Here is a 72,089-nt window from a genome sequence, read left to right on the forward strand (position 1 = left end):
ACCTCTCACTCCTGTCTTTTCCTATCTGTCTGCAGTGCTTCCTTTAGTATTTCCTGTAGAGCAGGTATCTTGTTCACAAACTCTGTCATTGTCTGTCAGAGAGTATTTTCAAGTCTCCCTCATATTTGAAGGACAGTTTTGCTGGATATAGGTTTCTTGGTTGGAGGTTTTTCTCTTTCAGTATCTGAAATATATCACACCACTTCCTTCTTTCCTCCATGGTTTCTGCTGAGAAATCCACACATAGTCTTATTAAGCTTCCTTTGTATGTGATGGATCGCTTTTCTATTGCTGCCTTTAAGATTCTTTCTTTGTTTTTGATGTTTGATAATCTGATTATTAAGTGTCTTGGTGTAGGCCTATTCAGATCTATTCTGTTTGGAGTACACAGTGCTTCTTGGATCTGTAATTTTATGTGTTTCATAAGAGATGGGAAATTTTCATTGATTATTTCCTCTATTATTGCTTCTGCCCCTTTTAGCCTTCTCGTCTCCTTCTGGGACACCCATGACACATACATTCCTCCATTTTGTTTTGTCCTTAAGTTCCCAGAGACATTGCTCATTTTCCATTCTTTTCTCTATCTGTTCTTTTGTGTGTAGGCTTTCAGGTGCCTTGTTCTCCAGTTCCTGAGTGTTTTCTTCTGCCTCTTGAGATCTGCTGTTGTATGTTTCCATTGTGTCTTTCGTCTCTTGTGTTGTGCCTTTCATTTCCATAGATTCTGCCAGTTGTTTTTTTGAACTTTTGATTTCTGCCTTATGTATGCCCAGTGTTTTCTTTAGAACCTTTATCTCTTTTGCGATATCTTCTCTAAGCTTTTTGAATTGATTTAGCATTTGTTGTTTAAATTCCTGTATCTCAGTTGAAGTGTAAGTTTGTTCCTTTGATTGGGCCATAACTTCATTTTTCTTAGTGTAGGTTGTAGTTTTCTGTTGTTGAGGCATCTGACCTCCTTGGCCACCCCAATCAGGTTTTCCCAGATGAGAGCAGGCTCAGGTCCCAGAAGGAAGAAATATTCAGTATCCGCTTTCCCTGATGGTGTGTCTTAGAGGATTGACACACCCTGTGCTTTTCTGCCCAGCAGGTGGCCCCTGTCAGCCTGTCACTCCAGGCTGGTATAAGGAGGTGTAGCCTGTGGCTGTTTTCCCCCAGGCTCTGGGGTCTGGTTCTGAATGGAAGGCAGGTAGTAGAGCTGGGCCCCACCTCTTTTCTTTTGGGAAGATATGCCCCCTAGAGTGAGGTCATTTGCATATAAATAGATTCTTTGTTTTTCTTACTCTGCTATCTCCACCCTTGTCTGGGTCAGAGTGCTGTGAGTTTAAAATGGCTGAGGCTTTCTCTACTGCAGAGCACTGCAAGCCGAAAATGGTTGAGGCTTTCTCCACTGAGCTGCCCAGGTTGGCAGAGAGAGAAAGGGACAGAATGTCCCTTTTCAGGGTCAATCTTCAGTCCCCAGATTCACCCATTGGCCAGAGACAGCACCCAACCCTTTGGCTCCCTGTCCCAAGACAGATACGTCCCCTGACTCTCCAAGGTCAGTTGTCACCAAAAGCCTCTGTCTGCTTGTTTGGGATTCACAGTCTGCATTGAGTGGTTAACATTAAAACCCCAGTTGGATCTGGGCTGAGGTATATTCGTTGTTTAGAGAGTGCTGCTTTCTAGCACCATGAGGCTTCCGTGAGAGAGGAGCTCTCAGCTCGGTTCCACAGTTTTTACTTACAGATTTTATGCTGCGATCTCAGGCATTCCTCCCAATTCAGGTTGGTGTATGATGAGTGGATGGTCACATTTGTCTCCCTGCAGTTATTCCAGGTTATTTACTAGTTGTTCCTGTTGCTTATTATTTGTTCCAGGGGGACTAACTAGCTTTCACTCCTCTCTATGCCACCATCTTCTGTGTATTCCTAAGAATTTGTTTTAAAGTGATACCTTCAGTTGATTCTAAGAAAGAAACAAACAAAAAATCTCTGTGGAGAAAAGCAACTTCAACAAAGTTCCCAAAGCATTCCGTAGATAAATACCGGGGGTGAACAGTGTGAAATAGGGGTGGGGGTGGGAGTGGAGGGGTGGTAGTCACATACCCACATGTGCACAAATGAGGAAACAGGTTGCCCTGGTAAAAAATGAGTAGCAACAAAAGGCAATAATCTGCTACTGTCTAAAATAAACCATAGTTTTTTCTGCTTGCTTGGAAAGATGAACAAGTTATATAAAGGGGAAGAAAGAAAACAGGGAGGCCCACTATGGATCAAGAAATACATATTAATCGTGAATATTTGGCGAATTCAAGTGCTGGCAGTAAAACAATTAAGACATAGCCTTTGCTTGCAACGAGATCATGGTCTAGCTAAAGAAATAAGAAATGCATGCATTAAAGCAACTTATAAAATCCAGTAATATGAGGACCAAACGGTAGAGTGGGAGCCACTGTAGTGAAAGACTTGGAAGAAATAGGTGGAATGAAATAGGATTTGCATCGTATTAGAGAAGTGGAGGATATTTCAGAAAGTGGGAAGAATATACAAAGGAAGAAATTTGCAAGAAGTCTTCAGGGAATAGAGACAGGCTCTTGAACTGTCACCTCCAATACATCCTCAAAAAAGAATAAAAAAAAAAAAAAAGAAGAATGTTCAGGAAATGTTTCTAAAGGAAGAATATTGGCAGCACCCAGGAAATAGACTAGCAGAGGGCAGAATCACATGTAAATTCAGTGCTTTGAGGCAAATTAATTTCCCAATTACTACCTATAAAATAAATAATGAAAAAATAACCATCAGCTAATTGTAAAAACAAGCATCTATTATATAATTGTGTAAGTGGGAAGTATGTTCAGTTTGGAAGTCAGGCTTTAAGTTCTCATCTTTGATTTACCACTGGCTAGCCCTGAAATTCAAATTATTTGGGATTCAATTTTTATATTTAACAATTGCAGAGTGGGGAGATGCATGGAGGGAGCGGGGATTAATTAATGATCTTATTCATGCTTGCAGTACTACGCTGAACTTCACAAGGTCAAATGGAAAGACCGACTGCGCTCATTTCTCCAGCCAGAAGAGGGCGCGCTCAATGACAATTGAGATTCACTATTGTACAATCGCTCTTAATTTTTCAGGTTGCATATCGTTACCCCAGAAATCCACAGGGTGGCAACAACACTGAACAAAAAGTAAATTCCGTGTTGAAATCCCAAGAAACAGGCTTCTTCAATGGCTACTGTTTGCAGATTCCCCTTCCCTACTTCTATGATGTCACTGAGGCCAGAGAAACAGGGAGAACAAAGGCTGCACACAAAGCTTGAGAGTGATGACGCTGACGCCAACGGGATAGCCTGCTATAAACTAGACCTTGGCAATCCTCAGAGCTAGGCGAAGGAGACCTGCCGTCACCGTCCTCATTTTACAGAAGAAACTATAAAAGAGAGATCGTGTAAATTATCTGGTAAGTGATCTGGCCAGAATTTAAACCTCATTGTGTCTGGTCAGAGTCCGTGGCCCCACACTGTGCAGAGAGCTCTCAAGAAAACCCATTTAACTAAAACACACTGGACTTCCTTCCTAGACACCCCCATCATTGGTACAGAAATGGGACTTTTGCTATTTCCTTTATAACTCAAGGGAAATCTAAAAGATCTGACCCGTTTTTAGCATAGGATAATCCTAATAACTTTCCCAGCCACCATTAAATAATGGTTTGATAGCTACAGCAACTTCAATTATAGGGTTTATTCCAGAATCACTCAGTTTTCTCTCCTGCTACTTAAATGGCACAGGAATATTTCTTTACTGGCTGTAATCTTAATCAAGTCACTTTGGGTTGGAAAAAAACAGAATTTCATTCAAATTAAGCTAAAGGAAAAAAAAATGGGGGATTTTTAATGGAATAAAGGGATATTACAAAGAATCAAATGAAAAGAAGTTTCTTTAGGTGATACAGAAGATTAGAATGAAGAACCAGAAAAACCATCAGGGAATATAGAAATTGCTTTTTCTCTCCACATTCTCTCATCCATACTTTCTTGGCCTGTCTGGGCTATTGCCTCTTTTAACAACTGGCTTTCTCTTCTCTAGACTCCACAGCCCCTGGATTCATATCCTCAGTTCCATGACCAGCAGAGACTGAGCCACATCTTTGAATTCTAATTCCAAACCCATAGGAGAGAGAATCCAACACATAACTAAATACAAACATGGGTGGTAATTATCAGAGAACAATATTTTGAGCCCCAAAGATACCCAAGAAAAATGTATGCTACAGCTCACTAAATATCCTTCTGAGAAATTAGAAAAGAAATTAGACATGCCCCTGTGCTGCTGGTGATAACGTTTATAAAACCGTAATTCGGGAAACAGATTTTGACAAATTTTCAAAATATTTGAAGTCATGCCAAAATTAGGAAATCCTGAATTTATATTTGTAGCATCAGTGCCTCAGTTTGCCCTTTATAAAATAAATTGTTGAAAACAAATTGTGCCCTGATTATACAGCAAGTAGAAATAGACTTAAATTCACAGGTTAATTTAAATTTGACATACAGAAAAACTTCTGACTAAAATTGGCATCACTGATATTGGTTGCCACTTGCAACTTTCTTGAAAATCATTCACAAATAATAAAGCAGATCTAACAGGGATATTTAATATCCTGACTAGAACAAGTTCAGGGAAATTAAAAAAAAAAAATGTCATCCTCAAATGGTTTACAACCAACGTTTATTATTCTAGTTCACAAAAGAGAAATGGAAAAGTTATCAATGCATTACAAATATAAACTATTATAAAAAGCTAAATTACATGCTCCTTATACAGTCTATCAGTAGTTCTCAAACTGTAGCTCATTTCAGAATGTCCTGGAGGGCTTGCTGAAACACGACAATGTTGCCTCACCCCAACCCTGGGTTTCTGATACATTAGGTCTGGGGTAGGGTCTGAGAATTTACATTTCTAAGAAGTTCCCAGATGACGCTGATGCTCTTTGGTCCTGGGCTTGCACTTCAGGAACTCCTGCTCTAAGCACAGGACAGAGGAACTGACGTTTTTCTGGGTTCCTACAGAACTGTACCAAATACAACCAAATGTACCTGAAACCACAAGCAAACAAACAGCAAAATGTCCCACTGGCCTACTTCTCAGGGTCTTGGTTTACCTAAATTGGAAATGAAATAATGGTGGTTGGGAGACTTAAAAAATTTATAGACGCATCCACAAAGGACACTCCTTTTCATCTCAAGCATGAGTGGAAGCTCAAAAGCTGTAGTCAAGGCTAGCACAAGGCAAAATGAAAAGGCAAAAAAAGTGTGTGTTCACGTTGTCACATGTTTGTGAAGGAGTATGGTATAATGGAATCATTATAGATTTTGTTTGCAATCTTCCAGAGTTTAAGGCCTAGGTCTGCCATTTTCTAATTTTGGAATTTGAGGACTTACCCACCTCTCGAAAGCTGTTTGTTCAACAGTATATTGGTTTTCACAATACTTATTAAAAGTGATGTTGAGAAAACTATATCAGATAACATATATTAAGGTGCTTGGCACACAGCATTCAAAAATAATAGCCACTATATATTAGGGTCCTATTATGTGCATTAGTTCATCTAATCCGCACAAGAACCTTTTGCGTTATTCTTGTTCTTATTATTCTCATTTTACAAACAAGAAAACAGAATGCCAAGATCACTTAGGCAAAACTTTAAAGTCACACCCAAAATAGTTTGAGGCCAAAGCTGTTTCTTTACAAAGATGAATTGCCTTATCCACCTTGTCTTCCCCACCTCAAGTTCCCTGGCTTGAATGCAGCTTGAGTCTGCTTTCCTTATCAGTCAATATTCCATGCCTTCCCTTAGCTGTTCTCTTTCTAAGTAACATTCACTACTTTTATATCTTCTTCCATGAGAACCTTATTTGCAGACCTACTTAGGCAACAATAAGATGTGGGGAAATTTTTTTTTTTGCTTATCATTTTGGGTAGCTATATAAATTGTCACTTTCAAATAATAAACATTAATTTACAGTATTACTATTTATAACTTTTTTTAAAAAAAATTCAGTTTTATTGAGATATATTCATATACCATACAATCATCCATGGTGTACAATCAACTGTTCACAGTACCATCCTACAGTTGTGCCTTCATCACCCAAATCCATTTTTGAACATTTTCTTTATACCAGAAAGAATAAAAATAAGAATAAAAAAAAAAGTAAAAAAGAACACCCAAATAATTCCCCCCATCACACCCCAGTCTTCATTTAGTCCCTGTCCCCATTTTTCTACTCATCCATCCATACACTGGGTGAGGGGAATGTGATCCATAAGGTATAACGTGGTTTTTTATACACCTCATTTTGTCTTCATAACAGCCCTTTTTAATTTAATTTTTTTTATCAGAGGAGTTGTACATTTACAGAAAGATCATGTAAAAAATATGGCGTTCCCATATTCCCTTCCCCTATTATTAACAATTTGCATCAGTGTGGCACCTTTGTTACAATTGATGAAAGTATATTAAAATTGTACTATTAACTATAGTCCATAGTTTACATCATGCTGTATAAAATGTGGGGAAATTTTTAATTTTGATAATCCATTCTCCATTTCTTTATACATTGTTGCAATAATCACTTTTGTCTTTTCACTGTCTGATGCTGTTCCCAAGGGTGGGGAAAATCTAACCCTGAACTTCTACAGCATATGTGCTTATCTTCTCTGCCTATTCATTCAACAGAGCCTGTTTGATAGCGTAAACTCGTTTCTATTGTATTGTCAGTGATATGAAATGATATAAATGCCTTCTGAGGCAACCTCTCCTACTCTGCCTTCATTAGGAGATACCTGCCCAATGATCCCCTCTATCTCCCCCAGTCAATATATTGTCTGTTAGTCAAGGTGTCACTCAGAGGTCCTTAATTTCCTTAATGATTCTTTGCTTTACCCCAGATTTTTCTTACCCTCCAAATCCTCACAATGCTTAAAAAAAAAATTCACCTGTCTTGTTATTTTTACCATGATCAACTTTATATATTAAATACCATTTATTTTCTTATCTTGCACTAGATTATGATTTTCTTGAGAGTGGACTTTTATTCATTCCTAATTCATTCATTGCCTGCTTTGGGTCAGGTTCTCTGCTTGTGCTACAGAGACTGTGGGGTGAATAAGGCTGAGAACCAGATTCCCAGAGGCTCACAATCTAATGATTTTGGAAGCTTTGAGAAGCTAGGGAAGGTTCCATAGACAAGCTAAGTTTGCACACAGTCTTGAAAGAATAATGGAAGTCCCTAGATATGCAGAAGGGGAAAGGACATTCCACATAGATGAAACAGTCTGTAAAGTTGTTTTGAGATGTGAATAAAAGAGGATTTTTAGAGGTGGCAATATATTTACCAGTGAATGGCAGATCTGACACAGGAAATGTCTCCAACTTGTCCCTCATGTAGCCATGCTAGACATGACTAATGCACCAAGGTTCTCCTTCAAGCTGAGCTCAGATGTCCTCTCAGAGTCCTTCCTAACAAGGCAACTCAGGGGGCCATTAACACCAGTTGAAGTTTATATGGAATATGAACTCTGTGTACCAAATACTATCCTCGCAGAAATGCATGAATTTCTATTTGGTAGGACTTCAGTCTAGTGGGGGGCAGAACTTTTATAGTAAAGGAAGCTTTTAGTGTAATAAGTCAGATCTGTTTTCATAGATGATAGCCTTCCCTGCCTGTATGTGAGATAAGACGAGAGTTGCGAGTGTTGCAGAAGGGCGGACTGGAGGCTGGGAGAAAGGAGCATGAAGAAGCATGCTGAGTCAAACTCTGGAAGTTTCGTCAGGTTTTCTCTTCCTCCTACCATTGGGTGAGTGACAGCAAACAGGCCGCATAACTGGAGCAGTAGGCCACTCCCAGAAACAAACTGCCTGGGCTATGTGAACATCTACCTTTCGGCAACTGTTTTGAAATTTTGTTTCATTACTCATTTGATTCTGCTCAGGCACATTGTGCATTGCTTGGGGAATTATGTCCCCAAATAAATGAATATCAGTAGCTCACATCTTTATTGTCACAATGCTCATACACAATATTTCAGAAAGCTCTTTATTGCCTCTGGCAGATCAGTCTTGAAAACTCTCCTTCATTTCCCTCTTTGCAATCTGGTTCTACAGTGTTGAATAAACACCCTGTCAATATTAACTTACTTATGAGGCAGTCCCATGTTATTGAAGTCTTTAACCACTTTTTTTTACAAGCTACTCCTCAGAGCACTGATGAGAAATGGGTCAGCATTGTTATGGCCATTTGCAGATAGGAAAAGAAGCTTCATTTAACAGGTTATTTTCTGAAGGGCTGGCAATGAAAATAGCAGAGTCTTTCTTATAATTAGGATCTCTTTTTCCTTTTGATCATAAGCACTGTAAATGATCAACAGGAATAAATAATGTTATTTTTTTTTAACTATCTTGAAATTTTATTAAATCTTCAAAATATGTTACATGCTGCACAGATTACAAATCTGGCCTATATTTAGATGTATAAATAACATAAAATGTTCAATGTTAATGGCCTTAATTGTATTTGATGTGTTTTATATTTTAATTTGGGTGCTTAGACATTGTAAGAAATTCACATTATGCTATTACTTCTCTTCATCAACTTCATTTTGCTCCCTTCCACATCTGACCAGGCTATGACAATAATCATAATCAATTACAAACATACCATACTCTCTGCTTTCAGATCTCATACTCCTTGGTGCACCCTTGAGAGCCACTCCAATTCCTATTCAGTGCCTATCTCTGTGGTTTCATCATAGCAAGCTATAGATTAATAAATTTTAAACATATTTAATTTTTGTAAAGACAGAAAAATATATTTGATGTATATGTACATACACATATTAGTAAATGTGATGGTCAGGTTCATGTGTCAGCTTGGTAAGGTGATGGTGTCCAGGTGTCTGATCAAGCAAGCACTGGCCTAACCATTATTGCAAGGACATTTGTGGCTGGTTAATAAATCAGAAGGCTGGTTTATTAAATCATTAGTCACTTGACTGCACCTGTGACTGATTACATCAACAAAGGGCGTGTCTTCCACAATGAGAGAATTCAATCAGCTAAATTTAATCCAATCAGTTGAAGACTTTTAAGGCAGGAAGAGAGAGGACCTTCACTTCTTCGTTGGCTAGCCAGTGAAGCGTTTCCCGAGGAATTCATCAAACACCTTCTTTGGAGTTGCCAGTTCGCTGCCTGCCCTACGGAATTTGGGCTCATGCATCCCCACCGTTGTGTGAGACACATTTTTAAAATCTAATATTTACAGATATCTCTTGTTGGTTCTGTTTCCCTAGAGAACCCTAACTAATAACAGATTGGTACCAGGAGTGGTTTTTGAGAAACAGGATTTTAAAATGGGGTTTTACAATTTGTTTTCTATACTGATTAGATTCAAAGGCAATAATACTCCATTTCCAATAATCAAGATGGCACTGACAGTCCGTGGTGTGAGTTGGCAATGGAGGTATGCAAAATATCACCACTTGATTCTCCTAATCATACTCCCGTATGAAGCAAGCTCTGGGTAACAGTGTTTTGACACTTGAACAGAGTTTTGTGGAATTAAGAGGTATAATGATGTTGGCTTGTTGCTCTTAGATACGCTGGATAAAGTTATGAAAAAGGGATGAGTTAAAGTCTTCAAATTTGAAACTTAAGTGCTGTATGACAGATGTAAGGTTTTCCATGTGTTCTCTGAAAGAAATTTTATTTCCTGTCGCCTTGAACTTGAAAATTCTGAAAACCAGATCCAGAGTTTCATTGTGTGAGTAGCAGATTTACAAAATAAGCTAAAATCTCAACCTCTCAGGTTGTCTGCTGTTGAAGTAAAGGCATTGATTGGGAAAGAATGGGATCCTGACACTTGGGTTGGTGATGTATGGATTGATAGTAATGGCAGTGAGGACACTGGAACCCTGGATTCTGCTGAGTCTGTGCTGGATATACCTGTAGTGGTCTGCCCTGAAGAAACAGCCCCCCTCCCCAACTCCAGTCTGCCCTGAGGAGCCTGACATCCAACTTCCACCTAAAGAGATTAACCCTTCGGTGGCTGCTAACCCTGTAATCAACTCCCCTGAGAAAGCAGCCCTCATTACTCTGTCTGGAGAGATGAATCCTGTTTCACAAGATGAAACTGCAACAGAATGTCCTGAGGTAAATGGCTTGAGGGATGCTTCTAATTCTTTTCATGACCTACCCCCACCACCAGTCTTTGCTTCAAGACCTATAACTAGACTAAAGTCTGAACAGGCCCTGAAGGTAAGGTACAAAGTGGGACCCATGAGGAATTATGCTATACTCCAAAAGAACTGCATAAGTGTACAGACAGAAATCAGGAGACTACATGTGGGAATGGATATTAAGGGTAAAGGGATAATGGTGGAAGGAATATAAAGTTGGATCAGGCTAAATTTATTGATATGGACAGATTAAGCGGAGGTTCTGCATTCAGTGTTGTAGCTCCAGTGGTTAGAAAGGGCGTTAACAGTTTGTTTGGGTGGTTGGCTGAAACATGTATCAAAAGGTGGCCAACATTACCTGAGGTTGAAATGCCAGAACTGCCCTGGTATAGTGTAGAGAAGGGGATTCAAAGGCTTAGAGAGACTGGAATGTTAGAGTGGATTTATCATGGAACACCTGCTCACATGCCCAGGAATGTCCAGAGGACATACCTTTCACCAGGACTGTGAGGAATAAATTTTTGAGACTAACCCCATTATCCCTGAAGAGTTATGTGGTTGCTCTTCTCTGTAGGCCAGATAATACTGTGGGAACAGCTGTCATTGAACTTGGATCCTTAAACACAATGAGGATGATCAGATTCCAGGTTGCAGAAGCCAAATGGCAGAACTTAATTGCAAAAGATGAGGCAGGCATGGCTACCATAATGGAAAATAGGCTCAAAGCAGCTGTCAAAATAATCTGACTCACAGAGACTTATGGCATTGGCTAGTAGATCATGGAGTACCTAATAGTAAAATAAATGGGCAATCAACTAAATTCTTGTTTGAACTACATAAGCAGAAGAATTCTAGGTCAAGTGAACAAAAGTCTACCTTGAATTACAAAAACAGAGAGTCACTGTCCCTTAATCAATTCCCAGACTTGAGACAGTTTACAGATCCAGAGCCCCCTGAATGAGGGGAAGGCCGGGTACCCTTGGGGAAGGACCCCGTTTCACTGCCAAAAATTTATACTGTTAATCTTCCTCCCAGTCTTCTCCTGGGGACCTATGGTCTTTTACCAGGTAACTGTGCATTGGGGAAAAGGAAATGATCAGATATTTTGGGGATTATTTAAACACTGGCTCAGAAGTGACATTAATTCCAGAAGACCCAAAACATCACTGTGTTCTACAGTCAGAGTTGGGGCTTAAGGAAGTCAGGTGATTGATGGAGTTTTAGCTCAGGTCCATCTCACAGTGGGTCCAGTGGGTCCCTGGACCATTCTGTGGTTCTTTCCCCAGTTCTGGAATGCATAATTGGAATAGACATACTCAGCAACTGGCAGAATCCTCACATTGGTTCCCTGACTCATGGAGTGAGGGCCATTATGGTAGGAAAGGCCAAGTGGAAGACACTAGAACTGCCCCTGCATAGCAAAATAGTAAAACAGAAGCAATACCAGATTTCTGGAAGTATTGCAGAGATTAATGCCACTTGTAAGGACTTGAAGGATGCAGGGGTGGTGATTCCCACCACATCCCCATTAAACTTTCCCATTTGGCCTGTGCAGAAAACAGATGGGTCTTGGAGGATGACAGTGGATTATGTAAGCTTAACCAGGTGGTGACTCCAATTGTAGCTGCTGTTCCAGATGTGGTATCACTGGTTGAGTAAATCAACACATCCCCTGGTACCTGGTATGTAGCTATTGAGCTGGCAAATGCTTTTTTCTCAATAGCAGTTAGTAAGGACTACCAGAAACAGTTTGATTTCAGTTGGCAAGGCCATCAGTTTACATTCACTGTCCTATCTCAGGGGCATCTCAACTCTCCAGCCCTATGTTATAACATTGTCTGGAGGTTACCTTGATCATTTCTCTCTCCCACAAGACACCACATTGGTCCATTATATTGATGATATCATGTTGATTGGACCTGACCAAGAAGTCGCAACTACTCTCAATTTGTTGGTAAGGTATTTGCATGTCAGAGGATAGGAGATAAATCCAACAAAAATACAGGGGCTTTCCACCCCAGCAAAACTTCTAGGTGTCCAGTAGTGTGGGGCATGTTCAAGATATCCCTTCTAAGGTGAAGGATAAGCTGATGCATCTGGCCCCTCCTACAACCAAGAAACAGGCATAATGCCTCATTAGCCTCTTTTGATTTTGGAGACAACATAGTTCTCATTTGGGTGTGCTACTCCAGCCCATTTACCAACTGACAAGAAAATCTTCTAGTTTTGAATGGGGACTGGAACAAGATGAGGCTCTGTGACAGGTCCAGGCTTCTGTGCAAGCTGCTCTGCCACTTGTACCATATGATCCAGCTGATCCAATGGTGCAAGAAGTGTCAGTGGCAAATAAGAGTTGCTGTTTGGAGCCTTGGCAGGCTCCTTTAGGAGAATCATAATGCAGGCCGTTAGAATTTTGGAGTGAAATCTTAGCATCCTCTACAGATAACCACTCTCCATTTGAGAAACAGCTTTTGGACTGCTATTGGGTCTTAGTAGAGACAGAATGCTTAACCATGGGCCACCAAGTTACCATGAGAACTGAGTTACCTATCATGAGCCATGAAGTTGGGTGTGCACAGCAGCTCTCCTATAAAAATGGAAATGGTATGTATGAGATAGGGTTCGAGCGGGTCCTGAAGGCACAAGTAGATTACATGAGAATGTGACCCAAATGCCCAAGACCCTGCTCCTTCCACCTTACATTCTCTGTCCCAGCCCATAGCTATGGCATCTTGAGTAGTTCCTTACAGTTGATTGAGGAAGAGAAAACTCAGGCCTGGTTTACAGATGTTTCTGCATGATATGCAGGCACCAACCAAAAGTGGACAGCTGCAGCACTGCAGCCCCTTTCTGGGATGTCCCTGAAGGAAGTGGTGAGGGGAAATCCTCCCAGTGGGTGGAACTTTGAGCACTGCACCTGGTTGTTCATTTTGCTTGGAAGGAGAACTGGCCAGAGATGCATTTGTATATTGATTCATTGGCTAATGGTTTGGCTGGATGTTCAGGGACTTGGAAGGAACATAATTGGGAAATAGGTGACAAGGAAGTCTGTGGAAGAGGTATGTGGATAGACCTTTCTGAGTAGGCAAAAAACATGAAGATATTTGTGTCCCATGTGAATGCTCACCAGAGAGTGACATCAGCAGAGGAAGATTTTAGTAATCAGGAGGATAAGGTACCTGTTTGATGGATACCAGTCAGCCTCTTTCCCCAGCCACTCTGCTGTCATTGCCAAATGGGCTCATGAACAAAGTAGTCATGGTGGTAGAAATGGAGGTTATGCATGGGCTCAGCAACATGGGTTTCCACTCACCAAGGCTGACCTGGCCACAGCCACAGAGCAGAGACTCATACTCAGTCCCTGATACGTCACCATTCCGCAAGGTGATCAGCCTGCTACCTGGTGGCAGGTTGATTATATTGGACCATTTCCATCAAGGAAGGGGCAGCAATTTGTTCTTACTGAAATAGACACATACTCTGGATATGAATTTGCCTTCTCTGCATGAAATGCTTCTGCCAAAACTACCATCCATAGATTTACCAAATGCTTTAACCACCATCATGGTATTCCACACAGCATTGCTTCTGACCAAGGAACCCACTTCACAGCAAATGAAGTGAGGGAATGGGCACATGCTCATAGTATTCTCTGGTCTTACCATGTTCCCCATAATCCAGAGGCAGTTGGGTTGATAGAACAGTGGAACGGCCTTTTGAAGACTCAACTATGGCACCAACTAGGTGGCAATACCTTGCAGGGCTGGACAGTGTTCTCCAGAAGGCTGTGTATGCTCTGAATCAGCATCCACTCTCTGGGGCTGTTTCTCCCATAGCCAAGATTCATGGGTCCAGGAATCAAAGGGGTGGAAACAGGAATGGCACCACTCACTATCACTCTTAGTGATCCACTAGGAAAATTTTAGCTTCCTGTCCCTGCAAGCTTAAGCTCTGCTGGTCTACAAGTCTTAGTTCCAATAGGAAGAGTGCTCCCACCAGGAGACAACAATAATTCCATTGAACTGGAAGTTAAGACTGCCATCTGGCCACTTTGGGCTTCTCATGCCTCTGAAGGAACAGGCAAGGAAGGAATTACTGTACTTGATTGTGACTATCAAGGGGAAATAGCACTGCAACTACACAGTGGAGGTAAAGAAGAATTTTCCTGGAATACAGGAGATCCCCCAGGGTGTCTCTTACTACTGCCATGCCCTGTGATTAAAGTCAATGGAAAACTGCAACAACCCAATCCAGGCAGGACTACCAATGGCCCAGAAACTTCAGGAATGAAGGTTTGGGTCACCCCACCAGGCAAAGAACCACAGCCAGCTGAAGTGCTTGCTGAGGGTAAAGGGAACATGGAATGGGTAGTGGAAGAAGGTCATGATAAATATGAACTATGACCCATGACCAGTTACAGAAATGAGGACTATGATGGCCTGAATATTTCCTCCTTGTTTTGTTATGAATATGTTTATATTTGTCTGTAAAGCAAATATCTTTGTTTTCTTCTCTATCTTATCCCCTTATCCTATGACATAAGTTGAATTGTTTCATTTCGCAGTATGTAAGTTAAAGGAAATCAAGTTTAAGAGTCAAAGTCACCCGAGGACTTGCAGCCTATTCTGGAGAGATTTAGTGCATTTCCGGTTGTATGCAGGACAGCTGAGTATTGTTAGGCAAAATATATGTCTGTTATTGCGCTCTACTTAGAGACAAAATATGGCTTAAAGTGATGTGTATAACTGCCAAGTTGACAAGGGGTGGACTGTGATGTTAGGTTCATGTGTCACCTTGGCCAGGTGATGGTGTCCAGGTGTCTGGTCAAGCAAGCACTGGCCTATTACATTTGTGGCTGGTTAATAAACCAGAAGACTGGTTTATTAAATCATTAGTCACTTGACTGCACCTGTGACTGATTATGTCAACAAAGGGTGTGTCTTCCACAATGAGAGAATTCAGTCAGCTGGATTTAATCCAATCAGTTGAAGACTTCTAAGGGAGGAAGAGAGAGGACCTTCACTTCTTCTTCAGCTAGCCAGTGAAGCATTTCCCAGAGTTCATCAAACACCTTCTTCAGAGTTGCCAGTTCACTGCCTGCCCTATGGAATTTGGACTCGTGCATCGCCACCTTTGTGTGAGACACTTTTATAAAATCTTATATTTATAGATATCTCTCATTGGCTCTGTTTCCCTAGAGAACCCTAACTAATATAGCAAATAATTTCAAATTGCCATAAAAGTTGCAAGTGTAAGAATAGTCTGAATAAATATGCACACACCTTTTACCCAGACTCACTTATTAACATTTTACCCCATTTGCTGTATTATTATTTCTTTTTCCTTGAACCATTTGAGGATAAGTTACATAAATAATGGCCTTTACCCCTAAGCTTTTCAGTGTGTATTGCCTAAGAAAAGTAATATTCTCTTACGTAGTCATCGTACAGTTACTGACTTCAGTAAATTTAACATTGATATAATACTTTCATCTAATCTGCTGTCTGTATTCCAATTTTGCCAATTGATCCAAAAATTTCCTTTATAGCATTTTTTTTCTTCTACTCTACATGGAACTAGTCTCAGATCAGGTACTGCATTTAATTGTCATGTCTCTTTAGTATTTTTTAACATGTACTATTTCCATTGCTTTCTTGTGTCCCTTAAAACTGACATTTTTGAAGAATAGAGTCTTCCTCTTTTTAATACAACATGCCTCATTATTAGACTTAAGTTAAGCATCTATAGCTGGAAAACTGAAAAAATGATGTTGTGTCCTCAAGATAACTTACCTAGAGACACAAGGTGTCCATCTGCCCCTTGGTGGTGTTAATTTTGATCACCCGGTCCAGGTGTTGTCCAATTTCTCCACTGTGTAAATACTGTTTTTTCCCTTCCACTTAATAATCTGTAGGGAGACACTTTAAATCCATGAAAACATTGAGCTCCTCATCAAAGTTCCATCTTGGCTAAGTGTTCGTTGATGAATCTTACCTGATCCATTTGCTAACATGATGGCTGCAAATGCTAATTTACAACTCCACTCTCCCTTCTCATTCACCAGCCAGGCCTCAGCATTCTGTTGTTCTCCTCATTTATTTATTTTTTATCAGTATGACTTATGACCTATTTTTTCAATGGTTTACAATTTATTACTGTATTAAGCTATGCAAAACAAACTTTTAATAGTGGTTATCTCTAGTGGGTGGTATTTGGGGAAAAGGGGTAAAAGAAAGAGATTTAAACTTTTTACTTGATATAATGCTTTACTATAAACTTTTTACAATAAGGGGTATGCATTCCTCCTCCTTTTTTTTTATTCGAATGAGAAATGTAGAGTTATGAGAGAAAGAAAATCCTCCTGGAACACTCTAGAGACAGCAGGAAATAATGACATGGCCTTGGGAAGGTGGCCATTCCTAATTCTTTGCTTCTTATATAAATATAAGTCCCAATATGAGAAAGGCAACTTTTTAGATTTATAATTCCAGTAGGGGATGTGACTATGGTTTCTAAATTAAATCCATTTGTAATCAGCTGGCTCAGTATATAAGGTAAGCTAGTTAAAATTGGTCTATAGTGTGGGGCTTAAGAAAAGGTAGAAGCTAAATTAGCTTCTACCAAGTCATTCCTATTAGAGCACTTGGAGTGGTTTCAAGAAGGATTTGAAGAAATAATAATATGAATCTCACATAATCAGATATTTAAGAATCGTCACATTACTATATTTTCCTTAAAACAAATCCAAGCTTTCATGCAACCAGACTAGCAAGGAATTCAATTTCTTATTATATTTTAATATATTGCTTTGCCCCATTCCCACTATCAATCCTTGCATCTCTGCAAAGAAAGAAAATACCCCATCCTCTTGTCCACTTCATAACATACACACACAAAAATAAACAATTTTAAACCTGAGTGAGACTTGTTTCGAAGACAGGAACTTTGTAAGGGAGATATCTTCCCTGAGCGTCCCAGGAGCAGAACATTGTGAGTTAGGCACAGAGGATATTTCCTTTCTGTTATTTCAGGAATTGAGTCCTCTTGGAAAGTTTTCTTTCTCTCAGAAGAGTTGCAGATCTACCCATTGACAGAGCTGGCTCTGACATAGTGTTAGCCCCAGATAACTTGGAACGGAGCAGCCATGTGGGGTTTAAAGGCTGTGACCTGAGGGTTGGTTGGTGGGAAACAATGTGAGTTGCTCGCTCACACCAAATCTTCAGCCAAGCCTCTGCATCTTAGAAGCAACACTCTCTTTCCTTTTCCCTCCACCTTTTGGGAAACGGTGCCCTCCTTGACCATCGTCCATTACCAGCTGGAGGTTTATACTGTTTCTCTTTCCCTTTCCAGGTCCCAGATTATTTATTATTACCTGAAAATCTTCTCCAAATCACTGTAAGCTCCCCAATAGATAACCGAGTAACAGCTAAATACCTTCTCCCAGTTCCTTAGCAGTTCCTGACCAGACTCACTCTGTAGAACTAATCTTTTTTTCTTGATTAAATCTTTATTTTTTATCATCTAATCTTAAAAATTATTTTATTTATTCACTGTTACATTGTTAATTTCATTGAAAAAAGAAGACAAATTTTTCAATTGCCATTGGTTGTTCATGAAATTATTCTTTAAAATATTACTATATATCTAACAAACAATACATTTATGTGGTAAAAATTCATCCAATCTGCCAATTCCTTTTCCCAGAGGCAAGCACCCTTAGGACTTTCTTGTTTACCTATATACATATAATATCCTCTCCCCAAGTTTTAATTATAAATCAGACCATTGTCTTCTTCCTTGTTTCTTGGAAGTGCTACATTTATCTGAATCTTAACAGATGCATCAAGGTTTGCCAGGCAGAGAAGGGCAAGATGGGCAGTCATGCAGGGCACACAGCACGTGAGAATGGACGGAGGTAACTGGGATGATCATCAAAGATCTTGGTGATGAGGAAGGATGAGCAATTCAGAAGCATGGGTGACAGAGAAAAGGCAGGAAATGTTCTCTATTGTTTAATATAACGGGGCTATATAGAACGAAGAGGCAGAAAGTCTAAAGACCCTCATGGTATAGTGAATTTATCATATGCTAAAGATGGGAAAAAATGGATTAGTCAGTCAATAATGCTGGGGCAATGTCAAAGCCACCTGAAAAAAATAAGCTTATTCCTTTCCTTACATCGTGTATCTCTAAAAGATTCAAAGGTTTAAAAATTGAAACCATTAAAGTAGTAGGGGATGTGCTTTATAACATTGGTTTGAAAAACACATTTTTAAAATTCAGTTTTATTAAGAAATATTCACATATCATACAATCATCCACAGTGTACAATTGTTCACAGTACCATCATATAGTTGTGTATTCATCACCACAATCAGTTTTTGAACATTTTCATTACTCCAAAAACAAAAATAAGAATCAAAGTAAAAAAGAACACCCAAAACCTCCCATCCCCCTCTATTACACATTTAATTTTTGTCCCCATTTTTTATAGAACTAATCTTAACTGGGATTGATCATAAAAGGGCTGAGTTAGGGCTGTGAGTCAAGCAGTAGTGGTGCCCATTGCAGGCGGCCTCTACAGAGATGAGTGGCCCCACTTCCACTCCCTCTTCTCGAGAACTCCAAAGTATACTCAGCACTTTCATCACAGGCACTCATTGTGTGGTCACTCATGGAAGAAAGATCTTCCTCAAAAGCACAATCAAAGAAGGGTGATTGTACTCTAGACAGCTTTCTTGTAAATGTGTCCCTTTTGATTATGATAATGATAAACTTATATTTACTGAGTATTTTCCATGTGTCAGGTATTATTCTTAGACCTTTTTGTATATTATGTCATTTAAGCATCACAATGACCTTTTAAAAGAGGTACTATTATTATCCCCATTTTACAGATGAGATAAGATGATCCCCAAAGTTGCATGGCCCAAAAGACTGACATCCAGGAACTAGGCCTGGGACCTCCCCACTTAATAACTACAGACGCTGGTCAGGGCTAACCTCACTATGGTGCCCAGTCTTCTCTGTCAAGTTAAAGGCTCTCTGCATTGGGGCAGGTTAAAGTCTATAACTATTCAGTAGGGTGCCAGGCTCCACTCATCACAGACGAACTGGAGAAGGGGATCCACCCCTCGTTGCCTAAAATTTTGAAAAGTGGTGTTCAGGGATTCTAACTATCATGTTAACTCTCCACGTATTCTCTCACAGGGCCTGAGACAGTTCATTGAAAGGGATGTGCCTCTGCACCCCACGCCCTTGCTAGGGAAGGAAACGTCTTCTTCCCTCTCTTTCACCCTCTTTACTAGTCGGAGAAGTTTGGGATGCAACTGAGTTCAGTCAGATGAAGCTTTGTGCAGGGGCCAGCTCCACGCCTCCCCAGGCTTGGAAGACCTGTGCTGTCCATGACAACGTGGGCTTTCTTAGCTCTTCCATCTGTTCCAACATGTTAAACCACGCAAACCTGGAAACGTCGAAAGCTTGGCTTTCTTCTTGTAACATGGAAAAAGAAAATCGCAGAAAACAAGCCCATTTAGTCAGAATTCATTCTGATTCTTCTACTGCAATATAAATAACATGTAACTTAAATTATGTTAATCATTTTAGAAATTTACATGGAGTTTGGGGTGACAAAGCAGAAGGGGAAATTAAGGTTAATACTGACTTGTAAACTACAAACAAGAGAAATATATATGAAAACAAAGAAAATTGCTAGATAAAAAGAAGAAAGAAAACAGCCACAGCCTGGTCACTTAATTCATTTCATGTAATCCTTCTCCCTCTTCTCTTTGCTTCCAAGGGTCTGACCCCTGGAAGTTGTTAGAAATGGGAGGAGGTGAGCAGATACAGCATCCATGTAGCGATATAGTTTCATATACAATTTTCACATGAACTTGGGTCTCTGAATATAGGCTTGATAACTTTCTAGACCTGAAAGCCTCACAATCTATAGGGATAACTGCCCAAGGAAGAGTCATACAGAGCAGATGAGATGGCCCTGGCTTTGGAGCTGAGTTTGAATCACTGTTCTAGGATCCCCTCACTCCCTTAGGTAAATCACCTAACCACTCTGAGATTTGGTTTCCTCGTTTGTAAAATTAGGATAATGACAACAACCTTGCACAGCTAGTGTGAGCTTTAGATAAATGGTGCCTCCTATTAGTATCCAACTAATGTGCCACCCTCACTACCACAAAAAGCCATTGGAGGGAAGGACCTGAGAATTTGATGGATTCAAAAATAAACTAGCCTGAGAGTTGAAGATAAGTGAAATGATAAGAGTGATGAATGAAAGAGAATAAAATGTCTCTACCAAGTTGTTAACTTTGTCTCTTCTTTCACGTTTTTTTGTCTGTTTTATGTTGTTTTGTTGTGGCAGGAGGTGATAAGTGGGATGCTCTGCTTCTAAAGCTTACTCTCAATATGAGTTTGGTCTCCAACTAGAGGAAAAGGTACCAACAATCCCCATCTAGCATTTTCTTGACAGATTTCTGTCTCAAACAACACTGTGATATACTTCTGTCAGTATTTCCAGCTTGCTTAAGAGTTTCAGCCATAATAGAGGTCAGGAAAGTGCCAACTAATCTTGAGGGACCAGAATACATTGAGATCAGAAACAGAGGCCAAGGCGTGCCCAGTTATGCCTGTTGAACATCATAGTGAATCTTGCCATGAAGAAGACACTGAAGAATTGAAAGGCGGAATAGAATGTGGCTCACCCTCCAGAGCAGGCTCCTGCTCCTTTGAAATTAGGGTAGTAAAGTACCAGTTAGGTATGTCCCTATGGGCTCTTCACAGTAAGTGGAGGCTACACCACCCACCAGCTCCCTGCCCACAAAGATTATCATTAGAACCGTCTCAAATAGGGACATCTCAAATTCATTTTGTCATATGATTGAATTTCTCATCATCTCACAGTTAGATGGTATTAAACTGAGATCCTTCTTGTTATAAGGCAATCTGTGTCCTTCTGTTCTATTCACATGAGATGTAAGGAAATAACTGGTTAGTATTAATATACACTAGTGCAATTAAAATAAAACGGCATTCTTCTCTTTTCTTAGGTCTCAAAATGCCAGCTGGGTTTCTTTAAATGCCAGGTGGTTCAATGCTTTAGCTTTAGGGCAATATTTCATGTCATAGTGGTTATAGGTCATGAATCTTGAATCTGAATAGAAATTCATAAGATTGACATACAGGAGAATGGGAGCAGCCACAGCCAAACAGTATAATACATGTAATACATGTCTTTACTGTAATATTGCCCACATGATGACATATAGGTTTTTAGCTTAGTGATTTTTTTTCTGGATAACAATCATGAGAATGATGCAAACACACAAAAATCATCACCTCACCATCACCACCAAAACAAAACAAAACAAAACCCCCAGAAAACAAACAAAGCTGTTCCACTTGATTCTTGCAATCTTGTTTTTAAAAATTTGTCTGCATTTAAGCTTTCCCCCTTGACATTGCACAACTTCTGGTATTTCATTTCCACGTAAATCTCACCCTTGGGGCTCCCAGATTCATGTATTCTTAAAACTCCAGAACTTTTGCTTTCATCTTTAAAAACTCAAAAATTGCATTATACCAATGAAACCACTCTTTTTTTCAATTATCCTCTTCTGCCTAAAATGGCATAAAAAGCCAAAAAGAAGAAAAAAACTGGTTTGCAAGTCAAAATATCACAAATCACTCTAAGCTACCTCAATCAGAAATACAAATAAAGGAAAAAGTATTTTACTAAATCTTCTTTAGAAAAGATATTTTATTGGCTCAAACAAAACAGCACTAGGAAAATGATTGAATGCAATACACGTTTCTGGACTGGATCTAATAACGGAGGAGAAAATGCCTAAAAGGGTATTTTTGGGACATATGAAAAAATGGAATATAGACTGTAAGCTTTATATCAATGTTAAATTTCCTGAACGTGATAACTGCGCTTAAGGTGTTGACGTAAGTGAATATCCATGTTCCTAAGAAAAGCATATGGAAGAATTAAGTATTCAAGGAGCATATGTATACAACCTATTCTCAAATATTTAGAAAATAGATGGAAAGCAATATGAGAAAGAGAGAGATAGCAGGATGGGTGGATGGATGGACGGATGGACAGATGGATGAAGGATGGATGGAATGATAGGGCAAATGTGGCAAAATGTTAAAAGTTGGTGGATCTATGTATTGGTGAGGATAAGTTGGTGGGGGTATCTTGCAATTCTCTGAATGAGTTTTGTATTATTTTTGCAACTGTCCTGTAAGTTTGAAATTATTTTTCAAAACATTTTATTTCAAAAAACATTTACTTAGAAACAACAGCACTAGATGGATGCATATCTGGAAACAGAAAATGAGCTTATGTAACTGTAAATTGTAGTAAAATACAAACTAATCAGGACACACTCATCCCATCATAATACTTATTTTTCTCAAACTCTACTCCTATTCCCCACATCCTATACTTAACTAAAAGACCAGTAACAGGGATGCAAGGGATTCCGGCAAGGAAAAGTACTAGAAATAGTTTGCTCATAGTGCAGTAAGATTTCTGGAGTTTGAAACACTAGGCAAAGAGGTAGCTATTACCCTCCTTGCTTTATATTTGGTCCATAATATAAGAATAAATACACAATATTACTCAGCTGCACACTGGAAAATATTTCCACTCTGTGGTAATTTGTAAACATGGTACTTGTCCTTCAACGCTGTGACCTTGTCATATAGAAGTCAAAACTTTAATGGTGCTTTCCTAATCTCTCTCACACAATTAGGAGCCCATTTTTTCCTTACCCACCCCCCCAAAATAGTGCACCACCACCCCCGCCCCCCAAAAAAAGATAAGTCTAAGCTAAACCCCAGAACTTGTGAATGTGACCTTATATGGAAAAAGGGTCTTTGCAGATGTAACTAAGGTTCTCAAATGAGCTCATACTGAATTCAGGGTGGGCCCTAAATCAATAACAGGTGTCCTTATAAGAGAAAGGCAGAAACGCAGGGGAGAAGGCCAGGTGAAGACAGAGGCAGAGACTGCAATTATGCAGCCACAACCCAAAGAAACCTGCAGTCACAAGAAGCTGGAGAGGCAGGAGGAGTCTCTCCCAGAGCCCTCCCTGAGGGTACAGCCCTGCGGGCACCTTGATTTCAAGTTTCTGCCAACCAGAACTGTGAGAGAATACATTTCTGTTGTTTTAAGCCAACAAGTTTGTGGATGTTTTTTAAAGGCAGTCTTAGGAAATAAGATACCATTCAGTTTTTTCTCATTCTCAATTTCTACCCTAAAATTGTCAAGTTTGAGGAGCATGAAAATCCAATTAAACAAGTGTCTCTGAAAATGAATACTAAATAGATCAGTGGAGTGAGAAGTTAGGGATGCTAATAGAGCTCAAATGGAAGTCTTAGAGAAAGAATTCAAGTTAAAGAAGAGAAGAGAAATAATTTTGAAGGGCAAAAGCTGAACAGGATCCTTTTCCTTTTTTCTTTTGCTGACTGAGAATATGTTTCCAAGAATTAGCATATCTACCAAAAACATTGTATCTTCTAGAGGACAAGACTCTAGCTATCTCATGAGATTTAATTCCAAAATAAGTGAGGACACAAAAAGAAGTAATGAAGATGGAAATGAATAGGGAAAGCAAAATTAGGACAAGAAGAAAAGAGGAGTAATATGTGTAGAAAGAGAAGAAAGCTTTTTCAGGAAGAAGAGAATATATATTTTTTTGCACTGTTTGAAAGAGTTGGTTCCAAAATGCTGTAAAACAAAATCAGGCACAGATGTTTGGTTTCCTTTCCACAAGTCCTAATTGGAAAGATATGGGCATCTTTCAGAGGCTAGAGAGCCTTGCTCAATTGATTCTACTTCTGAGGTGAGTTCCAAGTGTTCACGGGTTTCTCTGCAGGGTTCTAACATTTTACCAGATTCTAATTACTGTGTACTTAGAGAGGACAGATACCACCAGACTCAATGGAAGAGCCCTGGGACTTCTCCAATACAATTCTGATTGTATTGGAAGCACTGGACTGAGTGTAAGGAGGTTCAGGTTCTGGCTTTAACTTTGCCACTGAATAGATTCATCATTTTAAGAAAGTTGGTTAATCCCTCTGAACCTCAATTCCTCACTTATATCTAAAACGAGTTGGGCTGAAATGGTATCTTCTAGTACCAGTTTGCTAGTCTTTAAAGAAAGATTAAGACACTGTCAAAATAGTTCACTAAAACAAAATTAGAAGCAAAACAAATGCAACAAAGTCTTTTAGAACCTGGAACTTTTGTTCCCAAATATGCTGAAATCAGTTTACCTTTTAATATTATCACAGGTCTAGAGGTGCAACCTTTTCTGATCCCTATTATCCAACTTCCCATAGAGAAGGATTAAATCACAGTGAACTCCCACCTCACTCTTAGCTCTCACAGTATACCTTCACTTTGGTATGTCAGTATATATTATTTAAAGTAAAAGAAGGAGAGTGTATGTAATGCAAGGGTAGTGGTGGCATGGAACATAGTTGAAGGGAAATGGATATTGTAAATTAACTTTGTTTACATATCCTAGAGTTTATCAGTGACACTGTCATAAATTATTCAGAATTATAGAATTATGGTTCATTTAAATCCTTTCGAAGAGTCATGAATTAAGCTCAAAACACCCTAACAGTTAGGATTATCTTGATGGATTATCACAGATTGACGTGTGGTTCAGATTGTAGGTCCAGAGCTTTTTCACAATAGCCACAGGTAAATTGGCTCCTGGGGAATTATTCAGGTTAAATTTCTGATTGTCTAGAAGATTTGTGATGCTCAATTTAATAGCTGTCAGTCACACTGAGGTGTGTAATAAATGTAAAATACACATTGACATTTGACTACAGTAGCAAAAAAAAATGTAAAATACATTATCAAAAATTTTTATATTAAATGTTAAAATGATAATATTTTTGATATATCAGGTCAAGTAAAATGTATTAAATTTAATTTCACCTGTTTCATTTTACTTTTTAAAATGTGGCAACCAGAAATTTAATATATAGCTACTAGAAATTACTTATGTGACTCACCTTTGAGGCTCAAATTATATTTCAAATGTGCAGTGATGGTCTAGACCATAACTCCTTGAATAAAGGAGCCATTCCCATCTTGTTATGTATGATATCCTTAATACCTAAGGTGAATGATCAATAAATGGGTTTAATGCATTATTAGTGAATGCCGAACAGAGCACATCTTCCCTGAACATTGCTGGAGACACCATGAAAAATCTTTGCTCTCTTACTCCTCTGCTCTTTTATTCCCTTTTGTGTTGTTTCAGAATAAATCAGATTTACTTAATACTTCACTGTTTTACAGTTTCAGATACGCTAATGTATCAATGCTTCCTTACTTTAAGTTCTAGTCCTTTAAATGGCTTGACGTGTTCTAAATCTCCTTAGTCAGTTAATTGCATTTTCTCTCTTAGGGTGATGTGCTGGATAGTCTCCTATCACTTATCATTAGCCTCTTTAAAGGCAGGAACTACATTCCCCAGGATCTCCTTCCCTGCCTTGTTCTTAGATTGGAATCTGTCGATGAGAGGCACTCCTCAAGATTTAGAAGGCAGACAGGAGATCATTATTTTCTAGAGTCAGTTATAGGAAGATGCACAGGCAGATGGAGATTCTAAGCCGATAACAGATACACACAGATGAACCTGCATCTGTGTTTCCAACCGAGATAGCAGGTGCAGGGGTGGGTTTGCCATGAGGTTAATGAAGTTTAAGCTTTGGGGTTTCTCTCTTCCATGGTTCCTTCTAAGACTCTGGGAGTGGCCATAGCTATTTTGTATGCATAATTTTATATTACTTTCTTAAAGAGGGCTCTCTAAATTGTATAAGGTATGGGACTTACAAAACTGGGATCTAGCCCTGAATGACTGGGAGTTTTCCAGAGATCCTGTGATTCCAATGGCTTCAGGAGAGCTCTGGAGAACTACCTTTGAAGTTGGGGCTACAGTCAGATATCTTCAGTCCAGCCTCTCTGACTTCCCCTCCCCCAGCCCTTCCAACAATTGTGCAAGCTCTAACTCCCCTCATACTAGAAACAGAGAGGCTTTTGTTTTCATGACCAAACCAGTCATTGCTAAAAAATGATTGCTGTCAACAATTAGATTATGATTATTTTTGTCCCACTTAATCCTCAATTTAAGAAAAAATGATATTTTGCTTACAACAGAATTGATGGTAGTGGAAAAAAGATTATTTAATATAGTATCAAGAAAACCTTAGAACAAGCTCTGTATTGATCAACTTTGGGCACTCATAATTTCACACGTCGGCACATATGCCAGCTTAATAAATATGTGCTAATAAGTATGTGAATTAATGAGTGAGCGGAGGAATGGATGAATTTGTGTGCTTCTGTGTTCATGTTGCTCTGTACTTATGATTATTAAAACAACATAGATTATGTTTGCTCTAATTAATTCTCTCTAGATTTATTTAGCACAGTACCAAGAACTCCCAGCTGCTTGCTGCTTTTTTGGATGAAAATGATGAGTAATTATGGGAGTCATTCCAGCACAAATTCTAAGAAATCCCAGCATGCATCTGTAATTATTTTAGGGTCTTCCAGAGGTTGGAGACCACACCTGTTAGTTATGATTTGTTTTTTAAGGGGGCATATAAAGAAAGGGGGTGCTGACTATTGGATCAGAGACTGAAGAGTTCAACCCCTCTCATTTTTTTCCTTGCAATCAAATTCTTCATGGTAAATAGCAATGATAATCATATTGTTGCATAAAAAATCAATGGCCAGTCCTCAACAGAATAAATCATGCTTATAGGATAATTTTAATTAAGACCATAACCTTTAAAAATTAAGATGTCATTTAATCATGTTTAGAATATTAGACCAGCCTTTTAAAAGCATCTGCATATGTATAACATTACTGTATACTCCATATTGAAAGCAAATGAAAATATTTGAAATAGGAGTTTTTAATTTTAAAAATATGTATTAATCACATGGAAAAGCCAAAACGTCCATAATTTGCTAATTTTTTTTCTAAGAATTGATTAATTTGTATTTTTCATGGATGGAATAACAAAGAAAAAAGGCGGGATAGTCTCATACTAATTGATAATGAATGTGTAGATAAGCAATTGAATTTGGAAGATTTCGGTCTTTTTTATTTTTATTTTTTCATTTAGTAAACATTTACTGTGTTCTAGCCCTATGCTAGGTACTGTGCTAACCAGTGAGGATACAAAGATGGATTAGACTTGATTGCTACCCTCCTGAAGTGGGGCAGACAGCATTCTAGGAAAACATAAGGACATGCTTTATGGGGAGGAGCTAATTGAAAGTTAATATTTGTGTTGCATATCACCTCATCTACTTTTTACAGCACCTTTGAGAAACTCTCATTTCATAAAGGAAAAAATGACTGGGACGTTGAATCCCTTGCCCAAGTAAACTCCATTAATAAAGAGCAGAGCCAGAACTCATAGCTAAGCCTTGGTGGACACTAGAGGCAAGGAACATAAAAATCCTCTATTCTGGATATTCTTTGGGTACAAGTCACAGTCGCTCTGGCCACGTGTTTAGCATAATCCAGACCGTTCTCTACAGGCCACGTGGGTTCTTCAAACGGGGAATAACCTTTATTGGGTATTCTGTGTCTGCACCTCTCATCCTTGAGGCTAAGAGGGCTCAGTTGCAGAATTCCTCTTCTGCAGTTGGAGCAGAAGGTAGGGCATGCATTAATTTAAGTTTTTTCAAGTACACTATTAAACACATTGACAGCTCATGGTTTGTTTGCGTTAAAGTGGTTTAAACTCTGACATTTATGTTCGTTCTTTGAGGTCTGGACTTCAATTACCTCACCTGTGGGTTATAAATTAAATTATCCCTAAACTACCTTTGAGGAATAAATGGCCAAAGAGATTTGAAATTTTATTATTTTAGTTCTTCAGTGCTGTATCAGAAATAGTTCCTGGTGCTTGGTAAATGTTGAATGAATAAATGCAAAGGATTTAAAATGAGTATTGCAAAGAGTGAACCGGAGCGCAACTTGGATGTCCCATTTTACCTCTCCTGAGTCACTTTCAGGCGTCAAGAGGTTGTGAGGGAGGAGAGCCCTCTATCCAGCTCCAACACAGTGACAGTAGTGCGTGGTCCTCAAAAAACTCCAGATCACAGTCCAGAGTAAAGGTCGCTTCTTTTACTCTCCAGCTCGGCCCCTGCGCTTCAACCTCGGGCGGGTTGGCGAGCTGGAAAGGGCACCAGGCGCCTTTAAATGCTAATGAGACTGGATGCCCAATTCGGGAGCCAAGTTTCCCCACCCTTTTCCCTCGCCCGCCCTTTCCTCCCGGGCCCGTGCGCCGCCTAGAAAAACTTGTGCGGGGCCATTTTTGGGGCAGTAAGATCGAGCTAGGAGCCTAAGAGCGAGCGCGCAGCCCGAGAGCTCGAGCCGCCTCCGCCGCGAGACCCCACCTCGGCCGCCGCCGCCTGCGCCGCGAGATCCGCACCGGCCTCCCCGAGAGCGAGCCCCGGCCGCCGCGACCACCAGCCGCGCTAACCGCCGACCAACCGCCACCGAGGTGCCCGAGTGAGAGCAGAGGAGGCGGCATGAGCGAGGCGGGCGAGGCCACCACCACCACCACCACCCTCCCGCAGGCTCCGGCGGAGGCGGCCGCCACGGCCCCCCAGGATCCCGCGCCCAAGAGCCCGGTGGGCAGCGGCGCGCCCCCGGCCGCGGCCCCGGCGCCCGCCGCCCTGGTCGCAGGAAACCCGGGTGGGGACGCGGCGCCCGCAGCCGCGAGCACTGCGAGCACCGCGGCCCCCGCCTCTTCGGCCCCCGCCGGCAGCGAAGACGCAGAGAAAAAAGTTCTCGGTGAGTGCGGGCCGGGCGGGCGGAGCGGGCGGAGCGGCCGGCCGCCGAGCACGTGTGCGCAGCTGCAGCTCCCGGCGGGAGAGGCTGACAGTCCGGGGTCCCCCGGGACCTCGGGTTCCCAGCGCCGGTGGCCTCTGGCCACCTGCCCTGCAGCGCTCCCAGGTGAGCGTGCTGCGCTCCTCGCCGCCCGGTGCGCGTCCCTCCTGGGCCAGCAAGTTGGGGACTTAACTTCTGTCTCCCAGGCGGGCACTGTCGCGGATTCCCGTCGTGGAGGATGTCTCATCCGAAGAGGGGGGGAGCGGCGGTCTGGGAGAGGGGACTCGGAGTAGGGATGGATGTGAATGTAGCGGAGGATCAGAAAACGTGGGCCGGGGACTTTGGAGTCCTGGCTTGGGATCTGGAGGGAAAGAGAGGATTTCCTTTGGTGAGGAGTGCGGTGCCAGATGGAGACAGGGAGGGCTTCTTGCCGGGACGGCTCAGGTGTCTGTCCCTGATGCCCTTCCCACATGGGCATGAGGGAAGACACCATGCTGTTGTCAGCCACATGCCGACAAATAGGTGTTGTAATCCTTTCCGCGTCTTCCCCCCTCCCAGTGTGCCCCCTGCTGCCAAGAGCCATCACGTGTCCACCAATCGCTACACTTCTCCCTTTTGCTGGACTGTGGGAACGCACGTGTCGCGGCAGCTGAAAAACTTTGTCGGAAGTGTGGATGTGACGTTTGCTCAGAACGTCGATACCTTGGGACTTGAAATTTAGGGAAACGGATGAGATGGTCAGGTTGGGGTGGCAAAGATTTTCTGTGGTAGTGGTTGTCTTTGCCACATATTTCAGCGTTCTCCTCCATGAAGTAACGCCCTGTGAGGCCTTACACAGGCTTGCAAAGCTTGTGGGTGGTGAATAAGCTCACTACAGGGTGTGTGACTAAATCATTCACTCTTTCTTTCTTAAACTGGAAAGTTACAGGTGGGTGTAGGATGCTTCAGAGAAATTTTAAATATTTTGGGTGGGACGTGTTGGTCTAATTTCTCTGAGCCTGGTCTGCCAATTAGGAAGAAATTGGGATACTATGAAGAAAGTGTTACATGATTCATTGTCACCCAGCTTGAGAGGCCTGTTTTCTTGTTTTTCCAGTGCATTTACTCAGTTCCTGCCAAAAAAGCTAAGTGTACCCTGTGTAGGTTAAGAAACAAAATATCCCTCTTTTTGTTGGATAAAAGTTGCCTAAACCCCAGCCAATATTGTATTGTGATATTGTTTCCAGCATATGTTTCTTGGAACACTTCAATGCAAAATGGGGAGAGAAACAATCTTATTCAAAGCCCAAAGCAGGGTGAAACTTCTTAATGATACCTATTTTATATGAAGCAGCTTTTGCAGTTTTTTTATTGGAACCCTCTACTCTTCTGAGATAGGGCAAGCAGATGTTATCTTTAGTTTAAAGATGAAGAAAACAGATAATTTAAGTTAATTCTTCAATCACCGACCACTATTAAGCGTCTCCTGGATTCCTGGTGATGAGTCTGAAGGTCTTTGGTCTTTCTACTTTAACACCAGCTTTCAAAATGAAAGACGACCTTCTACATGACATTTCTACACCGTCTCTGTGTGTGCTGCCATCTGCCTTCCTTTGTCAAACACTGTGCCTAAGAGGTTACGGTAGGCACAGTGCTATCTGATGGGGAAATTGGGGCTTTGCCCATTCTGTTTTTATACACAGGCCTTAGATTCAGTATAGAGCACCTAGGTCAGGGAAAATTGTTTACATTTACAAAACTTCCCTCCTGATGAACATTGTAGAAGCCTTAAGGTCCTCTGGCTGCCACCCCTCTCCCTCTTGCCTTTGTGTATGTGGGGTGGTTTATGGATTTAAAGAGGCAAGAAGTGTGAGTGAATGTGTTTGGCAACATGAAGTCCTTGGAAGTATTAGTGGAATTAGAAAAAAAAAATTTTTTTTTAGCTACATTGAGGAGTAATAATAATTTTCAACCTTCATTGAAGTAAGACTTGAAAATCATTTATTGTCTCCCCTCCCCCAGTATTTAGGTTGCTTTTTAAATCAAGAGTATTATTTTGACAGCGCTAGATGTTAGCTATATAAAAATGAATCAAGACAGCAATATATTTTCTTAGGTCATCACTTTTGGGTCAAATGAAAGAGGGAAAAAATGGCATATCATTTGGAACAATGTCTGACTTAAAAAGTGTATAATTTATCAAAAAGTGGCCCATTCTGTGCACATTTGGATCTAAAACATCATACTTTGTTCCTCCTTTGCCCCGCTGCTCTAATTAGAATGGCCTCAAACTGAAGATTCCAGTGTTTTGATCTCTTCATTGGAGAGATGGAGAATGCTTAGTCAATATGGGCTGAATGAATTTGCTTCGAGGCATAAAGAGTTTTATTTTGTTTTGTTTTGTTTTTTTTACAAAAGACTAAAATATTTGCCAAGCTTATCAGTCTAGCAAAACTTAGATCTAACCCTTCCCCATACAGAGTAAGCCCTAATTACTATGTTAGTTCTGAATTTAAAAACCAAAGCCTTACTGTTTATATTTGGAAATTATAAATTTTGTATTTGAGAGAGGCAGCATGGATTAATGTTAATTGTTACTTTTTGTTCTCTATTAAGCTTTTTTTTTTTTTAAGGTACTCTATTGTCCTGTTTCCTGTTTCTTTGAGTCTTGATAATTGCTTTATGCATTTCCTGAATTAAGGCATAACATTTCCTGGAGGGACTGAATTTGGCATTCACAGCTGCTTCAAAGGGCCATATTTGAGATGGTTGAAATAAATATGAATCTACAAAGTACAAACAGTACCAGGTTTTTTTTTCCCCCCTTAATTCCTTCTCTTAAGGAATCCTGTTAAAATCTGGTGTTGTGGAGAATTGGCCTTGCTCCTGACAGAAGGCAGGAACAATAACTAAGTTAGAGAGGAGGGGGGTGGTTTATAGAAAGTGCTGAGTAGGGTTCCCTCCAAATGCCGAGTAGGGTAAACAGTGAAACAGAAGCCCAAATTCATCACTGATTTGAAAAGGCCTGTTGCATCACGGTGCACGTGGTAAGTACAGAACTGGATTGAGACAGCAGCAGTTCTATTATTATTCTTGACGCCTGTTGGGCCCCCATTTGGCAATTAGACAAGTTACTTTATGTCTTTGTCGATGGGTTATTAGCAAGGTGCTACTGTGTTTGCCTACTATTTCAAAGGGTGAAAGTGACCCGTTAAGCACTTTGGCATCTCCCTCCATTTGCTTTCATTGGACCCGCTTCTGGGAGAGGTCTCTTTTGGGGCTCTCTTGCTTTACTTATTTATTGCAGAATTGCATAGACTGATGAACATCCTTAGCTTATGAATTTCCTGAAAAGTTTAATATGGAAGGAAGGTTTAGTCTTCCCTGAAAGGTATTTCCTTGTATCTTGCCTTGCTCTCTTTTCTTTTCCTTATTTTGGAATTAAGCTTTTAATGGTTCTTCGGATATGTTTAGGCTTTCATATAATGCTATCACAATTGTAGTGATATGAGATTTATCTCTTTGTAGGTCAGATACTAATTTATCTGCTTAATCCTATTTTAGCCACCAAAGTCCTTGGCACTGTCAAATGGTTCAACGTCAGAAATGGATATGGATTTATAAATCGGTATGTGTGTGTGTATATCTCTATGTTTTAAATATGTACTTATGTTGTGGCACCAGCAGTTATAAAGCCCTTTCCATACTTTAAGCTTGTTTAATTTTAAGATTTCTAAGCACTGTAAATATTCCCATTTTTAAACTACTGGTCATTAAAGTACATTTCCAGAACACTAATAGGCAACTTATTTCATATAATGTAGTTATTAGAGGGGAAGAAAAGGGTAGTGTAAAAGAAAATCAGAAATGAGGAAGGTCCTTAGGATAATAGAGTCCATATCTATAAGTTCACAGATGGAGAAATGGAGTCCTTAGACTGGTTAAACAACTTCTCTGAGGTCACACAACTAGTGAGTGAGTAGTTGAGGTGGATCTGTAACCCAGTTCTGGTCCAAGTCCTGTGTAGAAACTGTTGTATTTTCTTCCAATATGGTAACTTACAACCCTATAAACTTTTGAGAGTATTAGGATATTTTTAGATGATATTGTTATTTTCTTTGCATTTTTTTTTTTTTTTTTTTTTCTCTCACTTAAAACAGTTCCTCCAGTTTCTTCCTTGGCTGTTTTGGTTGTGTTGGGGCTGGGCTGGGCAGGGTGGTGGCAGTGGTGGGGGGTTGTTTTAAGTTTCACTGTAAGGGGAGCCTAGTTGACAGCTGTGCCCTGTCCTTTTAACTGTCTTGCTTTGCTTTTGCTGGGAGGAAAATCCAGGGCTCTGATTACATATCACATGATTTAGAAAGAGAAGAGAGGGAAGGGATGTTTCTGCATATAGGATTAAAAGGTTGGATCTAAACACTGTGGTGATGGTGCACGATATGGGGTTAAAAGTTTTTAATGATCAATTCCAGGTTTTTTAATTGGGCTTAAAGAATAAACAAAAATGCATGTCGTGTTTGAGATCATGTGATCTAAATGCAGGAAACATCTGTTCTTAAGTTTTTCCACATACCTAAGTACCTTTAATTGTGAGCTTTTTGTCTTCTAACAGAAATGACACCAAAGAAGATGTATTTGTACATCAGGTAAGAGGAATAATAAATGGTAATATTTGTTATGTGAAGAGGAGTGTCTGTAATCTGCTGTCATCTCTTTCTCAAAGTGAAGTCTTATAAATTATTTTTCTACTCTAAACTCTTTGTGATTTTTATTTTGGGAAGAGAGCTCAAATCTACAATTTTAAGATTGACAGATAAGCTCTTCCGTCCCATTATATTGCTGTTTTCAAACAAGGTTTTGTTTTGCAGTTGGATGAAGTAATAAGACCACTTTCTAATTTTTAAAGACTGAGTAGTTAGTAAAAAGCCTCTGCTTCCACCTTCGCATCCTATTCTCCTTGCTTTGTGGTCTCTTCTTAGTGTTTGGCTGGAACGTATCTTGCTTTGGGTGGGGCAGGGTGGGGAAGTAGGGGGATATTGGTTAAAGCTCCTCTATCAGGGCAGCTGTAACTTGAAGTAAATAGTACAGAGAAGCAGATGGTTAAGGGCGTGTGTCCCCAAGACATGAGAAAACTCCAATTCCCAGGGTAGTCCTCACTCCCGTTAAAACGACACATGATTTAGCACATGTCCAGATCAAAAGACCCACATTCCCTTCAATTTGAAGGAAATATTAAAAAGGGTGAATGGGTAAGATAGGGAAAATGTGGGCTTCTCTGCAACAGGTAGCTTAGTCCTTCTTTACGTTATTTTATTAGCCTAGGATATTATTTATTTTATTACTTATCCTGGACTTGTTTTACAAAATGGGTTAAAAGAAAAAAAATACCTTTTGTATTACTGTGCCTTTTGTATATTTAGTTTTCAAGGAACTGACTGAAATATGTACGTAGTTAGCGTGTAACAGCCAGGAAAGTAATCGGTGCCGGAACATTTACCTGTCAAGCATCTGGTTTTCGATGTTTTTGTTTCTTCTGTTTGGGTTTGTGTGTGTATAGCAGTGAGGATTGGAGATAATGATATCTAAGAATAAAGTCTCTGGTTGTGGTTTCTTTTGTTTATATTTCTGCTTGACTGGATGTATTTCAGTCGCACCTAGATAGTTGGCTTAGTTTTCCTTTTGTTTTGTTTTGACCTGGTGACTTTTAAAGTCGTGACAGGCTGGAAGGAAGTGTTGGTCGTAATACCTGGAGGTTAATAGATCTTTGGTGGGGAGAACTCGACATGCGGTGACTGCTGGAGTAAAAGCCCTCGCGAGTGTCCACGCTGGTGGACAGCTGCGTTAGCCCTGAGTGACCACCCGGTTCCCGCCCCCTCGAGGCGGTGGTGAGTCAGTCACCTCTGGAGGTTGTGGCCTGCCCAGTTTAACAGGAAAAAGGGGACTAGCCTAGCCGGCAGGGAGGGGCTGTTTTTGGAATGGCTGAACGTTCATGCTGCCTGCGTGTATATCCTGTCCTGAACTGCCTTTTCCCTTTGTGGACGAGGTCTCTGCTCTATTGGCTCACTCTTTTTTTTTTTCTCTCTCTGCCTCCTACTCAGAGTAGGGGAAGGGCGGGACATGCCTAATCGTCTTATAAAATAAGGTTGACCTAGTTCCATAGAAACTCAGAGCCCCTTTAACTGTTTAGAGGTAACCAGTCCAAGAAATGGAAATTATTGCGGGGAGTTATCCTCGTCCTTCCTCTGTCTGAAAAAGAGGCATATTCATAAGCAGATGTTCAGAGGGTTGTTTTTAATGCAGAATAGCATCTTCATTGACTTTTTAAAAAAATTAAAATAATTGTAGATTCACAGAAAAAATCACGCAGAAAGTACAGAGTTCCAGTATACCCCTCTCAAACACACAGTTTCCCCTAATCATTAACATTTTGCATTAGTGTGATACCTTTGGTTACAATTGATGAACCAATATTATTATAATTATACTATTAACATAGTTACATTAGGGTTACATTGTTGGTCATTAGTTTACATTAGGATTCACTTTTTGTATTGTGCAGTTTTTTTTTTTAATTCTGATAACATATATAAAACCTAAAACATCCCATTTTAACCACATCCAAATATATAATTTAGTAGTGTTAATTACATTCACAATTTTGTGCAGCCATCACCACCATCCATTACCAAAACTTTTCCATCACCCCAAACAGAAATTCTGTACCAATTAAACATTAACCTCCCATTATCTGCCCCACCCCACTCCCCTGCAATACTGGTAACCTGAATTCTAGTTTTTGACTCTATGAATTTGCTTATTCTAGTTATTGCATATAAGTGAGATCATAACAATATTTATCCTTTTATGTCTGGCTTATTTCACTCATTAACCTTTTAATATATTATCAGAGAACATGTAGGGATAAGTTTAATATATGAATAGTGTGGTGGGAAAAATATTGACTAAATATCATATAGGTACAGTGCAGTGATAAGAAATTTTTCCCACATAGTTGTTATATTTGTGACTTAAGATAAATCACTCCATAAAATTGAAGGGTGGGGCTGGGGGACTGGGAAGCTAGATAATCACTAAGTTTTGGTTCCTGGGGTAATTTTGTATATTCTATCAGAAATATTTATCTTCTTGGCATTTTAAAAAATTCTTCACACACCATTTGATCCTTTTGAGGTGCAGTTTTCTCTTGTCTGCAGAAACCTCTGTACTGAAAGCGTGTGTGTGAGAGAGTGTGTGTGCGAGATATCACGTGAAGGTATATCCCTCCTGCTGATGGAGCTAGTCAGAATCTCAGAAGCTTAATAGTTGGAGGTAACTAGTATCTACTATATGGTGACTAGGTGATCAGGTTGTAATGGAACTGTGCAGTACTCATGTTCTGTTTAATCCGCCTACCTAGATGAATTTCAAAGAGTAGCATGAATCAAAAAAGTAATGTGTAATATAGTTTTATAGTGTTTTTGTTTTGTTTTGTTGTTGTTTTGGAGATTCAGGTTAGTGGTAGAATGATAATTTTAAAATAATAATAGTTCAGCCGTTTCTTCACATTCTCTCCAGTAAACTTGAAAGTGATTAAATATGTGGCCAAAATTGAAATAAAACTCAATTAGAATTTTCTTTGCTCTTGACAGACTGCCATCAAGAAGAATAATCCGCGGAAATATCTGCGCAGTGTAGGAGATGGAGAAACTGTCGAGTTTGATGTGGTTGAAGGAGAGAAGGTGAGGGCAGATTGCCATTGGCTGTTTTTCTCATCTGTTTTGTATCAGAGTGTGCTCCACAGAGTTTTGTTGCACAATAAATGCTCTTTCAGCCCCTTATAAATTATCATCACTTTGGATTTTTTAATAATAGGATGAAGTGCTTTTTTAAACAAAAATATTTTAGATTATTGAATGCCATTATAAACATGATTCAATATATTATAAAAGACATTTTAATAAATGAACACTAAATTGTGGAAGAAAAATCATAATTTCTTCAAATTTAAAACAACAGGCTTTATTTTGGTACCAAATGTATATTCAAGTATAGATTAAAAGTAACTGTTTTCTAGCATTAAAATGGATAGAAGCTGCTTGGGGGCAAAAGATTTCTTTTTTTCTAAGAAAGTTTTCAGGCTGCTATTTGTAAGCATTTCTGCACACAGGAAAGCATGTAGTAATCTCAGTAAAAGAAGATTCAAATTGACTTTAATCATTGTGTTTTCTCCCTTTGGCATGGATTTTGGAAAGCTGAAGGCATTTTGAACCGACTATAACAATTTTGATCAGATGAATTCAATCAACCCAAGGATCTGGTTGATCATCTTGAAGTATATCTACAGAATTATTTTTGTCCTATTTTATATTTAATTTCAATATTAGTAGTGTCCTTTTTTGTTTTTTAATTGGTAGTCCATTTATATATATATAACTAAAACAAGAAAGACTAAGAATGAAAATCTTAAACTGTAGATGGGACAACTGTCACAGCAGCTGAGTTAGAAACTGAGTAACTAGTTAACCACCATGTGTGTGCTCTTTCCACATACCACCATCCCATATTTTATATTTTCAGGGGCTCTCAAACTTCTTTTTTAAAGAAAACAATTGATTATTTAAAATTGATAAAGAAATTTAAATGGATATTTTTACCAGTGGGATCCCCTGGTATCTTGCAAATCTCTTGGGAGTTTCAAATCACCTGCCAGGAATTGGGTGGCCTGATGTGATCTCTGATACCACATCTAAATCTTTAAAATTTTGTCTTATGGGCTAATTTTACCCACTGTATATATGTTCTCAGAACTTGAGGTTTTATAGATTGATGTAGGGTGGGAAATGTACTCTTTGTATCTCCCTTGTCCCATTTTTTTTTGTATTTTTTATAGTGTTATTTTATCCACATTTGTTCCTGTGAGAGTAAGAATTATATGTCTGTTTCACAGTTTATGGAGGGTCTATCAAATAACTAGATGGGTGGAAACCTATGCATTACTATACCAAGTAACTGTTGCTGTCAAGATGGGAGAAGTTTCAGTTGCAGTAATCCAGTGTGGGGTAGAGCTGCCCTGTGAGTCCAGGAATAGGGTTTTCTTAGTACTTAGAGTAACATAGGTTTCAACATTTTCTAGGAAGATAACATATTTCAGTTCTTTTCCATTAAGGACTATTCTTCCCCATCTAGCATTACCTCTGCTTTTATAGTTACATTTATAGTTACATTATTTTTACCAGCTGATGTTCTTTAAAGAGGTGAATACTGCTCCTGAACTTAGCCTGAGTGCACAGGAAGAAGGCATAGGCCATGTGAGCAAACCAGAACTGTATACATTTAAATCAGAATGTCAAGCACTTTGCTCACCTTTTTTAAAAGTTGAGGGTGTTTTTGAGGACTCAGTAGGAATTGTTAGTATGTTCTGCCAATCTTGCACTCTGGCTGTTTAAGGTGTTAGTCTGTTTTAGCTTCCTTTTAAATTTGAGGCCATCCTTGTTTATTTTCTTTCTTTCCCAGGGTGCAGAAGCAGCCAATGTGACTGGCCCGGACGGAGTTCCTGTAGAAGGGAGCCGGTATGCTGCTGACCGCCGCCGTTACAGACGTGGCTACTATGGCAGGCGCCGTGGACCACCCCGTAACGTACGTTGCCTCTGTTACTAATGAGTGCTTGAAAACTTTTCACATCTAAAATTGTGAACATACTTGGAGGAAATAAGTATCTTCTCTTAAGCCACGATAAGCGACTTCTTTGTTATTGGTTTTGTTTGTTTGTTTTTGGGGCGGGGGAGGGGGTGTTTGTTTTTTTGAGAGGAAATTTTCAGTGCCCAGAATCCATCTGTAGCCACGAGTCTCCTCTCATTGGAAACCTGCCATTCAGAAGTTGTACCAGTTATGGTGTATTTGGCTGCAAGTAACAGGGCATTTAATTATCTTGGAGCAAGAAAGTCTAATTAAGGTAGGCAGTGCCAAAGTTGTCAAAAAAGGCTTTTTCTCTTGATTTGACTCTTACTGGCTAGAACCTAGTCCTGTGGGCAGTCACTGGTCAAGGGGGATGAGATTTCCATGATTGGCTTGAACTTCCGTTTGTTCCTCCAGGCTGGCACTGTTGACCTCTGAGCAAATCAGTGTTTGGTTAGCAAGGGAGAATGGGGAAAAGCTCTTGGGTAGCAATAAACAGTGCTGCCCACAGAAATATTAAATAACTTACCTTAGTTAAGTAGCTTTTTTATTTTAGCATAGAATTTTCTCACTCTTTCGAAGTAAAGAAGCGGTAAGTAATTCTCTGACTTGTTAGTTCTTTACATTGGTCCCAATCTAGTTGAAAGGATTTACAAGGAAGTCTGGCTGGAATGTTTTTATGATGCTCTCTTAAATTAGGAATATTCTCAAGACATCCAAAATAAGCTTGTCTTTTATGGTCATAAGGACCTTATTAGATTTGAATCAAGTGTTTTTGTTATTTCTAGAATTAGTACCTGGGATTGACACCATTGAATAAAACTCAGGATGCTTTAGAAAAACGTAAAATCTCGCCAGAATAAACTATCTAAAAATTGAGAATAACATATCACTGTTTTGACAGATTTATATATTTCTGTTTTCCTAATTGCTTTTTGCTTTATTTTGCCATCTTCTGACTCTACCCAGATTGATTTTTTTTAATCAGATTCTTTAGAATATCTCATTGTTCTGTGTTTACCTTTTTCTTGCCCTTGCTTTGCCTTATCTTTGCTTTTTAAATAGGAAGTGGTAGGATGGGGATATGGGGGGTGGTTGGAATGAACTATTGTAGTGTAGTATTCACTACATCATGTTAAATCTTTCAAGTTCATCTGACTCAGGGAACTCTCACTGTGATTATTTTGATTCCTAAGTTAATCCAGAAGCAAAAATGGTAGAAAAGCCTTGAGTAAAACTTTTCCTTTAAAGACTTTTCCTCTCAAACATCTCAAAATTCTCAAGTCACACTTAGATATTTGGAAATAAAATTATCAAAATTCCAAAAGTGTACATAATTTAAGGATTTCTGTGTAAAGACATTAGTCTTGACAGCTTATTGGGTACCTTTCAAGAGTGTGTTTAGAGATGGTGATGCCATTGTTATTATTGTTTAAACTCTTGGGTATGTAAAATCAGAAGATATAGAAAAGCCTAAAAAAGGAGAACAGTTTATACAGTCTTCCACATATTTTTTTCCCTTTAGTTTTCTTTTTAATTCAATTTTATTGAGATATATATTCACATACCATACAGTCATCCAAAGTATGCAATCAGTTGTTCACAGTACCACTATAAAGTCGTGCATTCATCACCACAATTAATTTTTGAACATTTTTATTACCCCCCACACACACAAAAAAAAGAAAAAGAACACCCAAAACATTCCATCCCCATCCCTCCCTGTTACTCATTTAATTTTTGTCCACATTTTTCTACTCATCTGTCCATATACTGGATAAAGGGAGTGTGTGCCACAAGGTTTTAACAATCACACGGTCACACGGTGTAAGCTATATAGTTATACAGTTGTCTTCGAGAATCAAGGCTACTGGGTTACAGTTCAACAGTTTCAGGTATTTCCTTCTAGCTATTACAATACGCTAAAAACTAAAAAGAGATATATCTATAACGCATAAGAATACCCTCTTGACTCCATTTGAAATCTCTTAGGCACTGAAACTTTATTTTGTTTCATTTTTATTTCCCATTTTTGGTCCAGAAGGCTTTCTCAGTCCTACAATGCCAGGTCCAGATTCATCCCTGGGAGTCATGTCCCACGTTGTCAGGGAAATTTATACTACTGGGAGTCAGGTCCCACATAGGAGGAAGGGCTGTGAGTTTACCTGCAGAGTTTCCACTTAATATTTTGGTGAACATTTTCAGTACAAATATATCTTTACATAATTGGGGATCTTATCTCATAGGTGGTATGCAGAATGGAATGGTTTGATTTTTCTGGTATTAGATTATTTAAGGCTATAATGGATACTTCTTCCTCTTGGGAATGAGTTGACCTTGTAGGCCTGTGTCATAGGGTTCTAAAGCTTGAAAAAAACCCTTCCCTAAAGAAATAGGTCTTTTTGATAATCTTTAATTTATTCATTTTTAAAACCTATTGCTACTTTTAAAGACTACTTTTTGACATTTGCATGTATCCCTTTAAAGTAGGATTTGAACTCACAAATTCCTTGAGGGATGTTTGGCTGTTTGTTTTTACGTGTAAAACATTTGTATGTAATACAGTAATTTAAATACAGGAAAAAACTCTAGATAAGTCAATCCCCTTTAATAAGGTCTATGCTTAGAAACTCCCTCTATTAGGACTTAAAACCACTGTTTTCCTAAACAGAGTTCCAACTTATGGTTCAGGACCATTTATACGCTTAAAACTTATTGAGGAACTCAGAGCTTTTTTTTAATGTGTGTTCGTGTCTATTATTATATTTGAAATTAAAACAGAAAGATTCATTAATTGGTTTAAAAATAACACACACATTACATGCTAATCTAAAACATTTTTTTAAAGGAAAAAAAACCTGCTTTTAACATTGAGTACAAAGACCCATATTGCTTTACATTTTTGCAAATCTTTGTCCAGTTTTACAGAAGACACATGGATTCTCATATCTGCTTCTGCATGCATTCTGTGTGTTGAGAGAGCACTTGTCATTATAGTCTCTAGAAGGCACCATCATATATTTAATGAGAGGGAAAAAGGCAAATCACTTCTCAGTAGCCATATGAGAATAGTTTGATCTTGCCGATGCCCTTAAAGGGTCTCAGGAACCCCATCCACACTTTGAGAACCGTTGCAATTAAATGTACCACTTAGGACAAACCTGCTGATGTATTTTGCCCTGACTTTGCCCCAGTGGATGGTAAATGTTGGGGGAGACACACTTGGCAGAGCTGAGTATTATCGACTCTCCAGGTAGCCTTTGGGTGGTTGATCAACAGATATTATCAGTTCTCATAAGATGACTATTAAAATTAATTATAGATTGATTGCACCTGCTTGTCTGCTTCCTGGTATTTTATCTGCACAGACCTACTGCAATCTTAATGTAGTTTATCCCAGGTAATCACATGATAATCTGGGCTGAATGCAGTTTGTCTTTATATACTAGAAGGGATTATTCCTTCTAGGAGATTTTTGCTTTTGGTGATATTCATCCTAAATAGTATTCTCTGGTTCTTTCCTTGCTGAAACTTCTTCTGAATCTTTGTTTCTTTGCTTCGCTAGTACGCTGGGGAGGAGGAGGAGGAAGGGAGCGGCAGCAGTGAAGGATTTGACCCCCCTACCGCTGATGGGCAATTCTCTGGGGCCCGGAGTCAGCTGCGCCGCCCCCAGTTCCGCCCTCAGTACCGGCAGCGGCGGTTCCCGCCGTACCACGTGGGACAGACCTTTGACCGCCGCTCCACGGGTTCTTTCCCCATCCCAACAGAATGCAGGTAAATTGCACCTGGGACTTCTCTTCGGCAGTCCTCAACCCCTCGGTCCTTCCTCTGCCTCCTCTTCCTCCTCCTCCTCCGCCATCAACTGCGGAAATAAAACCTGCCTGTGGCTTCCTGATGCTACAAAAGCTGAGGCAAGGCCTTTAGTTGACTTTTTCAGAGCCAGTCATTCCAGTAAGGTATTTCTAAAAACACACAGCCACATGAGCCATGCCTTTGATAGGGGCCCTTGTGGCGAGGGTAAGTTTCTCCTTTGTAAAAAGAATAAAGGAAGTAAGGTAGACAGGCAGATGGTTTGTTTGAAGTCAGATCAGGCTGGATTTGAATCCTGCCCCTGCTAACTTGGTCAAATCTTGAGAAAACTAAGCTTTAGGGACATTAACTTGTCCATCCACTAAATGGAAAAATAGTGTTTGCACCATAGGGTTAAATTCAAATATACAACGTTTAGCAAAATGCCTGCAATGTTGATAACATTTATAAAGTGCTTCATTTAAAATGACATAGTGTGGATTAAGAAATCTTATCATGGTACAGAGGTTGTTGATTATCTATATGATTCTCCTCTTGTACTGCAAAATATTAATGCAGCTGTTGGGAACATGATCTGTGATTCTTCAACTTTATACCAACTTCTTCAGTTCCCAGGAATCTTGAAAAACTAGGGATAGATAGGTCATTTTTGTTACCTCCAGCTACAAATTTTTCTTCCTCAATGTGCTTGGATCTTTTTTTTTTTTTTCTTTTCTCTTTCCACAAAAATGTTCTGATTGAACGTTGTGTTCAGTTCTGTCCTTTGCTACCCTTTCCTATCCAATCATGCATGACTGTGTTCTTTTTACATTGCTACTTGTTTTTCCCTCTCACTCTTCAGCAGCTGCCCCTGACAAATGTGCTAAAAATAACAAGTAGACTTACATATATGGAGGGATTGGGTGCATGAGGCATAGTAGGTTTCTTTAGGGCAGTGCTCTGGGTGTCTAGGAAATGAGGACAGGAAGAGTCAGTGAGATTGTACTACACATTTATTTTTAGTGTGTTAGTAGTGCTTTCCTGAAGTAATCGTTTTTGGTTGTTTACCATATACACATATATTTGCTGAGCTCATGATGGCCTATTCTTTTCCATCTCTTTTGAATAAAGGTATATTTCACTTGGGAAATGGAAGGTTCAGAGCAAAGTGATTCCTTAGAGTCATGTAGAACATCATTTGTAGAAACTGGTTGAAAACTTAATTTTAAAAATGTGTGCTTATTCTCATAAATTAAGTGCATTTAGTTTTTAATGCAGCCTGGATTTCTTACTCATTGGAAGTCTGAATGAAAAGCCATCTTAGATTCCTTCAACAGTTTTGTCTTAGAATCTAATATATACTATGTTTGACAGTGACTGAGAAGACTGTCTAAGCCCATGTGAACAGCATCAAATGAAAGTTCTTGAAACTTTCTTCCATGTAATTAAGCTACTTCAGGGTTTTCAGTAGAATGGGCATAGGTATAGGTAATCTCTAGGGTAGGAAAAATTACTGAGGTCAAGTAGAAAAGTCTTTGCCACTGTTTTCTACCATAAAGAACACTGGAATTTATTGGCCACAACAGGGGAAAACTAGTATTTGTCTTTAAGTACCAAGGACATAATATAGCATGAAGGATTTCCATTTTTAAAGATTATTAATAGTTCCACATATTTTTTAATTAGAATTGGTCACTGGGCTAATATCAACTACTTATAGCTTTTGAGAAGATAATTATTTGATGAAGGGAAGAACTCCACATTGTTTGGCATCTACCAAACAGCAGGTATTTGAAGTTGATTCTTATTCAGTCCTGCCAGCAGCCTTATGAAATTGGTGGTGGTTTACATACTTTTGTTGTTGAAGAAATTTTAGTATTTTAAAAAAAAAAAAAAAAAATAGAAACTTACCTAAGATTATGTGGGCAAAAAGTAGAGCTTGACTTAAACTCAACCTGTCTGACTCCAAAGCCATGTTCTTCCCATTCTACACTTGATAATAGATTCTCATCCTTTATACATGTTAATTTAATTGCTGTTTCTGTCAGTCTTTTTTTGTGTGTGAAATAATGTTCCTGAGGGAGGGGGTGGCTTAACCTGTTCAGGGAACTAAAGGGAGATTCGTGTGGTTGGGATGGAGTGAATGAAGGAGCGGGGTGGGAGGTGCAGTCAGGGTGATGTCTCAGGGCAGATGGGAAAGGCTGGTGGACCATAGTAAGGACCTTTGACCTATTCTAAATGTGATGAGAAACCATCCAGGGAACTGAACACCGAAAAAAATAACACAGTTAAAAGATCATTCTGGCTATTTTATGCAGACTAGATAGACCATAAGGAGCAGAATTCAAAAATAGGGAGACCACTTATTGTAATTTCCCAGAGGACAGCTGATGGAGGCTTGGATTAGAGGGCTGGCAGTGGAAGATGTGAGAAGTGGTCAGATCTGGGAGATGTTTTAAATGTAGAGCTGCCTGCAGTTGATGTTGGAGTGAATGTGTGGTGTGAGAAGAGTAAACGATACCTCTGTGATTTGGGGTTTAAACAAAAATGAGGAAAACCTAGGAAGGATTGGGTTTGGGGAGAGGTGGAAATCATTTGAAGGTCTTTTTGCCACAGTTGATTTCACCTCTAAGTGAAGTTGTCAAGTAGGCAGAAAAATAAAGCAGAGTAAAGAGATAGAAAGCAGCCAGAGGGAGGAAGTTGTAATTTTAGATAGTGTAGTTGAAAAAGTCTTGCAGGCTCCTTAAGTGATATTTAAGGGGCCTAAATGAAGCAAAGGGAGCAAGTCATTCAGGTATTCTGGATAGGCATGAATGGTAAAGGGAGTCCAAAGGGGGAAATGGGGCTGCAGAGAAAATTTCGGAATCATAAACTATGGTGTTTAAAGGCATGGGGAAGGACCAGATTAATTATAAAATGAGTAGAGGTGGAAAAATGATCCTAGAACTGAACTCTGGGGCACACCAACAATAAACGACTGAGAAGTTGAGGAGAACCTGGCAAAGAATGGGAAGGGGCAGTTAGGGGAGGATGTGTTTCAAAAAGAAGATGTCATTAAATGCTGTTTTAAGTGGAGGGAGCTAGGCTGAGAACTGTGGTAATTTGGTGGTCAAGGGTATGTTGAAGACAGAAGTCTAAAAGTGAATTTTCAAGAGAGAACAAACGGTGAGAGAAGAGGAAAATCCCTTTGAGGAGGTTTCTGTGGTGGTGATGATGGTTTTTCTTTAGTGTGCATATCTATAAAGGAACTCAAAGAAATGTGGGAGGATGTGGGGTTAAGGCAAGGTTTTTGTGTGATTTGGTTTGGTTTTTACAATGGGTGACTGCCCCTTTTTTCTTCCTTGTCCCTTCCTTACCAACAACTTAGTCCTAAAGCCATTAGGTAGGACAGATCGAGGTTCGGGGAAGGGAGTGGTAGGTGAGATGGGAGACTGGTTGCATATAAATAAGTAACTAGCTTAAAGATAATAAGCCAGACTTCTGTCAGAGAAGGAATACGAACGTAGAATGGGAGAAAACTAGAAGGAACCCTCTGACTCTGTTGTTGGATTGGAATTGAAGTTATTGGTAAGAATCTATGGGTTTATACACACACAGACCGTATCTATATACATATATGTATATATATATACCACACATATGTACGTATGCATGTCTATAAGCACACATGTGCATGCATGTATATTATGTGTACATTATATAATTATTTGCCTATGTACATTTGTGTGTATTTCCTTAAGACTTTCTACTTAAAGGACCTGAAAGCAGTGATACTTCAATAGCATTTGGTCATACTGAGCCCCCAATTTTTGGTTGCTAAATACCATTCTCCAATAAAAATGAAAGCCCTTTGGAGAAATGGCTGATTCCAGAGCTGGGGCAGAGAAAATACGATATAAGCCTGGAACATCTTGTTGTGCCAGGAAGCAAGGAAGTACTCAAAGAATGTTGGAAGCATGTCAGAAGAACAGGAGCCAGCTTGAGGGAGTTCCTATTGGCTAGTAATGATAGTAACAGATTACAGCCCATTGAATAAAATAGAAACCCATGTGTGCATATAGATATAAATAAATATATGAATATATTGAAAATCTGATGAGTAATGGGGTATTTCCATACTTTTGGAAGTTCTTCCTCACAAAATACTCATTAACTACAAAAGGGAAAAGAGTAAGCTTAGAGCGGAGAGGTCTGGCAGACCCCACTTTGACCACTTATGAAAGTGAACATTGTCAGTGATGGTACAAATTGAAACCATGTGCCACCTGGCAGCTTGCTATGAGAATACTGCAGTGCCCTTCTGTGACTTCCCTGCCAAAGATACCTAACCTGAATCTCATCATGAGGAAACATCAAACCCAAATCGAGGAGGTATTCTACAAGCTAACTGGCCTGTAATCTTTAAAGGGATCAAGGTTACAAAAGCCAAATGAATACTGAAGAACTATTCCAGACAAAAAGAGACATAGCCAGCTAAAATTCAATGCATGATTCTAAACTGGATTCTTTTGCTGTAAAGGAGTTGTTTGGGACAACCGATGATACTTTGATCAGATCTGAGGAATTAAATTCCATACTTCCAACTTTTCTGTAAGGTTGAGTACTTCAAAAAAAAAAAAAAAATGGAAAAAGTTGGGTGGTATTTCCACTTGTTTATATGCTTCAGGGAAATGATCAAGTAGAGAAGGGAAAGAACATATAATAGAGAGAAGTAGAGGATAGTTAAATTTCTCTAGTGGGCAAGAAGAGATGGATTGGCTTTGGGTATGAGCATAGACTGTTCATTCATTGTAATGGGAGAAAAAAGAAAATTGATACAAATGCAGGGATGTTGGTAGATTTGATAGAGAAAAATGTGGAAGTTGTCTTCTGATTGTGTCTGTTTTCTTAGTGAAATATGAAGGATGGTATTCAGCCCATGGGGAGAGGGGGAGCGGGGAGGGGAACGAAGGATAGTAGTTTTGAAAAAGAAAAGAAAGATGAGACATGGCTGTACTGTGAAGACTTTCAGAGATTGTTGGTGGGCTTTTTTGTTAGCTTTTAGCTATTCTCCGGAAGTTTAGCTATTCTCCGGAGTTAATTTTATTCCTCTAGCTTAAAATAGATTTATTATCAGAGAGGTATATTTTAGTTAAAAAAAAAAGTTATACTTGAATAAATGATGCAGGCAGACAAAAGGGGAAAGCTTGTGAAAGGAAGAAACCAGGTGCAGGTGAATGTAGAAACCAGGAGTGGTAGTTAGGGGATACCTAGTTTGTAGAATTAGTGGGTCTAAGTTTGAAAAGATTGAAAAGAGTTTGTAGTTCAAGTGTAGTATATCATTCCATTTCTTTCATAAAATAGGACTTCCTTTCAGGAGATGAGTGGAATGGTTGAAGTTTCTAAGTGTTAAATGAGGATTGTGAAATAAAATTAGATGCTCTGGGATAAGGCATAAGACTGTTCTAGTAGGCCTGAGTTTTTCTTTGTGTATCTCTTATATTCTGTAGCATGACACTCATTTTCAGCTCTCACTGCCCTTTTCTAGGCTGGGGAGATTGGAGAGATAAAAGATGGAGTCCCAGAGGGAGCACAACTTCAGGGTCCAGTCCATCGAAATCCAGCTTACCGTCCAAGGTACCGTAGGTATGTAACGTTTTTCACCAACTAATCACCAGGTGAAGAACTCGTGAGGGACACTAAGATGGATCAGGATATTGTGAGTCTGCTTTGTGAATTTATTATACAATTAGAAGCTGTGGCTGCTTTTGCTACATGCCAGAGTTTTTCAGACACCCTTGAGTATATGTTTTCAGATGGCAGTGTGATCCGTGCTCCCCCCCACACACAGGCTTAGCAACTACAATTTTTAATTATCCCTGTAAGAAAGCATTATTTGTATTCTATAACTTTCATATGATGTAAATTAATGATTTTTATTAAATTGAATGAAACAAATTAATTGAGGAACTCAGCAGTAGTGGTACAAATGGAGGAATAATTGAATGCCAGAGAGTATTTGGTTTATTAAATATTCTAATAAATGAGACAGCGTGAGGGGTTATATCAGACTCTTGATCAAATTACCTGTGTTTAAATTTCCATTTCGCAATTGAGTAGCTGAATGTCCTTGGATAAGTTTCTTGACTCTTAAGTCTCAGTCACCAAGTCCGTAAAATGGACCTTAAGGCATTACAATTGCTGATACAATTAAATGTATCAATACATCTAAGATAATTAGCGTGGTATCTAGTAGAGTAAGCCCTCAATAGAAATTAGATATTATGATTTCCAGTGATGTTAATATTAGTGCAGGACTGTATTTTATTTGTGCTTTATCCCTTGTAAAGACTGAGAATTGGGCTCAATTCCCGAAGATAGCTTTTAAACTTTATATATTATACATCTGTCTGTCCCTTTACCTTATCCTTGAGGTAAGTTGGGAAGGTAAAACTTCCTTCCTCAATGACATTTATACTACCTTTAAATTTGTCAATATCAGTTATTGAAAGGAGAGTAAATACAATATTTTGGAAAAAGTGTTGTACAAGTCTATGTCCTTTTCTCTCATAAGATTCATTGCAATTTTAAACGTAATCTTAGTTACTAAGAACTTTCAAAATAAGAGAGAGTTCATAGAAAGGTCTCATTGAAACAGAAAAGAGTATTGTATGTGAATCCCAGATCTGTCAGTCCCCAGCTATGTGATCCTGGGAAAGCCATATCTGACCTTTTTTTTTTTTTTAACCCATAAAAGCAACAATTTCATATGGTTCCACCAAATTCTTGCCCTCTCTAAACCTTAGTTTCCTCTCTGTAAATCTAGCTCAGAGATTTACCATTTCAATTAAATAGTTAATGTGAAAACATAGCTTGCACAGGCCTGGCACATCGTGGGGCTTGTGAACTTCCTTCCCACGGTTAATCCCCCTGGTTCCCACTGTGTTTATGGAGGGCAGATACTAGACGGCTTTTCTCCCCCCACCCCCTTATTGCTATCAAAGTGCCGGTCAGGAATGTAGAATGTGCTCAGTGTGTTTATTTACTATGCATGTTTATTCAAATACAGGGAGGAAATGATGGAAAACAGGGCCCTTCACCAAACCTTTGTTCTGTTTTAGCACAGGCTTGTGAATCATTTGTTAGCAATAAATACTGACACTTGATTTTGTATCTTTAAAAATAAATAAAACATGATATTCTTGAGGATCCCTGTCTCGTGGCACTTGCTCTCTTTTGTTGTGTGCTCTCTGACATAGGGGAGCCCCTCGCCCACGACCTGCCCCAGCCGTTGGAGAGGCAGAAGACAAAGAGAATCAACAAGCGGCCAACGGTCCAAACCAGCCCCCTGCTCGCCGCGGATACCGACGTCCATACAACTATCGGCGTCGCCCCCGTGCTCCTAATGCTCCTACACAAGATGGCAAAGAGGTAAATCCAGCCTGTCGGAGGAATGGCTGCCAGGTCATCCCGTCAGCATTCCAAGAGCGATTTTATAATCTGACAACCTGACACTTAAAATATAATAAAATTTTTGCTTAAGATCTATGCATAGAGTGCCCTGTATATAACACAAACCAAAATATTTGAATTCAACTAATAAACCTTTTCTGAAAGAATTACCCGTACATTTAGGGCTTCCTGAATTAAAGACAGAGAGAGGCGAGACTTCCCCTAAGCACATGTCAAAAGCATGTGTACATCACAGACCTTTTTTTGTGACTGATGATAGTGTCGCGGCCCTTTGGAAGCTGTTCTTCTGATATTAAATTCTGACTGATACATAAGAATAGTTAAAATTTTGCATCATGATTTACCTTCTTCATAGGCAGGCAGATTCAAACTTCTGAGCCTTCTAGTTGTGAACTCCCACTGTCATCTGGTTTGTGGTTTTGTTTTAGGCCAAGGCAGGTGAAGCACCAACCGAGAACCCTGCACCAGCTACCGAGCAGAGCAGTGCTGAGTAACACCTGGCTCCCCAGGCACCTATACCATCAGCAGGTAAGAGTTTGGGCAGCCCAGTCTTGCTCTGATATTTTGTTTTAAATGCCATTGAGTTTTCAACAGTTGTACTAATCGGTCTAAATTAGCTCTGTGATTCAATCTGTGCAAAACCTCTTGCCTGCACTGGGGTTCTGTGTAAAGGATGACTTTGGTGGTTATATCTCCCTGGGATTGACTTTATTTAGACTCCAGGACATAAGCATTCAGACAGTGTTGATGACAGTCAAATTCTCTTTTCTAGACAGTTTTTAACTTAAGAAAACTAATATTTTACTTTAGTGACACCCAGTGGCCAATTTGATCATTTTAAATTTCCTGACAAAGGCGCCATCTTATTAGCAGGAGACGATGATGTGCAGCATAAACTAGGGTTTTCCTAACGTTTTTCCTTTGATAATGATCATTATTTATTTTGAGGCAATGGCAGTATTATAAAGGGTTTATAATCAGACCACCTGGTTTCCAGAACAGACTGGGTGATCTTGAGCCGTTCATTTATACTCAGCCTCAGTAGTCTCCGCTGCTGCTAAGCTGGGAATACTAACTGCACTTACCTAGTAGGATTATTACAAAGATTGAATGAGATATATGCATAAAGTGCTTAGAACAGGACTTGGAAAAATAACCTCTTGGATAAAAGGTTAATTTATTATCACTGTTGTTGTTTCCTACTTTTTTGTCGTCTTGTTAAAGATCTTGAAAATTTTATTTATGTAGGTAGAAATATACCTAGAAAGACCTAGTTATGGAGGCAGGTTTTGTTTTTTTTTTCATTTTTATTGAGATTGTTCAGATACCATACAATTATCCGAAGATCCAAAGTGTACAATCACTTGCCCCTGGGTACCCTCATACAGCTGTGCATCCATCACACTTAATTTTTGTTCAATTTTTAGAAACTTTTCATTACTCCAGACAAGAAATAAAGTGAAAGATGATAAAAGAAAAAAAGAAAAGGAAACTCGAGTCCTCCCCTATCCCTAACCAACCCCCCTCAATTGTTGACTCATAGTATTGATATAGTACATTTGTTACTGTTTATGAAAAAATGTTGAAACACTACTAACTGTAGTATATACTTTGTAATAGGTATATAGTTCTTCCCTATATGCCCCTCTATTATTAACTTCTAATTGTATTGTCATACATTTGTTCTGGTTCATGGAAGGGATTTCTAGTATTTATACAGTTGATCATGGACGTTGCCCACCATAGGATTCAGTTTTATACATTCCCATCTTTTGACCTCCAACTTTCCTTCTGGTGACATATATGACTCTGAGCTTCCCCTTTCCACCTCATTCACACACCATTCGGCACTGTTAGTTATTCTCACATCTTGCTACCAACACCCCTGTTCATTTCCAAACATTTAAGTTCATCCTAATTGAACATTCTGCTCATACTAAGCAACCACTCCCCATTCTTAAGCCTCGTCCTATATCTTGGTACCTTATATTTCATGTCTATGAGTTTACATATTATAATTAGTTCCTATCAGTGAGACCCTGCAATAATTGTCCTAATGTGTCGGGCTTATTTCACTCAGTATATTGCCCTCGAGATTTTGTCATCAACCCATTTTTTTTTAATATGGTTTTGTTCACTCACCATAGATTCCATCCCAAGTAAATAATAGATGGTTTTCTGCATGGTCATACATTTATGTCTTTACCACCTTCACCACTATCTATATTAGAGCATCTACATTTCTTCCACAAGGCAGGAGGGAGAGTCAAAGAAGGTAGAGAGGCAAAAGAAAGAGGAAAAAAAAATGACAGCTAGGAAGCAGCAAAAGGAAAAATAACCTTAAATCGAAGTAGAATAAAGAATCAGACAATACCACCAATGTCAAGTGTCTAACATGCCTCCCCTATCCCCCCCTCTTATCTGCATTCACCTTGGTATATCACCTTTGTTACATTAAAGGAAGCATAATACAATGATTCTATTAGTTACAGTCTCTAGTTTATGCTGATTGCATCCCTCCCCCAATGCCTCCCCATTTTTAACACCTTGCAAGGTTGACATTTGCTTGTTCTCCCTCGTAAAAGAACATATTTGTACATTTTATCACAATTGTTGAATACTCTAGATTTCACCAAGTTACACAGTCCCAGTCGTTATCTTTCCTCCTTTCTTGTGGTGTCTCATATGCTCCCCACCTTCCTCTCTCAACCATATTCATAGTTACCCTTGTTCAGTGTACTTACATTGTTGTGCTACCATCTCCCAAAATTGTGTTCCAAACCACGCACTCCTGTCTTCTATCACCCTGTAGTGCTCCCTTTAGTATTTCCTGTAGGGCGGGTGTCTTGTTCACAAAGTCTCTCATTGTCTGTCTGTCAGAAAATATTTTGAGCTCTCCCTCATATTTGAAGGACAGCTTTGCTGGATACAGGATTCTTGGTTGGCGGTTTTTCTCTTTCAGTATCTTAAATATATCACACCACTTCCTTCTTGCCTGCATGGTTTCTGCTGAGAGATCCGTACATAGTCTTATTAAGCTTCCTTTGTATGTAATGGATTGCTTTTCTCTTGCTGCTTTCAGGATTCTCTCTTTGTCTTTGACATTTGATAATCTGATTATTAAGTGTCTTGGCGTAGACCTATTCATATCTCTTCTGTTTGGAGTACGCTGCACTTCTTGGATCTGTAATTTTATGTCTTTCATAAGAGATGGGAAATTTTCATTAATTATTTCCTCTATTATTGCTTCTGCCCCCTTTCCCTTCTCTTCTCCTTCTGGGACACCAATGATACGTACATTATTGTACTTTGTTTCATCCTTGAGTTCCCGGAGACGTTGCTCATATTTTTTCATTCTTTTCTCCATCTGCTCCTTTGCGTGTAGGCTTTCAGGTGTTTTGTTCTCCAGTTCCTGAGTGTTTTCTTCTGCCTCTTGAGATCTGCTGTTGTATGTTTCCATTGTATCTTTCATCTCTTGTGTTGTGCCTTTCATTTCCATAGATTCTTCTAGTTGTTTTTTTGAACTTTTGATTTCTGCCGTATACATGCCCAGTGCTTCCTTTACAGCCTCTATCTCTTTTGCAATATCTTCTCTAAACTTTTTTGAATTGATTTAGCATTAGTTGTTTAAATTCCTGTGTCTCAGTTGAAGTGTACATTTGTTCCTTTGACTGGGCCATAACTTTGTTTTTCTTAGTGTAGGTTGTAATTTTCTGTTGTCTAGGCATGGTTTCCTTGGTTATCCAAATCAGGTTTTCCCAGACCAGAACAGGCTCAGGTCCCAGAGGGAAGAAATATTCAGTATCTGGAGGCAGTTTTAAAAGAGTTTATGAGCCATAGTTGATTTTATTCTGGGTATTTCACCTAGTAATACTCTCTTTAGTGAGAATTTCTTTTTTTTTTTTTTTTTTTAATTTTATTTTGAAATACTTTCAAATTTACAGGGCAGTTAGAAAAATAATACAAACCTCATATGGGGAACTTTAAATGCCCCATCCAACTAGGTATCCAGATCCACCAATTTCAACATTTTGCCACCTGTCTATCCACCTGTCAGTTGATCCATCCATCCGTCTGTCTATTGTTATGTATAGATTTCCCCAGTTTATTTTGCAAATCTGTAGAAAGTGTATAGATTTTGTTTAGCACTTCAATTATGTCCTTTTGAAATTAATGTTGTTTTTTGGATTATTGAAAAACTGGAACTTTTTGCCCATTTACTATTCTGTACTTCTTTGTCATTTGGCACTCTTTATACATTTGATTTTACTTTTTTTCCAGGTGACCTAAAGAAATAATGACCATTCAAATATAAAGCAAAACCAAAAGCAGACCACGACCTTACCAACACCAAAGAAACATCCAAGCAATAAAGTGGAAGACTAACCAAGATTGGACATTGGAATGTTTATTATTATTCTTTAAGAAACAAACAACTACAAAAGGAAGATGTCAGTGAATTTTCCAGCAAGCTGAGATCCCGGGAATGCCTGCACAGAAGACAAGAGAGCAACCCTCCCCAGTTTCAGCAACCACTAGGTTTATATTTTTTTTTCCTGGTTTTTATGTTTTTGTAATATGAAATTGAACGAAGAAATATTAATATCACGTGGGGAGGAACCCCAGCCAAAGAAATATGAAATATATAGCAAATGCTTTTTTTCCTTTTTTGTTCTTTTTGGATGCTGGTGCTAAACTTCCAAGTGTCGTGATTTAAAAAGAAATTTTATGCCCTTCCTATTTATTTCTAGAATGAGGGGAGTGTAACATTTTTGCTTTCTTATGTGACTCCGTTTGAAAATGTGCGGTATGAATGACGTTCCTCAAAAATAAAATTTTTACCCTTCATGGGAAAAAATGTATAGCTCAAGTATACTTTCCTATCTTAGGATGTGTTTCCTCCACTTCTTTCATTTGACTTAATGAAGAATAAATTCAAGTCCACGTATAAAGGTGGATTAGTGCCATTTAATAAGTGTGGGCATATGAGTTGGAAATCAAAGAAAATGGGATCCCGTTTGGAAGGGACAGTGGAAATTAGCAAGTTCAGGATTTAAGTTGGGTAGTAGGCAGGTTTTGTTTGTGTTGGTTCTCTGTATCTCTTGAGTAATCTTAATCGAGATGACCTGATGGCAATTAGATTAACCATTTCAGATTCAATGTTAATTTTCTTTAGATTAATGAAGAAGTTAGTAATTTTAATATCCTTGAACTTCCAACCCAGGGATTTCAACACCAACTGCTGTGTTGTATGGGTATATGTGGGTCTTGCAGAAAAGAGGTAGAGAAACTTTTTCCAACTGCACTACAAATCTCTCCCCTCCCAGAGGGAGAAGGTGGTGCCCCCCAGGTTGAAAAACACTGCATTATATGTCATTGCTATATAGTTGCTTCTCACACCTACTGCACCTTCAAGTTTATTCATTCCTTAAATCAAGTATGTATTGCACCTAGCTTTGTGCCAGACACTGCTCTGGCAGCTAAGAGGGAACAAACCCAGGAGGTTTGAATATTTGATGGGACAGTACCTATTGAGAAGTGTTATACAACTCAACATATTTGAATGCCCACTGTGAAACAAGCATGATGCTAGGTGATTTCAGACCACACATATCCCAATTTTAACAGTACTTTAGGAGGTCTTGTGTTTATTGTGAAGATGCAATTTTTAAAGCCCTTTTTTTTTCTCAGTAGAGAGAAAAAATGTATTTTTAAAGACTCCTATTTTATTTGACATTTTGAAGTAATAAAGTTTTTTAAATCTTGAAGCCAGCACAGATTGAAGCTCCTTGGCGCTAACACTTGGCTTCAGGTATAAAACCAGTTGAAAAGCGGAGAACAAAAATCTCTTGACGTCAGAGGAGTAATTCATGTATATTATGGCATAAATGTCTTATTTAAAAGGAAAAAGTCTAGAAAGGAAACAGGTGCTGGTACTGTGAATCTGAAAAGCAGGTGAACTTTGCAGTGGCAGTAGTAAGAATTCATCAGCGTTGTGATTTTTCCCACGGTAAAAGCATTTTTTTCTGATGAGTCAGCTCTAGAATCACACAGATGCTGTAATGGGGGTGGGTCCAACACTGATCACGTGGCGCAGGGAGCTTAGCTTGCAGATCCTTCCCTACACCTCTTACGATTTGGACAGCATTTGATTAAAGAGGGTTTGGAGATGAGGCATGTGAAAAGAGGGACTAGAAAACCACTTTGGTACCAAGCAGTAGCATCCTTTCAGGTACTGACCTCATTTATGGAGGCTTTCACATACGGGCTTCCCGGTGACTCCTGCAGTAGCTTCACGGGCCTGGCACCATTGGTGAAAAGTGCCTCTCATCAGCTGAGAACAACACTTCCTGTGAGCAATAAAAATACTGAGAAGAAACAGGTGTGTGTGTGTAATTCCTTTAGTATTTTTAAAAATTTTACTGTAGTAACATATATACAACTAAACGTTTCCCGTTTTAACCCCTTTCAGGAGTACAATTCAGTGGTATTAATTGCATTCACAATATTGTGCTACAATTGCCAACATCCATTACCCCTCCTTTTTCATCACAAACAAACTGTTCACCCATTAAGTAAACTTCCCCTTCCCCCTACCACAACCCACCCCCACCAACGCCAGCCCCTGATAAGCTATTATCTGCTATCTTTATGAATTTGCTTATTTTAGGTATTTCATATAGTATTTATCTTTTTGTGTCTGGCTTATTTCACTCAACATGATGTCTTCAAGGTTCATTCTTGTTGTCGCATGTATCAGAACTTCATTCCTTTTTACATCTACATAATCCAATCATTGTATATACCATGTTTTGTTATCCGTTCTTCTGATGGTGGACACTTGGGTTGCTTTCCTTTTTTGGCTTTTGTGACAAATGCCAAGAACATTGGTGTACAAATATCTGTTCAAGTCCTTGCTTTTCATTCTTTTGGATGTATACCTGAAAGAGGGACTGCCAGATTATATAAGCCAGTGTTCAATTTTATGAGGAAATGCCAAACTGATTTTGACAGTAACTGCTCTATTTTTACATTTCCAACAATATATAAGGGTGGGTATGAGGTGTATCTTTGTGGTTTTGATTTGCATTTCCTTGATGACCAGTGATGTGCATCTTTTTGTGCGTGATTGGCCATTTGTATATCTTCTTTGGTGAAATGTCTGTGTCATCAATTGTCTTGTTGGATTCTTTTTTTAACATTGAGTTTTGAAGTTTATATAATCTAGATTTGAATACTTTGCTAAAGATGTGGTTTGCAAATATTTTTTCCCAGTCTGTAGCCTGTCTTTTTATCCTCTTGGCAAAGTCTTTTGCAGAGCAAAAGTTTTTAATTTTGATCCATTTTATCAAGTTCTTTTTTTCCTTTTTGAATTGAGTTAATTTTTGTATAAAATATAAGGTTTAGGTTCACTTTTTTGATTATGGATGTCAAATTGCCCCACCATCTTTTGTTAAAAGACTCTCCTGGTTTTAAGACTGGTGAATGTTTGGCCTGGAATGCCGCTGGGGAACAGGTGACTGGAGCCGTCTGATGAGCACGGAGGGGAGCAGCCTTCCATGACCCGAGCACCCTCCTCAGTACTTGGCCCGTGTGAAAACTCTTCACAGACACTCAGCAAGAGCCCCCATGACAGGGATTGGCAGTTAGGGCAACAGTACAAGGGGAAAGCTTTCCATGCCCTGTGTGGCCATCTTTGCAGTTGGCTGGGGAGATAACCCTCCACAGCTCTGCAGCCAAGAGCCTCCTTGAGGGAATTCGGGATTTGGTGGGCATGTGACAGCATCCACACTTCCTCCACAGAAGCATGCAGCGTGCACAGCCTAGAGGCGAGGGTGCCACACAGAAGTGCCAGGAGACCTCCCCCAATCCCAGGGACTTGGGGGTGTATGGCAGACAGGGACTGTAACACATTTAAGCTGGAAGGTGAAACTCACTGCTCTGTAGCCCGAGTACTCCACCCACAGCCCAGGGAATGACTGGGACCATCATGTCCTGGAGCAGACTATGCCAAACTGCAGGGCATGCCCCTCCACCCACAGGACTGGTAGTCCCCAGTGCACATGGAAAATTGGTGCACTGATTGGACTTCCACATGGTTTGTACCTCCTCTTGGTGCACAGATGAATTTGGGGGTGAACTGGCTTGAGGGTAAGAGGTGGCTCAAGAGCTCCATCTGCTGGTAGGTCAGGGAAAGTGCACTCCACCCATGTGTAGCTCTGCCAAATTATAGATAAATGTTCAAATAATCCTGCACATGCTAAAAGAACCCTATCTAGATAACCAAATGCCAAGAGTCCAAAAAGCAACAGAAAATTATAAAGGATATGAAGAAAACAGAAGATATGGATAACCCAAATATCCAAATTAAAAAGCCAGAGGAGACACAGAACTTGGAGCAATAAATCAAAGAAGTACATGCAAACATCAATGATATGGCTCAGGATATAAAGGACATGAAGAAGACCTTAGAAGAGAATAAGGAAGAATTTGCAAGAGCAAATGAAAAATAGTGGATCTAATGGAAATAAAAGATACTGTGGATAAAATTAAAAATATTCTTGAGACACATAACAGAAGATTTCAAGAGGTAGAGGAACAAATTAATGACCTCAAAGACAGGACAATGGAATGCAAATGTGCAAAAGAAAGTGGTAAAAAAAATTGAAAAAATAGAAGTGAATTTCAGGGAAATTATGGACAACATGAAGTGCACAAGTATAAAAATCATTGGTGTTTCAGAAGGGGAAGAGGAGAGTAAAGGGCTAGGAAGGGTATTCAAAGAAATTGTTGGGAAAAATTTCCCAACCCTTCTAAACAACATAAATAGGCAAATTAAAGATGCACAAAGAACTCAAAAAAGAATAAATCCAAATAAACATACTCTGAGACATATACTGATTAGATTGTTAAATGCTGAAGAGGAGAGACTTCTGAAAGCAGCAAGAGAGAAGCAATTCACCACATACAAGGGAATCAACATAAAACTAAGTACTGACCACTCAGCAGGCACCATGGAGGCAAGAAGGCAGTGGTATGATATATTTCAGATTCTGAAAGAGAAAAATTGCCAGTGAGAATTCTTTATCCAGCAAAGCTCTCCTTCAAAATTGAGGGAAAAATTGAAATTTTCACAGACAAATAAACACTGGGAGAATTTGTTAACAAGAGACATGCTCTGCAAGAAATACTAAAGGGAGCTCTACGACATGAGAAAAAGAGAAAGGAGAGAGCTAAGTCTGGAGAACAGCACAGAACTGAAGAGTTTTTAATAAGGGCAATTGAAAGGGAAAAAACACATCTAACAACTAAAAACCAAAGAATAAGATGGTTGGTTCAAGAACTTCCTTCACAGTAATAACTTAGAATGTGAATGGATTAAACTCTCCAATTAAAAAATACAGACTGGTAGATTAAAAATATGAACCACTGGTATGCTGTTTACAAGAGACTCATCTTAGACACTATGACACAAAGAAAATGAAAGTGAAAGGATGGAAAAAATATTCCATGTAAACTGCAATGAAAAGAAAGCTGGGGTAGCTATACTAATACTGGATAAAGTAGACATTCAATGTAAAGATGTCATAAGAGATAAAGAAGGACACCATATATTAATAAAAGGGATAATTCACCAAGAAGAAATAATTATAAATGTTAAGCACCTGTGCTGGTTTCAATGTATTATGTCCCCCCAAATGCCATTATCTTTGATGTAATCTTGTGTGGGCGGACTTATCATTGTTGTTTAGATTGTAATTCTTTGAGTGTTTCCGTGGAGATGCACCACACCCAACTGTGGATGATGACTCTGATTGGATCATTTCCATGGAGGTGTTACCCCACCCATTCAGGGTGTGTCCAAATTAAATCACTGGAGCCATATAAATGAGCTGACAAACAGAAGGAACTCAGTGCAGCTGAGAATGACATTTTGAGGAGGAGCTACAGCCAAGAGGGACACTTTGAAGTATGCACAGGAACTGAGAGAGGAACTTCAGCTTACAGAGACAGTTTGAAAATGGCCATTGAAAGCAGACTCTTGCTCCAGAGAAGCTAAGAGAGGACAAATACCCCAAGTGCAACTAAGAGTGACATTTTTGAGGAGCTGAAGCTTAGAGAGGAACGTCCTGGGAGAAAGCCATTTTTAAAGTAGAACTCTGGAGCAGATGCCAGCCATGTGCCTTCCCAGCTAACAGAGGTTTTCCGGATGCCATTGGCCATCCTCCAGTGAAGGTACCTGATTGTTGATGTGTTACCTTGGACACTTTATGGCTTAAGACTGTAACTGTGTAATCAAATAAACCCCCTTTTATAAAAGTCAGTCCATTTCTGGTGTTTTGCATTCTGGTGGCATTAGCAAACTGGAATAGCACCCAATCAAAAAGCTTCAAAATACATGAGACAAACATTGGCTAAACTGAAGGGAGCAATAGACATTTCTACATTTGTTCTAGTTTGCTAATGCTGCTGGAATGCAAAACACAAGAAATGGATTGGCTTTTATAAAAGGGGGTTTATTTGGTTACACAGTTACAATCTTAAGGCCATAAAGTGTCCAAGGTAATGCATGAACAATCAGGTACCTTCACTGGAGGATGGCCAATGGTGTCTGGAAAACCTGTTAGCTGGGAAGGCACATGGCTGGCATCTGCTCCAGAGTTCTGGTTTCAGAATGGCTTTCTCCCAGGATGTTCCTCTCTAGGCTTCAACTTTTCTCCAAAATGTCACTCTCAGTTGCTCTTTGGGTGTTTGTTCTCTCTTAGCTTCTCTGAAGCAAAAGTCTTCTTTCAAAGGCTGTCTCTAAAATGTCTCTGTAAACTGCAGTTCCTCTCTCAGCTCCTGCACATTCTTCAAAGTGTCCCTCTTGGCTGTAGCTAGCTTGCTCCTTCTGTCTGAGCTTATATAGTGCTCCAGTAATTTAATTCAGACTCACCCTGAATGGGTGGAGCAACACCTTCATGGAAATCATCCAATCAGAGTCATCACCCACAGTTGGGTGTGTTGCATGTCAAAGAATTACAATCTAATCAACACTGATACATCTGCCCATACAAGATTACATCAAAGATCATGGTGTTTGGGGGGACATAATACATTCAAACCAGCACAGCCCATATCAGTAAATTCAGCCTGATCCAACTTTATATTTCTTCCACCATTATCCCACACCCTGAATATCCATTCCCACACTTATTCCCCTGATTTCTGTCTATATAAATTGGAAAACTCATGAAGTTCTTTTGGAATATAGCATACTTCCTCATGGGTCACACTTTGTACCTCACCCTTCAGGGCCTGTTTGGACTTTAGTTTAGTTAAGGTCTTGAAGCAAATACTGGTAGTAGGGGTGGGTCATGAAAAGAATTAGAGTATCCCTCAAGCCAATTACCTCAGGATATTCCATTGCAGTTTCTTGTGGTGAAACAGGATTAATCTCTAGACAGAGGAGTGAGGGCTGCTTCCTCAGGGGAGGTGATTACATGTTTAGCAGGCACTGAAGGGTTAATCTCCTTAGGTGGCTCCTCAGGGCAGACTGGAGGTCAGGAAGCTGTTTCCTCAAAGCAGGCTGGAGGTTGGGTAGCTGTCTCCTCAGGGCAGACTGGAGGTGAGTGTGCTGTTTCCTCAGAGCAGACCACTACAGGTATGTCTAGCAAAGACTCAGCAGAATCCAGGGTTCCCATGTCCTCACTGCCATTATTTTCAATCCGTATGTCTCCACCCCAAGTTTCAGCATCCCATTCTTTTCCAATCAACATCTTTACTTCAACAGTGGACACCCTATGGGGTTTAGATTTTAGTTTACATTGTAAATCTGGTACTCACACAATGAGGCTCTGGGTCTGGTTTTCAGAAATCTCAAGTCTGCAGCTCAGCAAATAAGATTTTCTATCAGGGCACACATAGAAACCTTTACATCTGTCATACAGCATTTCAGTTTCAAAATTGAAGCCTTTAGCTCATCCCTTTCTCTTATAACTTTATCTAGCATATCTAAAGGCAACCAGCCAACATCATTATATCTCTTAACTCCACAAAACTCTGTTAAGGTGTCAAAAACACACTCACCCAGAGCCTTGCTCCCTACAAGAATCAAATGGTGATATTTTGCATATCTCCATTGCCAATTCATGCCATGGACTGTCAGTGCCATCTTGATTATTAGAATTGGAGTCATTAGTATCTTTGAATCTAATCAGTGTAGAAAACAAATTGTGAAAGTCCATTTTAAGATTCTGTTTCTCAAAGACCACTCCTGGTACCAAGCTGAATTAGTTAGGGTTCTCTAGGGAAACAGAACCAATAAGAGATATCTGTAAATATAAGATTTTATAAAAGTGTCTCACGCAACTGTGGGGATATATGAGTCCAAATTCCATAGGGCAGGCAGCAAACTGGCAACTCCAATGAAGATGTTTGATGAATTCCTCAGGAGACACTTCGCTGGCTAACCGAAGAGGAAGTAGAGGTTCTCTCTCTTTCTCCCTTAAAATGTCTTCTACTGATTGGATTAAATCCAGCTGATTGAATTCTCTCATTGCAGAAGACATGCCCTTCATTGATGTAATCAGTCACAGCTGCAGCCAATTGACTGATGATTTACTAAACCAACCTTCTGGTTTATTATTGAGCCACAAATCTTTTTACAATAACAGGTCATTACCTGCTTGACCAGACACCTGGGCACCATCACCTGGCCAAGTTGACGCATGAACCTAACCATCACAGCATGTAACCCACAGAGTAGCACCACAAACCTAAATAAGTGTTAGGTTGATATACTTACAGGGTATGACACTGGTGCAGAGGGTTAACAACATAGTGTTATATTGAAAAAATACCCATTACAAATTAAAGACATCAATAGAAATATCTTACCAACACTACACTAATACTAGGGATGAATAATCAGTAGCTGATAAGAACTCTGGAATGTATTATGGTAGGATAATGGTTTAAAGTTGAGATTGATGATGATTGTACAACTAAGTGAAGATAATATAAGAAACTGACCATTTATCTTAGGATAGAATATATCTTAAGTGAAATTAAGAACCCACTACTTAATAAATCAAGCCCTCACCTTGAGGCTTGCTTTGTGAAATTTAGGTTTGTAAACGGGAGGCTATAATTATGCCTAAGAGTCACCTCCAGGGAACCTCTTTTGTTGCTCAGATGTGGCCTTTCTCTCTCTAAGCCCAACTCGGAACATAAATTCATTAAACTCCTCCCATCATGAGGGCCATGAGCAGGGGAATGAATCTCCCTCATTATATGGGACATGACTCCCAGGAATGAACCTGGCCCTGGCAGCAAGGGATTGAATATGCATAGTTGACCAAAAGGGGGAAGAAAGAAAGGTAACAAGCTGAGGTCACAGTGGCTGAGAGATCCCATATAGAGTTCAGAGGCTATCCTGGTGGTTTCTTTTATGCAAGTTCCAGCTAAACATCCCAAATTGCCACAGTATGCCAGACCCTTACCAACAGTAGTCCCCAAATACATAGGTCCCTACCTGAGATTCTACAAAAGATTCACTCACTAAGTTTTATCTCTCAGAATCTTAAATCCATCAGTGTGTTCCTATGACAGACAAGTCCTAAAACCCAGAAGCAACAATCTCTTTAAGAACAACAATCAGATGCAGTCCCCTTCACCAAACTGTTGACACCCCCTTTGAAGATGAAGAAGTTAGGTCCTCACTGCCTAGACACCCCTGAAGATGGAGAAAGAGATTAAGTGAGAGGAAGGGGTAGCAACAAACAAGATAAGATTTGACAAAGGTCTACAAATACTGAAACTTTATGTAAATGTGTATATATATCCTATATATATATAGGATGCTGGGGTGTTGGAATAGCTGGAAGGAGGTAAATGACATGGTGGACTGTACCCTAAAACATCCTTTGAAATTTGCTCTATAGCTACTCATTGAATTGTGCTTTGTTTATTCACCTTTCTGTATATATCCTATATTGCATAATAAAGAAAGAACTGAAACTGTGAAACTGTAACCCATAACAATTTTTGAAATTACCTATATAACTGCTTGTTGAGCTGTACGTCAAAAGTTCACACCTTTCTGGATGTATGTTAGATTTTACAATAATGGAAATAGCTGAAGTTGTGTAACTTTTGCCCATGACATTCTCTGAAGTTTGTTCTGTACTTGTTAAATCATACCTTGAAAGTTATCACTGTTATGTACATATTTTAAAGTTCACCATAAAAAAATGCATTAAAAAAAAAGAATGGATACCTGCTCCTGGCATACAATTAATTGGCAGCTGGACAAAGATTAAACCCAGGATTTCTGAATCCCAGGTCTGTGTCTTCACACTGTGCTCACTGGTTCACCAAATAAATAAATAAATAAATAAATAAGTCTATCCTTACTCAATTGAATTGCTTTTGAACAAATTGCTTTTTTGTGTAGGTGTATTTCTGTGGTTTCTGTTCTGATCCATTGGTCTAATTTGCATATTCCTCTGCCAATAACCCATTATCTTGATTACTGTAAATCTTAAAATCAGATAGAGTGATTCTTCCCACTTTGTTCATTTTCAAAATTATGTTAGCAGTTCTAGTTACTTTTCCTTTCCACATAGATAAGCTTATTTATTTCTACAAAAAATCTTGCTGGGAGTTTATAGGAATTGTGTTAAACCTATTGATCAGTTTGGGCAAAACTGACATATGTTTACTGAGTCTTCCTTCCTATGAACATGGAATGACTCACCATTTATTCAGATCTTTGATTTCTTTAACCAGCATTTTTCAGCACACAAGTCCTGTACATGTTATGTTAGTTTTATACCTGTAAGTATTTTGTTCTTTTTTTTTCAGAGATTATGAATGGTATTGTGTTTTTAATATCAGTTTCTATTTCTTCATTGCTGGAATACACAAATCTAATCAATTTTTCTATGAAGACATTGTATCCTTCAACCTTGTTAAACTTACTGATCAGTTATAGGGATTTTTTTTTGGTAGATACCTTGGGATTTTCTTCATAGATCATATCATATTTCATCTACAAATAAGGACAGCTTTATTTCATTACTATCTATGATTTTTATTTCTTTTGCTTGCTTTAGTGTGCTAGCTGGGACTCCTGATACTATATCATGTATGAGTGTACGAGTGAAAATTCTTCATTCTTCTTGATTTTAGGGGGAAAGGATTCAGTGTTTCACCATAAAGTAAGATGTTAGTTGTAGGTTTTTGTGTAGATACTGTTTCTTCAAATTGAGGAAGTTCTCTATTCCTAATTTTCTGGGAATTTTTATCATGAATGGGTGTTGAATATTGCCCAATGCATTTTCTCCATAATTGATGTGATCATACAATTTTTCTTCTTTACCCTGTTAATATTGTGGATTGCACTGATTTTCAAATATTAAACCTAGCCTTATATCCATGGAATAAATCCTACTTGGTCACCATGTATAATTTTTTTTTTTTTTTTTATGTACTGCTGGATTCTATTTGCTATTATTTTTATTGAGGATTTTTGCATCTATTTGCATGAGGGATACTGGCATGTTGTTTTCTTTTTTGGGTTTTGGATGTCAGGGTACTACTAGCCTAATAAAATGAGTTGGAAAGTATTCCCTCCTCTTTCATTTTCTAGAAGACACTGTGTAGAACTGGTGTTAATTTTTCTCTAAATATTTGGTAGAATTCTACAGTGAGACCATCTGAGCCTGGAGATTTTTTTTCAGGTATTTTTAAACTATGAATTTTATTTAATAGATGTAGGGTTATTCAAATTATCTATTTCATATTAAGTGAGTTTGGCAGTTTGTGATTTTAAAGGAATTGATCTATTTAGTCTACATTATCTAAATTGTTTATTTTATAAAATAAACTGTTTGTAAGTTGTTATGTTACATACACATAAACAACATGCTTTGCAAATTATGAACCTCTTCACTTCACACAATTGCCATTCTTTCCTCAAGATCCCTCATCTTCCATATATGATACACAACCTTCTTTCATACAGACCCAGAGGGTGTGTCACCATCACTCTATTATAAGAAACGTTAGTAAAGCTTACTTTCATATATTTCAAGATAAAAAAAATGCAAGCAAATCTTTGTGTTCTCTTCCCAGTTTATATACATCTTGCTAAGTACCAAGTACTGTAAATATATTATTACTTACCTTGACTGTAAGACATACTATTTCCATTTTACCAGTGTGGAAACCAACAGCTCTAAAAAATTACATAATATGCCTGCATTCCTCAGAGTAATTAATGCTAGCCACTGTAACAATCGACCTTAAATCCCAGTGGCTTAATATAATACATTATTTTTCTCTTGTGGACATGCCTGGTTGGATGGCCCTCCTAGGCAATTCTCTCCCTAGGGTCTCTATAGGAGTCAAGTCTCCTTCCATGCTGGTTCTGTCATCTTTAATATGTGGGTTCAGCTTGTGGACTCCAACCAGTAGATGCAGATATAAGAGATCAAGTGTGGGGAAGGCACAAGTCACTCTTAACTGCCTCAGGCCAGAACTGATATATCACTAATGCCCAAGGTCCGTGGACAAGAGCTAGTCACATGGCAGGGCTGAGATTTAAGGGGGCTGGGAAAGTAGGTTAGCTGTGCACCCAGACAGGAGAAATAAATCTGGGGAGCAGAACCAGTCTACCACAGTTCTGAGGCAAACCGTTAAGAAATAGATCTGTGTTTCCATCATGGTCTGCCTGACTTTATTATTCAGGTTTTTCTTGTTACGCTACCATGTCAGTGCAAGGCAAAAGGAAGAATCCACAGAACAACTAGCTGACTCTTCATGTGGCACTTTATAGGGTCTGGTCTTCAGCTTTTCTCATTTGTGAACTTTATTTTTTGTCAGTTCACCAAGAGGTATGTAGCTATGATTACAAATCAATTTGTAAGGAATGACATTTTAATAATCTAAACTGAAATGCTTCATTGGCTTTATTGAATTTTTTCCTCCCTCTTTTGGAAAGATTTAAGATGGCTTAATATATGTAATATATATGACACAAAAAGATAAAATAAGTGAAAAATTAATAAGAGAATGAGACAAAGGGCAAATAAAGTTGGGGCCAGAAGCGAGGTAGAACACAATATGTTCACCATGAAATCCTATTCATAGTGCATAGTAGAGGGGACCACAAATTTGATTCCGAGATTTGTAGCAAATTTGGCTTTAAAAGATGGAAACACAAGCAGTTATAAGGTACATTGCATCTATGAGATGAATGCAAACCATTTGCTTAAAAAGCATGTACAACCAAACCTCAGACTAAAACCAGAAATAAATATAACCCATGGGTCATTCATTCATTTATTCATCCATCAATTTCATTAATATTTATTGAATGACTACTGTATGCCAGATACTGTTTTAGGCTCTGGGGTACATCTGTGTACAAAACAAAATCCTGTCCTTATGGATTGAGGGAAGAGAGATGATATGTACAAAGTACTTGTATGCTGGGGATGATAAGTCCTGAGTAAAAAAAGAAAAAAAAAAAATAAGCACATTTTCCCCTTGGATAACATGGAACATGCAACTAATTTCACTCTTTAGCTCTTCTTCTGGATCTATTAAGACCACTGCATTATTATGATACATCCATAATGGGATTTGGGCACCCTGTTTTCAGTGTTTCTTAATCACTTCTTAGAGACTAGTATATAGTTTTCTATTTTCTAAAGTTGATTTTTACAAGAAAATTTTTCATATCTCAGTACAAATATGTATTTCATAAATCATTTGACTTGGAAAGAGAATGTCATCAGTTCGTGGCCCTGCAGTTTACTATCTGTGTGACCACGCACGAGCCGCAACCATTGAGTCCTCATTTCCCCACAGTAAAATTTAAAGATACATGTCCTTTGCCATACCTGTCTTCTGCCTCACTAAGTTGTTATAGGGATGAAAGAAGCTGATGAATTGGAGATAATTTCAAGGCTTCCGTCTAAAATTACTGCTTTTCTGTTGTCTTCCCACATTTGACAAAATATGTGCCAGGCCCTGTGCTAGGGTCTAGCTATGGAGACAGATTGTGGTCTCTGCCCTCAGAGAGATAAATGTCTGATAGGAGAAGCAGACAAGTAAACTATTACAAAGGAGAAACGTACTGGGTGCTAAGAACACAGAGAAATACAGTCTGGGTAGGAGGGGATTCTGAGTGAAGTTCTGGTCCTTCTTGGAGGTGCGCTGAGTCCTGAAGAATCAGTAGGAATCATTAGGCAAATTAAGAGGGGAAGAATATCACAGAGAGTGGGAACAGAGTGTGCAAAGCTGGTGGGGTGAATGGACATTGTAGGGAATATGACTAGTTAGTATGTCTGGAGGATATTGGGGAGTAGAAAGAGATAAGGTTAGTGTTTATGGAGATTCATGATCATCGAGAGATTTCATTCTGTAAGAATTGAAAGATTTTAAATGGGGGAGGGGAGGTTACATGGTAAGACTTACTTGTTGGAAAGGTCATTCTGGCAGCAGTGTGAAAGTTGGGCAGGAGCGTGAGACCGAGGAATGGAGGCCAGTTAGAAGACTCTTATGGAAATTCAAGCAACAAACGAAGAGGGTATGAACTCTAACAAATGAGAAGAGCAGGAGATAAAATAAATTCTAGAGAGATTTAGAAGGCAGAAGGCAGGTGCCCTGTACTTGATGCCGTTTGCTGGGATAAGGTGAGCGTGAAAAGAGCAATAGCATGTAGGGCAGTTCTCAGATTTCTAATTTGCATGGTTAAGTGGATGTGGTACTCTTGATTTGAATCTTACAGCCCCTTAGGGAAACTGGTAGCTAGTTGGAAAATCATAATCAAAGAGTATTTATCAATTAGTATCAATCTTTAAAGAACTATTTATTTATTTATTTTTTGGAGTAATGAAAATATTCAAAAATTGATTGTGGTGATGAATGCACAACTATTTGATGATACTGGGAACACTTTGTACACTTTGGATGATTATCTGATATGTGAATATATCTCAATAAAATTGTATTAAAAAAAAGGCTGTTTTGACATTGAGGACTGGCAGTTTGATGTGTTGAGCCCTCTAACATGGGACTTGCCCTTATGAAGCTCGTTACTGCAAGAGAGAGGCTAAATTTGCATATAATTGTGCCTAAGAGTCTCCCCCTGAGTACCTCTTTGTTGCTCAGATGTGGCCCTCTCTCTCTCTCTCTAACTCAGCCACCTTGGCAGGTGAATTCACTGCCCTCCCCCCATGTGGGACCTGACTCCCAGGGGTGTAAATCTCCCTGGCAACGCAGGATATGGCTCCCGGGGATGAATCTGGACCCAGCATCATGGGATTGAGAATATCTTCTTGACCAAAAGGGGGATGTGAAATGAAATGAAATAAAGTCTTAGTGGCTGAGAGATTTCAAATGGAGTTGAGAGGTCACTCTGGTGGACATTCTTATGCACTATATAGATAACACCTCTTAGGTTTTAATGTATTAGAATAGCTAGAAGTAAATACCTGAAACTATCAAACTCCAACCTAGTAGTCTGGACTCTAGAAGATGATTGTGTAACAATATAGCTTCCAAGGGGTGAAAGTGTGATTGTGAAAACCTTGTAGATCACACTTCCTTTATCTAGTGTATGGATGGATAAGTAGAAAAATGGGGACAAAAACTGAATGAAAAATAGGGTGGGATGGGGGTGATGATTTGGGTGTCTTTTTTACTTTTATTTTTTATTCTTATTCTGATTTTCTCTGATGTAAGGAAAATGTTCAAAAATAGATTGGGGTGATAAATGCATGATTATATGATGGTACTGGGAACTGTTGATTGTACACCATGGATGATTGTATGGTATGTGAATATATTTCAATAAAACTGAATTTAATTAAAAAAAAAAAAAAAAAAAGCCTGTAACTGCAAAGGAGAGGCTAGGCCTGCTTATAATTGTGCCTAAGAGTCTCCCCTTGAATGCCTCTTTGTTGCACAGATGTGGCCTTCTCTCTCTAGCTAAGCCAACTCGGCAGATGAATTCACTGCCCTTCCCCCCTATGAGGGATCTGACACCCAGGGGTGTAAATCTCCCTGGCAAGGTGGAATACGACTCCTGGGGAGGAATCTGGACTGACATCATGGGATGGAGAGCATGTTCTTGACCAAAAGGGGGATATGAAATGAAATGAAATAAAGTTTCAGTGGCTAAGAGATTCCAAAAGGAGCCAAGAGGTCACGCTGGTGGGCACTCTTACACGCTATATAGATAATTCTTTTTAGGTTTTAATATATTGTAATAGCTAGAAGTAAATACCTGAAACTATCAAACTACAACCTAGTAACCTTGAATCTTGAAGACGATTGTATAACAATGTGGATTATAAGGGGTGACAATGTGATTGTGAAAGCCATATGGACCACACTCCCGTTTATCCAGTGTATGGATGTATGAGTAGAAAAATGGGGGCAAAAAAAACTAATGGAAAAATAGGGCAGAAGGGGTGGATGATTTGGGTGTTCTTTTTTTACTCTTTTTTTTTATTCTTATTTTCACTTTTTCTGGTACAAGGAAAATGTTTGAAAAAATAGATTGGGGTGATGAATGAACAACTATATGCTGGTAATATGAACAATTGATTGCATACTTTGGATGATTGTATGGTGTGTGAATAAAAAAATAAAACAAATGGATACATTAAAAAAAAGTCTGTTACTTTCACTGGTATTAAATGAGATACATGAAGATACAGAAAGATTTTTGAAAGAATCAGTTTGTAGTTCACCAAATCCCAATAATACAGCCAGTAAGGTACACATTGGAATTTTGATACAAGCTTATTTTTAACGTTTTAGCTTCAGGGGGCTGAAATAAACAAGATGAAAATTTTTAAAGATAAATATACAGCCCAAAAAGATGGCAATAGAAGTATATGTTAATAACAATCTAGATTATTATTAATGCTAGATAATATGACAATTAACATTTATGGCATGCTTTTGATTTTAAGAAGTAATTCCAAGTGTATTTCTTTTTGTTGTTGTTTCACTTTGAGTGTTTTACTTTATTTGTTAAAAATACAAATATGTATATAAATATACATACATAGATATATGATTGTACTATCTATATGTACACTATATATATGCATATATATATTATCATTCAATGAATATATGTATCATCATACAAGGTTGGCATGCTTTTCGGTAAACATGTTGGTAAACCACGTTTAATTTTCTTAAAATACTAAAAAAAATAGGGATTTCACTACTTGCAGACGGAGGATGGACGTAGAGGCCCTTCCGATGCCGGTGCGTGCAGTAGTATTCACTTTCTATCGCCAGGCAAGAAACGTGACAAAGAGAACCTTTTGGAGATCATCACGGCTGATGAAGTTCATTATTTTTTGCAGGCGGCCACCCCAAGGAGCGCATCGAGTGGGTCAAAGCCATCCAGGAGGTCTCCTGAGTGGGAAGTGAGAGCACTCCTGCAGCTTCTCATCACCCTCCCGAGGGAACCCCACAGATAAGCTTGGTCCAGAACCTGTCCTCTCATAGGACAGAGCAACAAGGAAGGGCCCAGGGGCGGGAAGTTTTGTCTGCAGGGCATTCTGAATGTAATTACCATGTGCACCACGTTCACCAGCAGCACCTTGCTCATCAACACCTCCTTGCTACTATCCCTGCACCCCAAGCAGATAAAAGAAGCTGCATGGCCTGGGGATGCTGCTTAACATCTCCATGCCTCGGCTCCTCTTCTGAAAAAAAACGGAGCTGAACAAGCTTCCTGAGGTCCTTCCCAGCTTAAAAAAGAAAATGCTTGTGATTCTAATACCCGTGGAAGTGAAAGTGCCCCCAGCTGTCCTTCTGGTATCTTCCCATGGTTTAGTCTTGGCCTTTGGCTGTATCCAAGCGGGCCAGAACCAGAGAGAACCCTTCCTTCTAAAACAGTGCTGCAAATCTGTACCAAGAGCACTTGGCGGAAACCCCTTTGGTTCTCTATTTTAGCCCCCTTTGGCTTGCACCTGGCCAAGAGATCAAGTAACAAAACAAAAGGGAGCTCTCTTCTTCCTTCCTTACCCTACCCAAAAACTTCCTGAGAGTC

General features: G+C 39.1%; 1 protein-coding gene across 1 annotated transcript; it reads left to right on the forward strand.

Moving 5' to 3' along the window:
- Positions 1–28,566: 28,566 nt before the first annotated feature.
- On the forward strand, positions 28,567–55,785 carry YBX3 (Y-box binding protein 3). The gene is given in 11 exon segments (XM_037846220.1): positions 28,567–29,089; positions 32,669–32,732; positions 33,714–33,747; positions 36,751–36,840; positions 38,615–38,737; positions 42,342–42,521; positions 42,524–42,550; positions 48,093–48,190; positions 49,804–49,975; positions 50,446–50,545; positions 54,299–55,785. Coding segments are annotated over 10 exon segments (1,119 nt in total). The 5' UTR covers positions 28,567–28,824; the 3' UTR covers positions 50,512–50,545; positions 54,299–55,785.
- The last annotated feature ends 16,304 nt before the right edge of the window (positions 55,786–72,089 follow it).

Source organism: Choloepus didactylus, chromosome 8, assembly GCF_015220235.1.
Source record: "Choloepus didactylus isolate mChoDid1 chromosome 8, mChoDid1.pri, whole genome shotgun sequence".
Taxonomy (NCBI): domain Eukaryota; kingdom Metazoa; phylum Chordata; class Mammalia; order Pilosa; family Megalonychidae; genus Choloepus; species Choloepus didactylus.